Source organism: Dendrobates tinctorius, unplaced genomic scaffold (assembly GCF_039654945.1).
Source record: "Dendrobates tinctorius isolate UK_male_01 unplaced genomic scaffold, ASM3965494v1 ptg000004l, whole genome shotgun sequence".
NCBI lineage: Eukaryota > Metazoa > Chordata > Amphibia > Anura > Dendrobatidae > Dendrobates > Dendrobates tinctorius.
Genome location: NW_027361672.1, coordinates 2,655,782 through 2,727,870, shown reverse-complemented (window position 1 = coordinate 2,727,870; position 72,089 = coordinate 2,655,782).

Below are 72,089 nucleotides of genomic sequence, written 5' to 3'. Positions count from 1 at the left end.
TATCCTCTAGTCACTTTGGTCACAGCTGTGCCATCGAGCCTGTCACATAGCGCTCAGATATCAGTGGGCCTCACACAATCCAAAAGTGTCCAGTGTCCAAAAGTGTGTGCAGAGATTCAAAATTTCCCTTATCCTCTAGTCACTTTGGTCACAGCTGTGCCATCGAGCCTGTCACATAGCGCTCAGATATTCATTGGGCCTCACACAATCCAAAAGTGTCCAGTGTCCAAAAGTGTGTGCAGAGATTCAAAATCTCCCTTATCCTCTAGTCACTTTGGTCACAGCTGTGCCATCGAGCCTGTCACATAGCGCTCAGATATTCATTGGGCCTCACACAATCCAAAAGTGTCCAGTGTCCAAAAGTGTGTGCAGAGATTCAAAATCACCCTTATCCTCTAGTCACTTTGGTCACAGCTGTGCCATCGAGCCTGTCACATAGCGCTCAGATATCAGTGGGCCTCACACAATCCAAAAGTGTCCAGTGTCCACAAGTGTCTGCAGAAATTCAAAATCTCCCCTGTCCTATAGACACCTTGTACCTTGTTTTACATTACTATATAGTTTGTTGGATTTTGTCTACATTTCTACCAAAAATGAGGAAGGCTGGTGGAAGAGGCCGTGGAATTGGGCGGGGGTTGGCAGCTGGTAATGATGGTGTTGGTGGTGGATCTGATGGTAGTGGCAAGAGCAAAATAGGACCGAATGCAGGAGGTGCTGACCCTGCGTCATCGTCTGGCTACATAAGGCCTCGAACGCTTAGTTTTCTAGGAGTTGGCAAACCGCTTTTAAAGCCAAAGCATCAGGAAAAAGTTTTGTCTTACATTGCTGACTCAGCCTCCAGCTCTATCGCCTCCTCTTCTTCAGTTGTAAAAAGTAAAAGCACTGAGTCGTCATTGGAGGCTCATGTTCATGAACCACACCTTTCCTTGTGTCCTTCACCCCAACCAAGATTGAAGGATGACGCAGGCCATACTACTGATTACTCCATGGAGCTGTTTTCACATACCATGCCTGGATTATCAAGTGAAATGGTGAATTACCCAGGCCAAGATGAATCTGACATGGAGTGCACTGATGCACAGCCGCTGATGGATGATTCTGCTGGTACATTCACTCAGAGCACTACATTGTCCTCGCAGTGTACAGAGCCAGATTCTGACCCTGATGAGACTCAGGTGCCCCTTCCCGCACACTATACCACCATACACGGTGACACAGAGGAAGGTGCACATGACATAGAAGAGGAGGTGATGGATGACCCAGTTGTTGACCCAGATTGGCATCCATTGGGGGAAGAGGGTGCTGCTTCCAATAGCTCAGATGAGGAGCATCCACAGCAGACATCGACATCGCAACAGCTGTTATCTGGCAGGCCCGGAGCACTCCAAAGACAGGTTCCAAACATCAAAAGAGTTGCTGGACAGCTTGTCCAGAGGGTCAAAAGATCACAGCGTGCTAGGCCGCAAAATGTCTGCCAAAGTAGGAAGAGTGCAGTGTGGCACTTTTTTGACCAAAATCCTCATGATCAGGCCAAGGTTATCTGTAAGAAGTGCGCAAAGACCTTTAGCCGAGGGAAAAATCTGAAAAATTTGAATACCAGTTGCATGCTTAGACATTTAACCAGCATGCACTTGCAAGCGTGGACACAACACCAAACCTCAAGTGCCACCTGTGCAACTGATCACAACGAAGGTAGTCAGCAACGCTACATTGTTTCCCCCACTGTAAGCCCACCGGTTAGCACAGCAGCAAATGTTGAGGTGTCGTTGCAAGGCCACAGCAGTCAGGGAATCCCACTGTTATATCAACGAAAGACTGATTCTAGGCCATCAGAAAGAACACCAACTCCATCACCATCATCAACCCTCTCTCAGTCCGCCCTGTCCACCGCTACTTCCACCATATGCAGCTCTCAAGTCCAGCTCACCCTCCCAGACACTATGAGTAGGTCAAGAAAGTACTCAGTCTCTCATCCGCGTACACTGGGTTTGAACGCCCACATTGCCAAACTAATCTCGTTTGAGATGATGCCCTTTCGGTTGGTGGAAAGCACAGCTTTCCGTGAACTCATGGCCTATGCAGTACCACACTATGACCTACCCAGTCGCCACTTCTTCTCTCGCAAAGCCATCCCAGCCCTCCACCATCATGTGAAAGACCGCATTGTCCATGCACTCAAGCAGTCAGTGAGCGGAAAGGTGCACCTCACAACTGATGCATGGTCCAGTCGGCATGGCCAGGGCCGTTACGTGTCCATCACTGCGCACTGGGTTAATGTGGTGGATGCAGGGTCCACAGGGGACCGCGGTGGTGGGACAGTGCTGCCTAGCCCACGGTATAGGAAACAGTTGGCTGTAGGCGTTCGACCCTCCTCCTCCTCCAGAAGCGAAAGCTCGTCCACAGAGCGCAGTCGTACGAGCACTCCATCTGCAGCTGCCACTGTTGCACACGATGTGTCCCCCTATAGAGCAGCTAGTGGAAAGCGTCAGCAGGCTGTGTTGCAGATGATGTGTTTGGGCGACAGACACACCGCCGAGGTGCTGGCCGAGTACTTTCAGCGACAAACTGAGTCATGGCTGGGCAGTGTACATCTTGAGGCAGGCAAGGTAGTTAGTGATAACGGCCGTAATTTTGTGGCAGCCATAGCCCTTTCAAAACTCAGCCACATACCTTGCTTGGCTCACACCTTGAACCTGGTGGTGCAGTGCTTCCTCAAAAATTATCCGGAGTTAACAGCCCTGCTCCAGAAGGTGCGAAGACTGTGCGCGCACATCCGCCGGTCGCCTGTACACTCCGTTCGTATGCAAAAGCTGCAGCGATTGCTCCACCTTCCCAACCACCGCCTCATTATCGACATTGCAACAAGGTGGAACTCCACCCTGCACATGGTGGATCGGCTGTGCGAGCAGAGGCAGGCCATAATGCATTTGTGGAGGATACACAGCCAGGCACTTTGAGAGCAGACATGGAGTTGACAGGTGTGCAGTGGTCGAAGCTGAAAGACCTCTGTAAAGTCCTTCAGTGTTTTGAGGAATGCACACGGCTGGTAAGCGCAGACGACGCCATCCTAAGCATGAGCATCCCACTTATGCGTCTGCTCATGCAAACTTTGACGCACCTTAAGGAGCAGGCATCTGCAGCCAATGTTGATGAGGAGGAAGAGGAGGAGGGAATCCTTGATGACATTCAGCCATTGTCTGCTCAGGGACCTCTCCTGGACGAGGTGGAGGAAGAAGAGGAGGAGGAGGAGGATGATGGGGATGATTACTTAGGGGAGGAGGATGCATCTCGTGGGGCAAGTGAAAATGTTGGCGTGGCAAGGTCTGGTACAGTGTTTGTGCGTGACTGGAGGGATGTGGATTTGCCAAAAAGTGCTCCTCCACCCAGCACTCGCAGTGCATCATTGACACCGGGAACATTGGCCCACATGTCAGATTATGCCTTGCGGATCCTAAAAAGGGACCCCCGCATTGCCAAAATGATGAACGATGACGACTACTGGTTGGCCAGCATCCTGGATCCACGCTATAAAGGCAAATTACAAAACATCATGCCACAGGAGAACCTTGACCTAATATTGGCTAATAAACAAGCAACTCTGGTAAATCGGTTGCTTGAGGCATTCCCAGCACACAGCAGCGGTGATGGTTCTCACACGAGCCGTACGGGCCGGGGGCAGCTTGGCAGAGGTGTTCGTGGTGCACACAGCAGAAGTGGCGTTGGAGACAGGTGTTTCATGACAATGTTGTGGACTGATTTTTCAAATACCGCTCACACAACTGGTAATACTGCATCGATGGAAAGTGACAGGAGACAGCAGTTGTCAACTATGGTTACAAACTACTTTTCCTCCCATATCGATGTTCTCCCACACAGGTCATTCCCCTTTGACTATTGGGCCGCTAAACTGGACACCTGGCCTGAATTGGCCCAATATGCCTTACAGGAGCTCGCTTGCCCAGCTGCAAGTGTGCTATCGGAAAGAGTCTTCAGTGCATCTGGATCAATCCTGACAGAAAAAAGGACCCGTCTGTCAACCGAAAATGTGGATGATCTAACCTTCATTAAAATGAACCACGCATGGGTTTCCAAGGATTTTGTCCCACCTTCCCCTAATGACACATAGGGTGAAAGAAAAATGGCTTGCTTTGGTCCACCTCTTCCTGGGACTTCACCTATTTCGCCTTTTGCATCAGCTGAATGTCCAACATCAACATATGCCACTTTCTAAAACTCCCTAACTGTGCTGCCTCCCCCCCCATGGCCGGGGTCACCACCTAGCGCACGACACCGTGCGAGTGCCGTTGCCCTGGACAGGTGGGTAGGCCGACTCTTGGGCGCGGGCACTGGCACAGGGTCCCTCATAGTGCAATCAAGTGTCTCTGACGGTGGTGGTGCACACCCGCCGTCAGACACACCGCTGTACTATGTGGGGCCCAGTGCCAGTACCGACGCCCACGAGTGGGCCCCCCTTGCTTGGGCAGGGCCCCAGCATTTGCAATCTTTACCTCTCCCTGCTCCTCCGCTGTGCAATCTGGGCCGTCAAATCCATACTGTGCCTGACACCGTCTGAGCCTGCCTCCTGATGTATAGACATATATTTTGAATGTGTACGCTATCCATACATGTTATCTGGGGATACGGTACCCTTTCTAACCTTTGTGCAATCACTTGCAATCCATACTGGGCCTAACACCGTCTGAGCCTGCCTCCTGAGACATATATTTTGAATGTGTACGCTATCCATACATGTTATCTGGGGAAACGGTACCCTTTCTAACCTTTGTGCAATCACGTGCAATCCATACTGGGCCTGACACCGTCTGAGCCTGCCTCCTGAGACATATATTTTGAATGTGTACGCTATCCATACATGTTATCTGGGGATACGGTACCCTTTCTAACCTTTGTGCAATCACGTGCAATCCATACTGGGCCTAACACCGTCTGAGCCTGCCTCCTGAGACATATATTTTGAATGTGTAAGCTATCCATACATGTTATCTGGGGAAACGGTACCCTTTCTAACCTTTGTGCAATCACGTGCAATCCATACTGGGCCTGACACCATCTGAGCCTGCCTCCTGAGACATATATTTTGAATGTGTACGCTATCCATACATGTTATCTGGGGAAACGGTACCCTTTCTAACCTTTGTGCAATCATGTGCAATCCATACTGGGCCTGACACCGTCTGAGCCTGCCTCCTGAGACATATATTTTGAATGTGTACGCTATCCATACATGTTATCTGGGGATACGGTACACTTTCTAACCTTTGTGCAATCACGTGCAATCCATACTGGGCCTAACACCGTCTGAGCCTGCCTCCTGAGACATATATTTTGAATGTGTACGCTATCCATACATGTTATCTGGGGAAACGGTACCCTTTCTAACCTTTGTGCAATCACGTGCAATCCATACTGGGCCTAACACCGTCTGAGCCTGCCTCCTGAGACATATATTTTGAATGTGTACGCTATCCATACATGTTATCTGGGGAAACGATACCCTTTCTAACCTTTGTGCAATCACGTGCAATCCATACTGGGCCTAACACCGTCTGAGCCTGCCTCCTGAGACATATATTTTGAATGTGTACGCTATCCATACATGTTATCTGGGGATACGGTACCCTTTCTAACCTTTGTGCAATCACGTGCAATCCATACTGGGCCTAACACCGTCTGAGCCTGCCTCCTCAGACATATATTTTGAATGTGTACGCTATCCATACATGTTATCTGGGGAAACGGTACCCTTTCTAACCTTTGTGCAATCACGTGCAATCCATACTGGGCCTGACACCGTCTGAGCCTGCCTCCTGAGACATATATTTTGAATGTGTACGCTATCCATACATGTTATCTGGGGAAACGGTACCCTTTCTAACCTTTGTGCAATCACGTGCAATCCATACTGGGCCTGACACCGTCTGAGCCTGCCTCCTGAGACATATATTTTGAATGTGTACGCTATCCATACATGTTATCTGGGGAAACGGTACCCTTTCTAACCTTTGTGCAATCACGTGCAATCCATACTGGGCCTGACACCGTCTGAGCCTGCCTCCTGAGACATATATTTTGAATGTGTACTCTATCCATACATGTTATCTGGGGAAACGGTACCCTTTCTAACCTTTGTGCAATCACGTGCAATCCATACTGGGCCTGACACCGTCTGAGCCTGCCTCCTGAGACATATATTTTGAATGTGTACGCTATCCATACATGTTATCTGGGGATACGGTACCCTTTCTAACCTTTGTGCAATCACGTGCAATCCATACTGGGCCTAACACCGTCTGAGCCTGCCTCCTGAGACATATATTTTGAATGTGTACGCTATCCATACATGTTTTCTGGGGATACGGTACCCTTTCTAACCTTTGTGCAATCACGTGCAATCCATACTGGGCCTAACACCGTCTGAGCCTGCCTCCTGAGACATATATTTTGAATGTGTACGCTATCCATACATGTTATCTGGGGAAACGGTACCCTTTCTAACCTTTGTGCAATCACGTGCAATCCATACTGGGCCTGACACCTTCTGAGCCTGCCTCCTGAGACATATATTTTGAATGTGTACGCTATCCATACATGTTATCTGGGGAAACGGTACCCTTTCTAACCTTTGTGCAATCACGTGCAATCCATACTGGGCCTGACACCGTCTGAGCCTGCCTCCTGAAACATATATTTTGAATGTGTACGCTATCCATACATGTTATCTGGGGATACGGTACCCTTTCTCACCTTTGTGCAATCACGTGTAATCCATACTGGGAGTGAGAACGGCTGGCGAGCTGTTAAGCAAGCTACAGCACCTGTGGTTTGCACACGTAAGTTTTTCATTTTTTCAGGAATGATGGTTAGGCCTAATTCCGGAACTGCGGTTGACCTGCACTTACTGGGAAATCATTGTTCACGGGTAATAATTGTAATCAGTGATCCCCTTCACTAACGTTGTTCAGCGGGTTATCTGCACCTGTAAGCGACAAACGCTGGCCTTTTCAGTGTAGCGCACATGCAGCCACGGACATGTAAGGGCATGACACACCAGTTATTGGCCAATCTCATGTGCCAGAGCCTCACGTGTCCCTCTAGTAAGCCGGACTCGGACCGCGGGGCATGACGGAGTCTCGTTCGTTAACGGAATTAAGCTTGCAATGTGTGCATCTGTTCTGTAGCTGGCATGGTTGAGGTTTCCCAGGTGGAGTCGAATTTAACTGTAGGCTCCACTCCTGGTGGTGCCCTTCTGGACATTCCTTTAAGGTTCAGCTTTGCAACCATACTGCCCACGTAAAACAAACACTTTGCCTTCATGAACGCTGTTTGGAGGGTCATGACTCGTGGGAATAACGCCGCCCAATCAGTTAACCTGCTAGAGAGATCCTTCGTTGCTCCCAAGCATGACATCACACTCCCTAGGAAGAAGGTAATGCCACTGTGGCGACCGTACTCCTGGGGGCGACAAAAGTGCACTGATGCCCAGCCACTGCTCGATGAATCTGCTGGTACATTGACCCAGACCACTACATTCCCCTCGCACGCTACACGACCTGAATCTGACCCTGATGAAACTCAGGTTACCCTTCCCATATACAGTTCCATCTTACACGGTGACAAAGAGGAAGCTGCAGATGAAAGTGCAGGTTCGGCCCACCCGCCATCAGACACACCACCGTACTATCAGGGGCCCTGTGCCAGTGCCATCGCCAATGAGTGGGCCCCCCTGCTTGCTCAGGATCACAGCACTTGCAAAGTTGAAATACTGTGCAGTGAGATGGAAGATAGGGACGACAAGGAGTCCAGACAAGTACAGGGATTCCCTAGCCAGGAGACTTATTTGATTGTTTTCAATGTTGGGACAGCAATTTTTGGGGAGCACTATACTCTGGAGAATGATAGATGGGGCCCACCATACACTGGAACATTCCAAAGCTGGACATCAGACACTGGAGCAGCATTTACAGGGCCCATTATACACTAGAGCATTAGAAATGGGGCCCATTATGTTTGGAGCATTATTTGGGCCCATAAGACAGTGGAGCTTCATCCATGGGGACCAACATATACTGTAGCATTATGTGGAGCTCATCATATACTGTTTCAAACATTATATGGGACCAATGATTCTGTATGGAGAAATAGATGGGCCTCTTCATGAGATGTAAAAAGTGAGGTATTTTTCATTGTACTATACCGCTATTTCTCTGCCGTATCGGAGCATGATGAGTTGTGGTATGTGTTAAAGGGGCGCTCTTTCGCCCAGGGCACATGAAAACCTGCAGCCAGCCCTCCCCCCCACAATTTTAGCCAAATAACCCCCATTTTTCAGTGCGTAACTTGTATTATGAAGTTAATTAAGGTTCACAAGCTTAAGTAAGAAGAATTGATGCTTTTGGCATTCAAATGGGCACTGTAGGTGTGTTTCCTGTCCTCCTCTCACTGCCGACTTTTATTCCCCATTGACTTACATTGGGTTTCGTGTTTCGGGACGACCCCGACTTTTCCCTATAATCGGACGATCTTGCTCGACCCGACTTTTGTAAAAGTCGGGTTTCACGAAACGAAACGCGACCCTAAAAAACCAAAAGTCGCTCAACTCTATTATTAACCTTCCAGCCGTCACAGCATAAAAGGTAGACATATTATGTTAGCTTATTAAAATATCTGTAAGAAGTTTATTATTTTCTTCTAGCTTGTCCTAATTGCCAATATTGGCTTTAAATTTACATTCTGAAAGTTGATCTGTCCTTGGATGATGTGAAGAACAGTAGGTCTGCTGAACAAAGAATAATTATGTCCTATCACCCATGCATCCAGGGCTTTTTTATTCTTTATTTTTTTTCCTTTGGCTTTGCTTTAATTACTTCTTCCTTTAGGCTGTATATTTGACAATCTTCCTGTAAAACAATTTCACAGTAGATTGACTGCACAATTATTAGGTTCTATTTTTGCATAAATTATAAAGGATCAAACTGGCATCACCTGCAAGGTGAACTGTAAATGAAGGCAGACTTCATTAGGATATATATTACAATAGATAAAAATGAGGCAATTTAAATAAATTGCTCATCGATAATATTTACATTGATTCTAACTACCTTTGCAAAATGCAATTTGGTTTCAGTGATGATCAAAATGGTCTACATTACAGAATAAAATCAACCTCTTCACAATGGGTATTTTCAGCTATTTGCTGGTTTGTTGGTAGGCTATACATTCTTGAATAATATATTTCATACAATAAATTGTCTAAATGGCAAACATTTGCTATGATAATGTGCAATGTTGTGAGGTTAGTAGACAAATATAAAGCTTTAGCATTTCATATAAATATTGGAATTAATTTTGGTGTTACCCACAAATTATTTTTTAAGGCATTGTGCTGTAAATATATGTTTGTTGGATTTTTACCTTTTTTTTATACTTTAATATGTTTATTGTTTAGAGAGGTGAGGGTGCTACCATTTTCATTTCTGTTCAAATCTGAGTTTATGTTAAAGATATGGTCAATGATGTTGCGTTATTACTGATCTAAGCTATAATCTTGACCTGCTGTGTTGCCAGAAGTTGCTGTTTTTCATAATTAGTGGGTATAAGAGTCAGTCAATTGCTAGAAAGTTGCATTTGTAATTTCCAAATAGCTCCTAAAGGTTTCAGACAGCTTCTCTTGAATGCCACCACATCATGCATAACCCCCCAACAGTTCTTTCTCATCCAACATTTGTCCCAGTAGGACCACTTACTCTAGGTTTGAGACTTTACTTACACTCAATAATGTGTCATGGCAAAGCCCTTGCTTCTGTTTGTTGAAAGAAAGTCATGATATCACTTGTGTCTTGTCAGCAAAAGCAAAAAGGAATAGAATGATAGTTGCAGATAACATTGTCATGAAAAGCTATGCTGGTATTAAGAAATGTCAAGTCAAAACCATCAAGGTGTGAAAAGAGAGTGTGCCAGTGTGAACAAAGGTCCGCTGACACTATGCCAACCTACAAACATGCAAGGCAAAAATAATGTCCAAAAAAGAGAAACAGATTTGGCACCACTGCACCACCATGGTCTCTTAAACAAATCTAAAGAGACCCTTCACACACTATATGAACGCCACATACCCCAAGGAACGGGTGCTCAATCCTGAAGAAATATAACAAGATCCAATAGCACAATGAAAGAAAAAAAGATGGCGCTCACCGTTACCAAAAGTAGAAGTCTTTATTTCATGGATAAAAATACATGGGCTCGAGAGCAATGCAGAGAGTGCGACGATGGCTGTTTCGCGCTCCTGCACTTCAACGAGTCCTAATGGCAAGCGGCAGGAGAAAGGTGCCTATATCCACACACCTGTGGAGCACCGCCTCCTGACAGCCGACATTAATAACACTCTTACTTACCAGAGTGAATGCATAGAACATTAAAATCAACATATGCACAAACAGTTAAAAACAAAAGCAAAACTTATAAATCTTAAAGAGCAGAAATTACAGTAAATTCAGAGATAAACGGACATGTCCACCCTTTCATTCAAGCCCAACGCACCTGTTGCATTGGACCGCAGTATCTATCTAGCTTCTCTTTGCAGAAAGAGCCTGCGATGATTACCTCCCTGACTGGGAGGATTAACCCTTTCTAAACCCCCAAACCGCAGCGATTCTGCCTTACCGCCATGGAATTCTCTAATGTGGCTGATCAAACGGGGGACACCTTTGCCAGATGAAATGGAATGAAAATGCTCTCTAAACCTAACATAAAGGGGATGAATTGTTTTACCTATATAGAAAAAAACACATGGACAGAAAAGAATATATACTACAAATGAGGTTTTGCAAGAAATAAACTGACAAATTTCATGCTGAATGGGACCAACCTTCATAGAATTGCCAACAAGTTTAAATGGAGAAAAAGGACAGTTATTGCACTTAAAGTTACCCTTAGGAATGCTTGAACGTATCCAATTATTATTGTCACTCCTGACTCTATTGCGGACTAAAAGATCTCTTAAATTAGCACTGCGGCGGCAAGCAAAAAGAGGGCCCCTCTGAACTACTTCTGCCAGGTCTTTATCTCTTTCTAACAGGTGCCAGTTTTTTCTTATCACCGATCTGATCTGCTTATCCATAGGACCAAATTTAAAGCAGTAAGTAAAACGCTTAGTGTCATTTTGGCGATTCTTCTCATGTTTTTTATTTTTTGGCAATACGGTGTCCTTTCCTTCTACCCATTTCCTGGCCAAATATAAAACAGAATTGGGATACCCCCTATCAGAAAATCCTTTATGTAAGTCCTGAGCCTGTCTTTCAAAGCCCTCTCTTTTAGTGTTATACCTTTTCAACCTCAAAAATTGTCCATAAGGTAGGGAGTTTTTAACATATTGTGGATGTGCACTTTCATAGTGCAAAAGCGAATTGGATGCGGAAGGTTTACGGAAAACCTCCGTGTGAACCACACCATCCTCAATAAATAATTTTACGTCCAGATATTCCAAGGAAGAACTCCCGAATTGGGACGTAAACCTCATATTCATATTATTTTCTATGTTTAAATACTTCACAAAAGAATTAAACTCCGACTCAGTGCCATCCCAAATTACAAGTATATCTGTTGTGAATGAGTCACCGTAGGAGGCAAAAACAGAAATACTAGCTAAGTCCAGAAAACCAGAGAAGTTGGCAGCCATCGGATTACAGACCCCTGAACCTATCAACTACAACTAGCAGAAGCCGTGGGGGGTTCCTACGGTGCCCTAGACCCCTCGATCACAGCCGGAGAACTTAATAGCCTAAAGACAGAAAGGGAAATCTAAACTGCCCCAGAGCAGACCCCAAAGCAATAGGCAGCCCCCAACATATAATGACGGTGAAGCAAGAAGAAAAAACACTAACACAGATAGAAAGATAGACTGAGCAAATGATGGGGCCCAAGCTAACTAGATAGGACAGGATAAGAAGGCTGCTGTCTGAAATCCGCGAAAAACCCTATCAAAATAAGAGCCAACAGACTGACAGGGAAAAAGGCCCTGAAGACGCTAGGCTTCAAAAAGACTATATCAGTACTAAGATATTTTCTGAAGACAGAGCAAAAAGGAATTCAGCTCACCCCAGCAGGGAATGGCAGAAATCCAGAAAAACAAGGCAAAACAAAACCAAAACACAAATGCAAAAAGCAGAGCAGAAAACTTAGCTTTTGAGAAGCAGGAATCAGACTGGTCTCCTAGAATTCCACAGAGAAATCACCAGCGAGGCAGAAGGGCGTCGGCTGCCTTATATCCAGTCAGAGATCCCTGTCGCCCAGTCATCCTCTCTCAGCTCAGGTGCTTGGTAATCAGCCTCACTACATTCCTTCACCAGAAGAGGGAGTTCATCAGACCTCAATGGTGAAGGGGAAAATTAACTCATAACAATCTCTACTTGGAATTTCCATAACTGATCATTTTCACTGTTCAGCTTAGCTACTGTGAGTTTCTGCTCAGTGCTGCACATCATTTTTATATAGCCTTACTTGTTTTATGAAGATGTTCTTCTTTCTTCTTTATAATTCCTGTATATCCTGTGTGTGGTGATTCTTTGTAATTATCTCCAGTGTGCGGTCATCCAGTTCCTGGGTCATACTGTAAATTCCTTTGTCCCTCTGTATCTGGATTTTTTCTTTTCAGCCTCCATTCACTGGGTTTTATCTCCTTCTGTTAACAGAGATTATCTTCTTCTCCGGTGTCTGGATTTATTACTTGGAGTTATCTTCTGGGTGTCTCTGTCCTGGGTGTCTGGGATTCTGTGTCCTGGGTGTCTGGGCCCATAACCTGTAGCAGAGTGTATCTTTTGAGAATCCTCTGGTACACAGGAGAACTTCACTGAGCAAGTTATCATGAGCAAACAGCATTTACTTCTTATGGGTAAACATGAGGTAAGAATTCAGAAGCACACAGCCCGTGCTGCTGGTGTAATACAGTGAAAAGCAAAAGTAAAACTAACATTAACAATAGAGAACTTTCCACTCCACAATACAGCAAACATTTAACTTCACACTATCACCATCTGTTGTCAGGCTAGTGTAAAGTCCTCCTTTACATAAACAATAAGTCCATTTCTGTTGCATATGCCAACATTTCTGTCATTCTGTACCAACAATTTGGCCTCGTGTATATGTATTCAATGTGTGTATATCTATTCTATTCTTACCTGTCAGTGTGATTTTACTGTACCCGCATATGAATTGCCGGCTTTTCAAATACGATCGATGTGTAAAAATTGGACAGCAGTCGCATGGACTGAGTGCTCTGTGATTTTTTTTCTCCCACCCATTGACTTCTATTGCAGGATGTGATCCGAATTCCAATTACAACCACAGCATGCTATGACTTTTTTCCAGTCCGATTGTGATCTGATCTGAGCTGGAAAAAAACTCAGATGAAGACTCAATCTTAGAATAACATTGGTCCGAATTCAATCTGATTTTTTATCGGATTGAATTCGTTCGATTTCATCGCAAGTGGGAATGAGCCCTAAGAATAATAATTTAAGTTTGTTGCTTTTTTTATTATTTTATTCTAAGTTTAATATTTTATTGTATTATAGAGATATTTTCACAAATAATTTCCAGGTGTAGGAAGTCACCCTTTACTTTTAGATGATTATCTTCCACGAGTGCAACACTGAAGTACAAATATTATAAAATTCACCACATTAATATTGAAACATTCCAGAACAAAAAAACGTTCTGCCTAGTTTTTATGATGGGGCTCGGATGGCAGTTCATCACAACTCAAGGAATCAGTTAAAAATCATGTTCAAGATATATACAATGTATCACAGTGTTCCTTTGAATAGGTAGCAGATTGGTTTTGTTGTATGTAACCAGTGTTTAGATTTCATAATTCATGTTATTGGAAAAATTACAGAAATGTAATGCTAGTAAAAAAAGAACCTCTTTTTATATAGTGTCAACATATTCTATAGAACTTGTTCATGTACAAACTTTCTCACACAATGGCGCCGTAAGTGAGATCACGTGGGCTCATCAGCTGATGAACACCAATGAACTTTCTCACCGCAGCTCAACGCTATACACTGCAGGAGTGATTAATGCTCCTGTAAGTGTGTAGCCGGCTGCCGGGTATATCATATCAAAATAAGGAAATGGTTGCACTCAATTGCATTAAGGCATATCAAATATGAAATATATATAATGGCTTTTGGAATTTAGAAAAAACATATGAGATACTTAGCACAAAATTTGGCCAAAAGATGTGAACCCATTCCCCAATGTCAAGGTGATCTCATTGAATGGGTCCCTAGTCTAACTGCCTCATGTGAACTACTGGCTAATAACAAGATAAAGCCTATATTTATAGGAAGATAGGAACCAAAAAGTGATTGGATGTGTTTTAAATCACAGCTTGATGAAGGGCGGAGTGCTCAGTCAGAAAGCTAACATACAAATGACAGAAAAAACTGACAGCACATCCTAGTCTGAATAGGTGCATACCAAAAAACAGCTTACATATCAAAATAAGGAAATGGTTGCACTCAATTGCATTAAGGCATATCAAATATGAAATATATGAAATGTGAATAGCATAATGGCTTTTGGAATTTAGAAAAAACATATCAGATACTTAGCACAAAATTTGCCTGTAACAACCCTGCTGGCGTCACTGCATGGCCTCCCATCCCCCGCACATCAACTTACTCACTGCTCCGGGTCATGCTGTGAATTCTGTCTGTTGCCAGTCCTGTGCTCTGTGCTTCTGCTCTCCTGTATGTTTCCTGGCTATGGGTGTATAGGGGGCGGCACCAGAACTCTCTGGTTCTTATGCAGTCAGGGTGCACCTGTCTAATCTGTCCCTGACCAATCACCTAGAGCCTTGACTATTTAGCTCCGCCACACCCACTGAAACATTGCCTGTGCAATGTCTAATCTCAGTTAGTATCTTGCTGCTGAGGAAGCCAGGCCATGTCCTCTGTATTTCCTCCTTCTCTGGAGGAATACTTCTTGTCTTGCCTTGTACCTTGTCTGCCTGCCAGGAGGCTGAATATCCTGGCCCTTGAGTCTTGGTTCCAGTACCTTGTCCGTACTCTGTCCTACCTTAGTCCCCCTTTCTCCTTGTCCGTGGCTTCCTTCCCTGCTGTGTCTTTCCTTGTGTCCTCCCTGTCTGTGCATCTGCCACACAAGCCTGACCTCACCATCAGAGGCTCCAGTGAAGACCGAGGTAGCTGTCGTAGTCACGCCCCTTCCAGGGTAGTCTGGTTTGTGACACAGTGGGGCCACAAACCCCCATCTCGCGCCATTCAGCCAAGGTGCGAGCGTGACATTGCCCAAAAGATGTGAGCCCATTCACCATCGTCAAGGTAATCTCATTGAACGGGTCCCTATTCTAACTGCCTCATGTGAACTACTGGCTAATAACAAGACAAAGCCTATATTTATAGGAACCAAAAAGTGATTAGATGTAAATAGAAGCTGTGATTTTAATTACATCCAATCACTTTTTAGTTCCTATAAAAATAGGCTTTATCTTGTTATTAGCCAGTAGTTCACATGAGGCAGTTAGAATATTGACCCGTTCAATGAGATCACCTTGACGTTGGTGCTCACATCTTTTGCCCAAATTTTGTGCTAAAGTATCTCATATGTTTTTTCTAAATTCCAAAAGCCATTATGCTATTCACATTTCATATATTTCATATTTGATATGCCTTAATGCAATTGAGTGCAACCATTTCCTTATTTCGATATGTAAGCTGTTTTTTGGTATGCACCTATTCACACTAGGATGTGCCGTCAGTTTTTTCTGTCATTTGCCGGGTATATCAGTCGTATCAGCTGATGTGACTGCTCTACAAATGATCTGAATCGTCGTGGGACTGGATTCAATGAGATGAGTGATATGGCGGTTTATTTTTATTTCCCTTTTCCAAATGACATGGGCATCGGGGATTAGGCATTAAGGTGCTTCAGGAATTAGGTGGAAGGTGAGTATATACTGTGTTTTTTATTTTTATTTCAATATTTATTTATTTTAATTTTTTTTTACTTTGAGCACAGACGTCGGCTCATGACTACGCCCATCAGCCACCAGCTACACCTGCTGTTATCAGCAACAGCAGGTGTAGGCTGATGGGAGTCATAGTCTCTCATCAGCCGATGTGTATGATTTGTGGTAACCTTTTTACCCCATGTCACAGTCACAGCTGCGGCGTCAAACTGATATCTGACAGTGTGACATTGCAGCGCTTTGTCCCACAGTAAAGATCTTACTGGCGGTAACGTTACTGCCGATCAGAGCTGCCATGTACACACAACCTTAGTAGAAACTCGATCATTTACCGATCTTTGGCAGAATTTTGCTGGTTTTGAGGAAAATGCTCGGGAATCCAATGTGCAATGCTCGTGCCGACTTTGAGATTGGTGAACGTTTTCCAAACAAGTACTGTATGCTCATCTACACTAGTAAAATGAGCATGCAATTAATTGACTATAGGTAGTGAAGGTAAAATCTGATTCAAATATAATCCCTGCTAATCCCTGTACAGTGCTGCCTAGTAGAGATGAGTGAATATGTTTGAAATTCGATCACTAAACATAGATTCAGCAAGAATATGGCATATTTGGATTCGTGTTCAGAAACACGAGCATTTTTCTTAAAATCGTAAAAAGTCTGTAAAATTCTGTAAAAGTGCAGCAAAATAATTGCGTTGCCAATAAAGTATTTTAAAGTAGATAGATAGATAGATAGATAGATAGCAGGACCCGACAGGATAGAAGACAGATTGCATACAGTATATACTAACAAAATAAATAGGTATATAGATGTCAGTGACAAACACCCAGGATAAAGTCCTTTAATTGAAATATTGACACCAACTCCTTTATTGAATCTAAATTAAACCATACTCACCGAACACCTAATCCACTGACGCCAGCATCTCCTGTAACAAAAAAAGTAATAAACACCAATATTCCTCATCTATCTGCCAGAATATAATAATTCATAATGTCCCAAGATGATCTTGATGACTTTGAGAGCTGTCACATCACTGACATCTCTCAAAGACAGCCGGCTATACACTGACACAGGAGGTAATCGCTCCTGCAGTGTATAGCACTGAGCTGCAGTGAGAAAACTCACTGGAGTTCTTCAGCTGATCGGCTCCAGTGATCTTACTTACAGCACCACTGCTAAACATAGATTCGGCAAGAATATGGCATATTTGGATTCGTGTTCAGAAACACGAGCATTTTTCTTAAAATCGTAAAATTCTGTAAAAGTGCGGCAAAATAATTGCGTTGCCAATAAAGTATTTTAAAGTAGATAATAGATAGATGGTAGATAGATAGATAGATAGATAGATAGATAAAAAGCTGGCAATTCAGCAGCCGCATACAGTAAAACCACAGCAGGACCCGACAGGATAGAAGATAGATTGCATACAGTATATACAAACAAAATAAATAGGTATATAGATGTCAGTGACAAACACCCAGGATAAAGTCCTTTAATTGAAATATTGACACCAACTCCTTTATTGAATCTAAATTAAACCATACTCACCGAACACCTAATCCACTGACGCCAGCATCTCCTGTAACAAAAAAAGTAATAAACACCAATATTCCTCACCTATCTGCCAGAATATAATAATTCATAATGTCCCAAGATGATCTTGATGACGTTGAGAGCAGTCACATCACTGATATCTCTCAAAGACAGCCGGCTATACACTGACACAGGAGGTAATCGCTCCTGCAGTGTATAGCACTGAGCTGCAGTGAGAAAACTCACTGGAGTTCTTCAGCTGATCAGCTCCGGTGATCTTACTTACAGCACCACTGCTGAGTGAGAAAGTTCACCCAATGTGACTGTTAAACAATTGTGATTGCCGTGGGACACTCGGGATTACGTGGCCCATGGCAGAAAGGTGAGTATACTGTGGTTTATATATGTTGTTCTTTTAGTTTAAGTCATGATCCCAGTGCAGGTTTTGACCTGCACCTCAGGGGTTAATGTCTTGGGCTCAGTGCAGGCTTGACCTTCATGCCGGGGGTTAATTATTGAAGCCTCTCTTTGGCTCAAGGAGGGCTTCTTATAGCCCTGGGAGACTCCAATCCCTGTCAGTTATACTTTTGCCTTTGGCCGAATGTGGTGACTAGTGTTGAGCATTCCGATACCACAAGTATCGGGTATCGGCCGATACTTGCTGTATCGGAATTCCGATATCGACATCCGATATTTTTTCAATATCGGGCATCGGAATCGGAAGTTCAAAGTTGATTGACAGCCGAAATGACGTCATCATGATGCGCGGTGTGTGCGCATCATGATGCGCCGTCATTTCGGGCCTTCCGGGGGTCTCTGCCGGCCTGCCGGGGGGCTGTGCCGGCCTGCCGGGGGGCTGTGTGGACTGCCCGGGGTCTGTACCGGCCTGCCGGGGGGCTGTGCCGGCCTGCCGGTGGTCTGTGCACCCTGTGGGGGTCTGTACCGGCCTGCCCAGGGGCTGTGCTGATGTCCGGGGGTCTGTGCAGGCATCGTCCGATGGGACTACAAGTCCCATCTGGCGATGCCTGCTACCATGACAGTGATTGACACATTAGCCAATGATGGGACAGTAGTAGTCCCATCATCCGGCTAATGTGCTAAATGTTTAAAAAAAAAAAAAAAAATACTACATACATACTACATACATACTACATGCATGCTACATACATACTACATGCTACATACATACCACATATATACTACATGCATGCTACATACATACTACATGCTACATACATACTACATATATACTACATGCATGCTACATACATACTACATGCTACATACATACTACATACATACTACATGCATGCTACATACATACTACATGCTACATACATACTACATATATACTACATGCATGCTACATACATACTACATGCTACATACATACTACATACATACTACATACATACTACATGCTACATGCATGCATTTACATTTAACACATTAGCCGGATGATGGGACTACTACTGTCCCATCATTGGCTAATGTGTCAATCACTGTCATGGTAGCAGGCATCGCCCGATGGGACTTGTAGTCCCATCGGACGATGCCTGCACAGACCCCCGGACATCAGCACAGCCCCCCGGCAGGCCGGCACAGCCCCCCGGCAGGCCGGCACAGCCCCCCGGCAGGCCGGTACAGAGCCCCACAGGGTGCACAGACCCCGGGCAGTCCGCACAGCCCACCGGCAGGCCGGCACAGACCCCCGGAAGGCCCGTACAGACCCCCGAGAGGCTGTACAAGGGCAGGAAAGGGTTTTTCCAATTCCGATACCGGAAGTCTCATAGACTTGAATGGGACTTCCGGTATCGGCATCGGCGATACCGATACTTTTTTTAAAGATCGGCTGATCCATTCCGATCCGATATTTTGAAGTATCGGACGGTATCGCTCAACTCTAGTGGTGACCCCTGTGTGCCTGTGCCTTCTGATTGTCTTCTAGCTTGCTTATATGGTTCTGACCCAGTTCTGTCCCCTGTTGTGAGTTTGTCTCTTGATTCTGCACTGTTTATCTGCTTCTCTGGTTTCTGACTCATTGCCTATGTCCTGACTAGTCTCTGATTGCCCCTCTTGCACTTTGCTGCTATCTCCGTGTATGACTCATTGCTTACGTTCTGACTACTCTCTGCTTGTCCCTCTGTTACCGCTCTGCCCTCTCTGTGTATGACCCACATTTGTCTGATTTGAGGATCCCTGTAGTAGAATCCTGCACTTATCTCCAGCAGCAGGACACTAAGCCCCGCCCCCTGCAGTCACATGATCATAGGTCCTTCACTGCTTTCTACCTTCAGTGACACAGGTCCTGTGAGCCTGGAGCAATGCATCATCATCACTGCTGCCCCGCTCCACAGGTATCTTTGGGCACAGGTTTGTACTCAGGACATGCACACTGGCTCAGTGAGCAAGTGCAGTGCAATGTTCCTGACAGTTTACATTTTTTATAGGAGACATGGGCATCAGGGATTGGGTGTTAGGTGAGTATAATGTGTTTCTTACTTTTATTTGAATATGTATTTAATTAAATTACTTTTTTTAACATTTGAACACAGGCACCGGCTGACGAGAGACTACTTCTCTCATCAGCAGTAATCTCTCAACAGCCGGTGCCTGCTGATCTGCAGTAAGCTTTTTACCATGGGTTACTGTATCTCTACGGTGTCACGTCTGACAGCGTGACTCTGTAGTGCTCTGACCAATCGTAATGTTTTTGTATTTTCTAAACTTTGAGCACAGGCGCTGGCTGATGTCAGACTACTTCTCCCATCAGCAGCTCCTGCTATCACTGTTATCAGTGACAGCAGACGTAGCCTGATGGGAGGAGTAGTCTCTCATCAGCTGGCATCTGCTGACCTGTGGTAAGCTTTTTACTGAGGATCACAGCATCTCAGCAGGGTCACGCCGACATCCGACAGCATGACCCCGCAGTGCTCTGACGGCAGTGACATTCTATCAGCGGTAACATTACTGCCAATCGGAACTGCCATGCCGTTGTTTGCCATGCTGTCACACAGTGTGGGAAACACCGGCGTTTCTGTTGTGTATGCAATTGTTTTTGTCTCCCATTGACTTCAATGGCGTTGGGCTATAATAGGCGAATATTCGGCGATTGTGATCCTAACCGAATGTTGAAATATCCACTCATCTCTACTGCCTAGTAGCTATTGCAATCATTGATATGGAAATAGCAGTAGAAATATCACTCTTTTTAAGGATTTTAAGGATATAATTATGCACTTAAACATATTCTGATCTTCCTACAAGCATTCAACAACCTATCCTAATAATGAGTGATTAACCCCTTCCTTACATTGGACGTACTATTCCATCCATTTAACCTGGAACTTAAGTCCCATGGACGGAATAGTACGTCACGCACGATCAGCTGCGCTCACCGGGGAAGAGCAGCTGATCGTGGATGGGTGTCAGCTGATTATCACAGCTGACGCCTGGCACTATGTGCCAGAGGTGGTCACGGACTGCCCCTGGCACATTAACCCCTGGCATACTTCGATCAAACATGATCACAGTGTACCGGGGCACAGGGAAGAATCGTGCAGGGAGCGGCTCACTGTATGCTTCCCTGAGCCACTCGCAACAGCGCGATGTGATTGTACTGTTCCGAGGGCCTCCTCCCTGCAGGCCCCCGGATCCAATATGGCCACGGGGGCCTTCGGGGTCCTGCAGGGAGGCAACTTTCTCAGTGCCTGCTGAGAGCAGGCACTGAGAAAGCCTCCAGCAGTGCCAGTCAGATGGCTGATGTGACACATTACACTGCAAAGTGTCAGATCAGCGATCTGACACTTTACAGTGATGTCCCCACCTGGAACAATCTAATAAAGTAATAAAAAACAAAACACAAGTGTAAAAATAATTTTTAAAAAATTCCTTAATAAATTAAAAAAATCTATATATTCCCTAATAAATTCTTTTATTTCTTAAAAAAATAAATAAATAAAACTGTCCCACTAGTTAACCCCTTTAGTGAACCCCTTCAAAAAAAAAACAAGGCAAAAAACAATATTTTATCATCCTACCGCCGAACAAAAAGTGCAATAACACGCGATCAAAAAGACAAATATAAATAAACATGATACCGTTGAAAACATCATCTTGTCCCGCAAAAAATGAGCTGCCACACAGCATCATCAGCAAAAAAATAAAAAAGTTAAAGCTCACAGAATAAAGCGATGCAAAAATAATTTTTCATGTATAATTGTTTTTATTGTATAAAAGCACCAAAACATAAAAAAGATATAAATGAGGTATCACTGTAATCATAATGACCCAAAGAATAAAACTGCTTTATCAATTTTACCACATGTAGATTGGTGTAAAAGCTCCCCCAAAACAAATTCATGAAATGCTAGTTTTTGTTCATTCTGTGTCCCAAAAATCGGAATAAAAAGCAAATAAAAAATGTCACGTGCCTGAAAATGGTACCAATGAAAACATCAACTCGTCCTGCAAAAAATAAGACCTCACATGACTCTGGGGGTCAAAATATGGAAAAATTATAGCTCTCAAAATGTGGTGATGCAAAAACTATTTTTCCAAAAAACGTCTTTTAGTGTGTGACAACTGCCAACATAAAAACCCACCACAAGCCGTAAATTAAACCCCCGTTTATCATCCCCTTATTTAGGGAAAAGTAATACAATTAAAAAAAAATGTATTTATTTCCATTTTCCCATTAGGGTTAGGGTTAGGGTTAGGGCTAGGGCTAGGGTTAGGGCTTGGGTTAGGACTAGGGCTAGGGTTAGAGCAGAGATTAGGTTAAGGGGTGTGTTGGAGTTAGGGTGGGAGTTAGAATTTGGGGGTTTCCACTGTTTAGGCACATCACGGTCTCTCCAAACGCAACACGGCGTCTGATCTCAATTCCAGCCAATTCTGCATTGTAAAACCCAAATGGTACTCCTTTGCTTCCAAGCTCTGCCATGCGCTTTCACAACGGTTCACATATGGGGTATCAGCCTACTCAGGACAAATTTCACAACAACTTTTGGGGTCCAATTTCTCCTGTTACCCTTGGGAAAATAAAAAAATGGGGGCAAAAATTACATTTTTGTGGAAAAAAATATGATTTTTTTATTTTTATGGCTCTACGCTATAAACTTCTGAGAAGCACTTGGGGGTCCAAAGTGCTCAATACACATCTAGATAAGTACCTTGAGATCTAGTTTCCAAAATGGGGTCACTTATGGGGTTTCCACAGTTTAGGCACATCAGGGGCTCCCCAAACGCAACATGACACCCGCAGACCTTCCATCAAAGTCTGCATTCCAAAACGTCACTACTTCCCTTACAAGCCGCGGCGTGTGCCCATACAGTAGTTTTCTTCCACATATGGGGTATCAGCCTACTTAGGACAAATTGGACAACAACATTTGGGGTCCAATTTCTCATGTTACCCTTGGGAAAATAAAAAAATTGGGGACTAAAAGATCATGTTTGTGGAAAAAATATGATTTTTTATTTTCACGCCCAGGCATTATAAACTTCTGTGAACCACTTGGGGGTTCAAGCTGCTCACCACACATCTAGATGAGTTCCGTGGGGAGTCTAGTTTCCCAAATGGAAACACTTGTGGGGGGTTTCCACTGTTTAGGCACATCAGGGTCTCTACAAACGTGACATGACACCCACAGACCTTCCATCAAAGTCTGCATTCCAAAATGTCACTTCTTCCCTTCCGAGCCCTGACGTGTGCCCATACAGTAGTTTTCTCCCACATATGGGGTATAAGTGTACTCAGGACAAATTGGACAACAACATTTGGGGTCCACTTTCTCCTGTTACACTTGGGAAAATAAAAAAATTGGTGACTAAACGATCATGTTTGTTGAAAAAATACGATTTTTTTATTTTCACGCCTGGGCAATATAAACTTCTGTGAAGCACTTGAGGGTTCAAAGTGCTCACCACACATCTAGATAAGTTCCTTCAGGGGGTCTAGTTTTCAAAATGGGGTCACTTGTGGGGGGTTTCCTCTGTTTAGGCACATCAGACGCCCTCCAATCGTGACATGGCATCCAATCTCAATTCCAGCCAATTTTGTGTTGAAAAAGTCAAACGGCGCTCCTTCCCTTTCAAGCTCTGCCATTTGCCGAATCAATGGCTCCCACCCCACATATCAAGTATCAGCGAACTCAGGACAAGTTGCACAATAACTTTTGCAGTTCATTTTCTCCTGTTACCCTTGGTAAAATAAAAAAATTGGACCTGCAGTAATTTTTTTGTGAAAATAAGTTAAATGTTCATTTTTTTTAAACATTCAAAAAATTCCTGTGAAGCAACTGAAGGGTTAATTAACTTCTTGAATGTGGTTTTGAGTACCGTCAGGGGTGCAGTTTTTAGAATGGTATCACTTTTGGATATTTTCTATTATATAGACCCCTCAAAGTTACTTCAAATGTGATGTGGTCCCTAAAAAAAAATGGTGCAAAAATGAGAAATCGCTGGTCAACTTTTAACCCTTATAACTTTCTAACAAAAAAACAAAAAAAAATGTTGGTCCCAAAATTGTTCCGATGTAAAGTAAACATGTGAGAAATGTTACTTATTAAGTTTTTTGTGTGCCACATCTCTGTGATTTAAGGGCATAAAAATTCAGAGTTGGAAAATTGTGAAATTTTCAAAATTTTCACCAAATTTCCATTTTTTTCACAAATAAACACCTTTTATATGAATGAAATTTTACCACTATCATGAAGTACAAAATGTCATGAGAAAACAATGTCAGGATCACCAGGATCCCTGGAAGCGTTCCAGATTTATTACCTCTTAAACGGTCAGTGGTCAGAATTGTAAAAATTGGCCCGGTCATTAACGTGCAAACCACCCTTGGGAGTAAAGGGGTTAAGAAATCATCTGATTTTCATCTAGAAAAAATGGAGAATTTTTCATCTGTATTTTCATCTGAATACAATTGATATGGTATCCATATAGCATTGATTTTAATACATCAGCAGTTATTTAAATTTAGAAAACGAAACACAGTTCCTGATATTAAAAGGTTTTCAAGGACTATATAATTTTTTATGGTGGGCCTAAAAAATAATAAGCAGGTAGTTGCTAACTACCTGCCTGTTCTTGCCAATGCAGATCTCGGCTGGAACAAAGTGATCACTGACAGATCCTGCCAGCAATTATGCGGCTTAGGCCTGATACCCATTTGCGATTAAAAAAACGGTCCGTTTTCGCTATGGAAGAAAGGACCGATTCTATGCAATTGTCATGCGATTTCAGTGTGATTTTTCAATATGACATGAGTATGACATCCGTATGCAATGCGATTTTAACATGAGGTTTTACATAGAGCAGTTCTCTCCATGTAAAAACTCATGTTAAAATAGCATTGTAAACTAACACTGTACACATTGTTTTAAAAAAATAAAAAACCTTCAAAACACACACACACATATATATATATATATATATATATATATATATATATATATATACTGTATATGAGAGAGAAAGATAGCAGAATAGCCGTTAATTCATTTGTCGGCTTTTGTAAAATAATTGCAAAAGCCGACAGGATATCAGACATGGTTTACATACAGTAAACCATTTTATTTCATTTATTTTTTTATATGTACATATATACACATAGAGTACATACATACATATATATATATATATATATATATACACACACATGTCAGTGACACAAACATACTCTATATATATATATATATCTCTAATATAATATATTTACATAATATATATATATTATATATATGTAACATATAATATATATATGAATATATGATATATATATATAACATATATAGTTACATATGATATATATATATTAAATATATTATATATTTTATATATTAATATATTATATATACATAGCATATATATAATATAAATATAATATACATATACATACATATATATATATATATATATATATATATATAAAATACATGTATATATAGACATGCTAGTGACAAATAGAATTATTCTAATGTTGGTTCTAAATTATGGACATGTATCTATTTAATACATGATTATTTCAAGGAACAAAATGGTGTGGGGTCCCCCTATTATTTATAGACAGCAACACTATACGAGGTACTACGGTAGTTGTATATGTCTCTGACATATATATATATATATAAATATTTTATATGTATAGATTTTATATATATATATATTATGTATCTTATATATGAAATGTATGTATATACACTCACTGGCCACTTTATTAGGTACACCTGTCCAACTGTGTGTTAAGACTTAATTTCTAATCAGCCAATCACATGGCGGCAACTCAGTGCATTTAGGCATGTAGACATGGTCAAGACAATCTCCTGCAGTTCAAACCGAGCATCAGTATGGGGAAGAAAGGTGATTTGAGTGCCTTTGAACGTGGCATGATTGTTGGTGCCAGAAGGGCTGGTCTGAGTATTTCCGAAACTGCTGATCTACTGGGATTTTCACGCACAACCATCTCTAGGGTTTACAGAGAATGGTCCGAAAAAGAAAAAAAATCCAGTGAGCGGCAGTTCTGTGGCCGGAAATGCCTTGTTGATGCCAGAGGTCAGAGGAGAATGGGCAGACTGGTTCGAGCTGATAGAAAGGCAACAGTGACTCAAATTGCCACCCGTTACAACCAAGGTAGGCAGAAGAGCATCTCTGAACGCACAGTGCGTCGAACTTTGAGGCAGATGGGCTACAGCAGCAGAAGACCACACTGGGTACCACTCCTCTCAGCTAAGAACAGGAAACTGAGGCTACAATTTGCCCAAGCTCATCGAAATTGGACAGTAGAAGATTGGAAAAACGTTGCCTGGTCTGATGAGTCTCGATTTCTGCTGCGACATTCGGATGGTAGGGTCAGAATTTGGCGTAAACAACATGAAAGCATGGATCCATCCTGCCTTGTATCAACGGTTCAGGCTGGTGGTGGTGGTGTCATGGTGTGGGGAATTTTTTCTTGGCACTCTTTGGGCCCCTTGGTACCAATTGAGCATCGTTGCAACGCCACAGCCTACCTGAGTATTGTTGCTGACCATGTCCATCCCTTTATGACCACAATGTACCCAACATCTGATGGCTACTTTCAGCAGGATAATGCGCCATGTCATAAAGCTCGAATCATCTCAGATTGGTTTCTTGAACATGACAATGAGTTCACTGTACTCAAATGGCCTCCTCAGTCACCAGATCTCAATCCAATAGAGCATCTTTGGGATGTGGTGGAACGGGAGATTCGCATCAGGGATGTGCAGCCGACAAATCTGCGCCAACTGTGTGATGCCATCATGTCAATATGGTCCAAAATCTCTGAGGAATGCTTCCAGCACCTTGTTGAATCTCTGCCACGAAGAATTGAGGCAGTTCTGAAGGCAAAAGGGGGTCCAACCCGTTACTAGCATGGTGTACCTAATAAAGTGGCCAGTGAGTGTATATTGCATAGTAAGATTGATCAAAAGCCGCTAATTCAATTGCCGGCTTCTGTAAAATCATTCCCCAACCTGACATGAAATGACACATGGTTTACATACAGTAAACCATTTCATTTCATGTTTTTTTGTATATGTCCCTGACTAATAATTAGATTATGATTTGTGTGTAAAATTTGGGATGTCTAGGTGTTAAATTAAGGGGTTAATTAATTGTAAAAAATTGCGTGTGCTCCCGCGGTAAAATCGCAACCAGAAAGGTAAAGCAGGTGAGTGAGGGCAGATTTTAATAGCCATGAGAGAGACCATTGTTTTTGGCCCCCCCATGGCTGCAAAAATCTGCCCCCAGACACCCCAGAAATGGCACATCTATAAGATGTGCCAATTCTGGCACTTATCCTCTCTATTCCCATTGCCCTGTAGCGATGGCGAATGGGTTAATATAACAAAGGGTTAATGTCACCTTGCAATTGGAAGGTGACATTAAGCCGATTAATAATGGAGAGGTGCCCATTAGACACCGATCCATTATTAACCCTAGACAAGTAAAGGGTTAAACACACACAAACATTAATGAAAAAGTCTTTTAATGAAATAAAGACACTTAGTTTTTGACAACATTTTATTCCTCTGGTAATCCATAAATAAACCATGACCTGCAAAAAAATAACATAAAGAAAACTATATCCTTACCTCTCTGCCGTTCAGTCATGTCCCAAGCTGCAATCCATCAGAAGGGGTTAAATAGTTTACAATGAGGACCGGTGCTAATGCGACAAGCCCCATTGTAAACCACTGCCAGAATGACTAAGGGTGGTTTCACATTTGCGTTTAAGGCCGCAGCGTCGGCCTGCGCACGGCCGCCACTAAGCCCCGCCCCCTGCCGTGCCTCCTCCAGTAGCTCCGCCTACGGGTGCATGACACTGCATGCGTCATGCATCCCCTATCTTTAGCACTGGGGATGCAGGCCATGCGCAGGTATGCATTTGGCGGCGCATGCATCCTTTTGACGCTGCGCCGACCAGCGCCAAATGCAACCTGTTGCAATTTGGTGCGCTTGGCGCAGCGTCAAAAGGACGCATGCGCCGCCAAACGCATACCTGAGCACGGCCTGCGTCCCCAGTGCTAAAGATAGGGGACGCATGACGCATGCAGCATCATGCGCCCGTAGGTACAGCTACTGGCGGAGGCACGGCAGGGGGCGGGGCTTAGCGGAAGCAGTGCGCAGGCCGACGCTGCGGCCTTAAACGCAAATGTGAAACCACCCTTAGTTCAGCTCTGCGCAGCCTCACTGGCTGCCTGGAGAGGAACTAATTAGCGTGGGAAAGTTTCTGACTTTTATCCCACAGTCATTAGTTCATTCACAGATCAGCCGGGGACTCCCCGCAGCCTCAGTGACGTCAGAGGGAGTCCCCGGCTGATCTGTGAATGAACTAATGACCGTGGGAAAAAAGTCAGAAAATATATATGTGTTTGATATATATTATATTTTGATTATATATATAATATATATAGAGAGAGAATTTAAATATATAATATCTATTATATATATAATATACTGTATTAGATATATATATATATGTATTCTCTATCTCTTCAATATAATTTATTATATATATAGTATGACTATATATAAATATAAATATATATACAGTATATATATATATATTCTATTTATACTACATATAAATTATTTATATCTTATTCTATGTATATATATATATTTTATGTAAATATATATTATTTATATTACCTATATTTATGATATGTATATATACATTTTATGTATATTACATATACATATATTATATGTAACTATATATATCATATATATATATATCATATATATTATATGTTACATATATATATATTATGTATATATATTACATATATATATGTGTGTGTCACTGACATGTGTATATATATATACTGTATATATATATGTATGTATTCTATGTGAATATATCTAGTGTTTTGTGAGCGGTCAGTGTGATTTGACAGAAGCCGACAAACGAATTATCATCTAATCTACTATGTATCTGTCTATGAAATGTAAAGATGTGTATATATGTGTGTGTGTCTCACTGACATATATATATATATATCCACCTATTATATGTGTATACATGAATTATATCTTTTGTATTACAACATGTCAGTGTGATTTTACAGTATAGCCGCATATGAATTACCGGCTTTTGTTCTATCTATCTATCTATCTATCTATCTATCTATCTATCTAATATAAAAACAATAAATAAATGTGTCACTGACATGTATATATCTATGTATTCTATGTGTATATATCTATTCTCTCTATTCTATTCTAACATGTCAGTGTGATTATACAGTTGCCGCATATGAATTACCGGCTTTTCTCCTATCTATCATCTATCTATCTTTCTAATACAAGTACACATATACATGTCAGTGACACACACACATATATATGTATTTATATTAGACTAGATTATGGCCCGATGCTATCGCATCGGGAGGATGCGATAGCATCACACCTCTTGCCATGTTAAATGCCCTAAGCAGCTTCCGGTTATAACAACTTCCGACCAGTTGTAACCGGTGACGTCACCGCACACCTCTTTCCATGTTAACCCTCAACACACCACTCCTCCTCAACACACACTCCTCTCACCTTTCACCATCTCCACTCACGTCCACTCACTCTTTCACTCCACATACGACCCCTTCTCTCACTCCGTCTCTCATACTCCCGCCTTCATCGCCGCTGCTCCACGATCCCCGACATCTTCTTCCGTCGGCGCCATCCTGGATCCAGACGTTGTCCATGCCGGCGACATGTTCTTGCGGCGACGCCATCTTGAGTATCGTGAAATCCTGCGATACTCAAGATGGCGTCGCCGGAAGGACATGTCGCCGGCGTGGACGACGTCGGGATCCAAAATGGCGTCAGCGAAATCTCGCGAATTTTCTTGCGGCGACGCCATCTTGAGTATCGCGGAATTTCGCCGATCGAAAATAGCGTCGCCGCAGGAACATGTCGCCGGCGTGGATGCCGTCAGGATCCAAAATGGCGTCGGCGAAATCTCGTGAGACCTCCACACCGGCGACATGTTCTTGCGGCGTCACCATCTTGAGTATCGCGGGATTTCGCGATACTCAAAATGGCGTCGCCGCAAGAACATGTCGCCGGCGTGGAGGACGTCTGGATCCAGGATGGCGCCGGCGGAAGAAGATGTCAGGGATCGTGGATCAGCGGCGATGACGGCGTGAGTATGAGAGACGGAGTGAGAGAAAGGGTCGTATGTGGAGTGAAAGAGTGAGTGGACGTGAGTGGAGATGGTGAAAGGTGAGAGGCGTGTGTGTGTGTAGGAGGAGTGGTGTGTTGAGGGTTAACATGGAAAGAGGTGTGCGGTGACGTCACCGGTTACAACTGGACGGAAGTTGTTACAACCGGAAGCTGCTTAGGGCATTTATGATTATAGATAAATAGATCGATAGTTAGATAAGCTGGCAATTCATATGCTGCTATAAACACACTGACAGCTCAAAAAAGAATAGATAGAATAGATGTATACACATAGAATACATAGATATATACATGTCAGTGACACACACATATATATCTGTGTATTCTATGTGTATATATCTATACTATCTATTCTATTCTAACATGTCAGTGTGATTGTACAGTAGCCGGAGATGAATTCTCGGCTTTTTTCAAAGGACATTGGTGCATATAAATCTGACAGCACTCGCGTGGCCTGAATGCTGTCAGATATTTTATCGCACCCATTGACTTGCATTGACGATTTTCTAGGGAAAATCGCAGCAAATCGCAGCATGCTGCGATTTTTTTCTCAGTCCGATTTCGGCTGAGAAAAAAATCGCAAATGATGAGATGTCACCCATTGAAAAACATTGGTCAGAGTGCAATCCCATTTTTAATCGGATTGCACTCATCCGATTTTCGCACCAGTGAGTATGAGCCCTTACACTGACTTCACGTTGACGGTGACCGCTGTGAGCAGATGCCGGATAGAACGTGCAGGTAGTTGTTATCTATTTAGCAACTACCTACCTATTAGTTTTTTAACTCTTAGTAAAAAATGTATTTAGTCTTCGATAACCCTTTTAACAGTATTGCAATGTATGCAAATAATCAGATGCTATATGGCTGGTCCATACGGAATCTAATTTTTGTAGTGCAACCATAGACTTGAATAGGCGAGTCTTATATCAAATACCGGAGAGAATAGTGCATTCTGCAAATTTTTCATGCAGTCCATGTGAAAAACAAACCTCTGAACAGCACAATTGAATAACATTGGTCCGAATGGTGTCTGTGTTTTTCATGGACAGCATTTGGAGGGAAGATATGGTCATGTGAATGTAGGATATAACCCTTTCAGCGTATAGGCCTTCAAACATTGAAATGCTGTAGAGTTTGCATCTGCTCAGCACCAACAAGGTTAACTAGAAAATACACAACCTGGGTTTTGTTCGTCTCTACTCTTTCATTATATTTCATCTGTAGGCGTATAGTATGTTATTTAACAGTGCAATCAAGAAGCATTGGCGCAGAGTGCTGCAAGTACCTGCACACTTCACCCCCTGTCTCCTTTACCATAATGAATGCAGAAATGTTAGTAGCAATAGACAGATTGAAATGAAAAACCTCCTTGATCTTGGCATGTGAGAGATTTGCAATCACATTTTGATTTTCCGAGTGCCGCTTGATTGGAGATTAATGCGTGGGTGGAATGACCTTTCTTGCTAGAACTTTTGTTCTTGCACTAAAAGTGTGAAAAACAAATTTCATGTTGCTGGCCCTTTGCACCTTTCTTGTGATTCATATTATCACCCCAGTTAGGTGTCTATGTATTAATGGCAGTTTCTTTATTAAACCCACCAGGGGTCCTTTCCTTTGCTTTTTTTATTCCTTCTGCATGAGGGGGTGTTTTTTCTTACCAGTGGCAAGGTCACTTGCAATTCTTTCTTTGTACTGTCACTGAACATGAAGTTTCCTCCACTGACTTGCTTTGTTTCAGGGCTGAGCAGCAGAAATCAGTGATCAGAGTTACTAGCACTGAAAACGCAAGTGTTTTCCTGCAAGAGCCGGAGCAAAAGTCATTGAGCAAAGCAATAGACAAAGCTTGGTCTAGGTGAAAATAGCAAGTCATTTATTGTCCTTCTATGTGCTTAGATTCAATTTCAGGAGCGGGTTTAATGTCACTAGCAATACAGCTGTAAAACTCACTTGTATTGAAGGTTTCACCTGAAATTCGTAGATTGCTCGAAAAAGCTATTTTATTCAAAAAGCAGGACACGTTTGGGAGATTAGTGTGTGCAGAGAAAAAATAGGATCCAAATGGCATATTTAAAAAAGGCAAATTATGTTTGTGGTAGATGTACTTGTTTTTATGTTATATTGTACTGGATTGGTTGGCATAATAACTTGTGCTAACTGGGTGCCTAAACAATGGAAGCTATGATGATGAGGTTTGTAAAGTGCTGTGGAGTTAATATTGCTCTATATAAGAATAAAATAAATGATATAATATTATACAATGTCCCCATTACTAAAATAAAGTTTATGTTCTTGATATGATAAATTGATTGATTGCTGTTTGTTGTTGATGAAGCTTGGGCTCAAGCACTTATCTGCAGGTAGTCGCTAACTACCTGCCTTTTCTGCAGTGCAACGGTCTCGCTCTCAAAGCAGTCATGGACCGCTTCTCCTTCTTACTGTGATCTGCAGAGCAGCTCCTTCTCTTCCACTCAGCATCAGAGCTGAAGTTATGTTGATTGATAGCCAACTCCCCACAGGTAGGCAATTTCTCTATCAATGTGACATTACAGGAAGTAAGGGAGTCACCGCCAGGAGTGGTTCATGACTGTTGTGAGCTGGGAGAAATTGCTGCAAAGCAGAACAGGAGGTTAGTTAGCAACTAACTAAGTGCTTAGCCCCACAAGGAAACAAAAAGTCCCAGATGACCCCTTTAACACTGTATCTATCCTATCTATAAAACAGAAGTGAAACTTGGTATGCACATTTTTATTTTCTAAGCATATTATAATTTCCAAAAACATGAAAGTTGATTTCACACAATGGTGCTCAAATACCTTTGAATGCCAAACTGCTGTATATACTACTAGTGATGAGAGAACCAATTTGCAGGAACCTGGCTCAGCAGGTGGGAGCCCATCAAACCATCTCCTACCTACCAAAATCTGTGGTGCAGTGTGATATCATCAATATAGTGTAAGAGGGTGGCAGTGCTATGGGCAGTAGAGACAAGCTGCCCCTTTAAGAGACAGCACCCCCTTAGTTAGAGAAATGGGACATTCTGCACTTCCCTGCTGTAAAGGCTGTTTGGTTTCAACTGCCAGACCACAGAGGGGAGGGGCTGCTTTTCTGTGTGTAGAACAGACCCGAGATTTCTGCAGGAAGCAGGTGTGCCTGCGTGAGCTGTGAGGAAAAGAACATTTAGTCTGCTACTGTGACTTTGTAAACTATTCTGGGGATTAAAAGGTGGTTTTCCTGTCTTGCCGTGAGAAGCCACGAAGAAAGGACAAGAAAGGAACCCAGAGGAGGAATCCATCGTTCCTATGAGCATCATTGAACTTGCACACAAGGAAAACAGAGCTTCCAGGAAGAAGTGCGCACCATCTTGCAAAGCTTCAGGGGCCCCCAAATGGACTGAGATACCAACTACTGTGAATGTTAACCCCATGTGCGCACATGTTTAGGTCTTAGGATAGGCTGCAATAGACAGAGCACGGTAGCCGTGTGGCTGGAGTAGCCAGTCAGGCTATAGTCAGAGTAGCAGCACACTATACTTTATTGTATTGTTTTGCCTTTTGCAAAATACACTGATCTGTAATAGTTGTTGCTCCATGCCATTTGTATGGCCCAGCTAGAGAATATCACTTTTGTAAATTGTTTTGTCATTGCATACCCCTGTTTACACTTTCCTAACACTGCATTCCTTGCCCGTAAATAAATTAACCCTTTGTTGCTTGCACCTCATCTTGTGTACCGTAGTCTCCCTGCATTGTGGTGGTCCCCCGGCCATCGCTTCAATAGAAACACTGAAGAACTGAAGAGTAAAGACATAATTGAATACTAGAACGCATGACCATAAAAATCTACACTTTCACATAACTGGGGCCTTTTAGGCCCGTGTGCAAATAACGTGGAATAACTCAAACAAAAATAATTTTCAAAGTTTATTTGAAAATTGCAAAGTAAGGATGCATTCCCACTAGCGCTGGTGTCTGCCAGGAGGAGATCTGTAATGGATCTGACCTCCTGGTGACCCGAGCTAAGGCTTGCGGAATCCCGGCATTCCAGCAGCCTTAACTGGAGTTACCAAGAGATCTGATCCATTACGGATCACCTCCTGGCAGACCCCAGCGCCAGTGGGAACACAGCCTAAGATGTGATTAATTCAAAACATTACTATGTGCAAAAAAAAAACAAAAGAGTAACTGAAGGGCTTAAAACGCCCAATATACGCATTCGATATAACTCTTTATAATAATGTTTTTTTGTCCAAAAGTTTTTTATATAAAAGTTGCAGTAAACATGCTGCAGGAATATCTCTTTTCAAAGGTTCCTTTTCTACTTTACTAATGACCGCAACAACTTTCACACGTTATCTGTTCGGAAGACTGCTCCTTGCAGACATTTTGTCCACAAGTAGTACAGACACGCTCGGATTTCCTGTCCTTCTTTGCTGGACAAATGTTGTAAGCATTTTGTTCTGCTTCTCTCCATCATGTTAGGCATTAAAAGTTCATAGCAAAGTTCTGTCATGTATAGACGTCTCTTGTCCTTTCTGTTGGCATGGAATTCTGGATGAGTCTCACTATAAACAATATAGGTATTGAGGGCTGACACATCTAGCATATTATAAAAAAGAACTACAGGCCAACGTTTTGTCTGCCTCTTGCACGTATACTCTCCAATCATTTCGTCCATCTTGTCCACTCCTCCTTTGGTTTTATTATAATGCAAGATGATTTTGGGTTTCTGTTTCCTGTTATTGGTGTCTATACTTCCATCACAGTGCATTGTACTCAGTAATATCACAGATTTTTCTTTCTTAGCTTTATAAGACATCATTGTCGCTTGATTGCAGAAACCAAATACACTATCATAAAGTTGTCGATGTTGATTGTGCTTCATGATTGGAGGAATTTCTCTGCGGTTTTGCTTCATTGTACCAACAAGTGTAAGTTGTTTCTGAAGCAAAAAATTGCCCAGTTCAAGATTGGTGAAGTAGTTGTCCATTGTTATATTTTTTCCAGAATAGAAAATTGGTTTCGCAAGTGTTTTTACTACGTCAGAACATAGGTCTTTCTGGACTGGAGCGTCAACATCTTTGCCGCAGTAAATCAGACCATTCATTCCATAATAGCTTGTAGAATCAGACATCCAGAAAATTTTAATACCATATTTAGCAGGATTGCTGGGCATATACTGAATGAAATTGCAACGTCCCCTAAATGCAAGAAATTGCTCATCCACTGTCACATTGTCACTAGAATGGTATTGCTTAGTACAGTTCTTGATAAAAAGATTCCAGATGTAGCTAATGGGGGCTAATTTATCTGTTTCCAACCTCACAGGACGAGTTCTCTTGTCATCAAAACGAAGGCTTCTCCGAATATCATCAAATCTTTTGACTGACTTTCTAGCTTTGTAATGTGGATTATAAGGGTTTATAAAGAGTTCTCTGATAGGAACATTGTATGATTTTGTACTCCCTGCCAGAAGAGTAAGGCCAAGATAAGCATACAGTTCCTCTTTTGTTATATTTTTCCATGTTTTTTTTCTTCCTGAAGTGATACGTTTTCCTTCTAAGTTAATACACAAAACTACCTCATCTACAATATCATCTGAAAAAAAATTACAGAACATATCTCTTTTGGACAAGAATTGTGGAATTCCTACAGTTCCTTGAGCAACTCTTACAATATTATGTGATGGGGTTCGTCCAAGAACCTCAGCAGTACTGTTCCAAAAAACATTAGTTTTTGATGTTCTATTTGTACGTTCTGCTGGATCCATTACTTCTTCATCATCTGAAGAATCACTGGATGATGAAGTAGAGACATTAGCTGGTGGCATGTACTCTTCATCAGACAAAGAAAGTTCACTGTCTTCATCACTATCAAAAATGATTGCTTCGATTTCTTGGTCAGTCAAACCCCTGGATGTAGACTGTGCCATTGTAATCTTAGAAGTCAGTAAACTAAAATGAAAAAAAAAAAAAAGATTACAATCAGGGTTGTACACTCTTTGTTAGTGTGTGTGCTAAGGGTAAAGTGCAGACCCCTCCTCTCACCTTCAGCAGGTCACCACTTTCTTTTAGGTGCAGTAGAAGCTTTTGGATTTTTGGAACTCAGAAAGTTTCTTTTTCAAGAAGCAATAAAGCTGACTCCTTCCTCCAAAGTCTCTTCAGCAAGTAGCACACAATGAACAGTGTTCAGGACCTATGATGATGTCAGAGACGCATGACGTTGTGAGGGAGCCTCCTTCCCAAGATCACATGACCATGTAGTCAGGCAGAATTCACACTCTTCATAGCAACAGCAGAGTCATAAAGACTGAGTCAAAGTCTTCCCCAGCAACAGTGAAGACAAAAAGACTTAGGATCACATGTAAACCTAGTAAGGGCCTAAAAGGCCCCAGGTATGTGAATATGGGGTATTCACAAAAAAGAGTTGTTATACCGAAATGCCTGTAACATAAATATAAATGAACAACTGGAAATGTCAAACAACTATATACCTGAGGAATACCTAGAGTTTCAAAATTCTAACTAAAGTAATCTTGCAGAAAATAGAAAACAATTAACAGGGCGGGCCTGCGAGGCCCCAGGTATGCATTCTAGTTGATGCTTCCAAGCAGAGGACTGGAGGAGGAGATGTAATGCTAGTACAGGTAAGAGACCAGGTGAGTATCTATACCATAGACCATGCAGTCCAGAGACAAAGAGGAGGAGGTAGAAGAAGCCCTCTTCCCATTTACAAAGAATCTTACCAGTTGCAACTGTCATCTCCTGTGCTGGGACAGTCTGTTATTATTGAATACATATTTTACCCGTGAACTGGGAATGTTGAATATGATTGATCAATCCTGGAGAAGAGAAGCAGATTTCTCTGATAAGATATATTACAAAGTTTCTTATTTTCATGTGTACTATTATTTTATTAAATAATAATTAAAATGGTGATAACTCTTTAAGTGTTTATACATTCCTGTCATAGTAAATGTACATTACCCAAAATATAAATGAATTTATCCTTGGAGGATAAGAATTCATATTTAGCAGTTGCATTTAAAGCTAAGGAAGGGGATACTTTTACTAGTGACATCATCAGAGCTGCCACTAGAAATTTCAGGGCCCCATACTGGCAAAATTTTCTGGCCCCCTTGAGACTCCACCCAACCTCCACCCAGCTCCGCCTCCACCCCTTGAACCTTTTACAGTCCCAATATCCACTCTTGGAAAAACTCCACTTCTGCACCATGTCCTCACCAATCACACAATAACAGTTCCCATCTAACACCAGATCACATGCATATCCAGCAGTTTTTGTTATTGGCCAAAATCAGGAATGGAACAATCAGAGGAAAAGTATAATAGAAACATAGGAGCAAAAAGGAGGATGTGGCACACCAAAATGAAGATTAAAAACCTTTATTCGGCACTCAAGCCATAATTAAAACCATGCAAAACCTGACATGTTTCAGGTACAAAAAATGCACCCTTAAGGTACTGTCACACTTAGCGATGTACCAGCGATCCCGACCAGCGATATGAAGCGGTCAGGATCGCTGGTACATCGCTAAGTGGTCGCTAGTGAGCTGCCACACAGGCAGATCTCACCAGCTGGGGACGGGGGTCGCTACTTACCTGTCACACTAGGCGATCCTGCGTCCTCCTGCTCGGCGCCATGCTCGGCGCTCATCTCTCCACAGGAAGCGCCGCAGGAAGCTGATGACGAGAAACAGTCCAGGACGTTCTCGCGTGATCAGCGATAGCCAGCGGGGGAGCGGGTTGTAGGTAAGTATCACACACAGCGATATCGCTAGCATTATCGCTATAACGTCACAAGTTATAGCGATATTGCTAGCGATATCGCTTAGTGTGACAGTACCTTTAGTCATAGGATACACAAATAACACAATGGTCACAGTAAATAGAGAAAAGCAACCAATCACAACTACTTAACAATTACTAGGATATGCATGAACATGTGAGAAACACTTCAATAGATGTAAAACAAATCGTTTCTTGCTTTCATTCCTTTTGGAAAACGTGTGTCCAATTTCAGGATCCAATATGCCTCTCTTGTAGTTAACATTTTCTGTTTATTACCACCTCGTAAAGGATTGCAGATCTTTTCAAAAGCATAAAAAGAAAAATTAGTGAGATCTCAAAGGTGCACATTGACAAAATGCTTTGATGCGCCAGAATAAGATGCATTTTTATTATGAATGTTGGCAATGTGCTCAGCAATACGTTTCTTGATTTTTCTTGTAGTACATCCAATGTATTGCATCTGACATGGCACACAGTAGATGCAATATATCACATATTTTGTAACACAATTCAAAAAAGAAGTGATGGTAGAAGAAAAACCTGAAAATGAATTAACAGATTTAGTTCTATCAATGGCAAAAGCGCAAACATTACATCGATTATTAGCCCACTTAAAAAAAACCTTTGCTAATAACCACATTTCAGAAGCAGACTGGCGTTTTAAGAGATTCGGTGACAATGCATTGCTCAAACTGTAGCCACTCCTAGCAACAAAATTACAGCCGACAGATACAATTTTACGCAATTTTTCATCCTGATTGACAATAGGTAAATATTTTTTAACAATGTTTTTAATGCTATTAAATTGAGGGCTGTAAGGAGATGAAAAAACTTATGGCGGATGCCTGTTGGACAAAAACAATTTATTAACAGAAGATCCAAAATGAGGTTCATTTAAAACTTTGATAAAGGCAGAATTAACATCATGTTGGTTATACCCTCTATCCAAAAGACACTGACAAGCAATTTTACTCTCCCTCATAAAAGAATCACAATTGGAACACAACTGTTGATTCTTTTCAATTCTCCATAGGGGATTGATTTAATAGTGTGTTTGGCATTAAAGGAGGATGACAATAGTAAAGAGTTGCCAGCAACATCCTTTCTGTAAACTGAAGTATGAATTTTATGTGTAATCATATCACAAGTCAACAGAATATCTAAAAAGGAGATTTCAGAACCAAAACCACTAATTGTATAGGATAGATTAAAATCATTACAATTCAAAAAATTATAAAAATCCTGCACCTTAGACGGAGGACCTTGCCAAATGAAGATCAGGTCGTCCACGTATCTTCCAAACCAAAAAATATCACATGAAAAAGGACTTTTAGTCGAAAAAATAAATAACTCTTTCCACCATGCCATGTAAAGGATGGTGAGAGACGGAGAAAAATTAGAACCCATTGGCACACCAAGCACCTGCAAAAAATAACAATTGTCAAACATAAAAAGATTATGTTTCAGTAGATACGTGAGAGACCTGATAATGAACCGTTTCAATTCTTCAGAATAATTACTATAAGAATTAGGGTGTGTGCACACGCTGCGGATTGGGGTGCGGATTCATCCGCGCAGATTTTGTAAAATCCGCCGGTGAAACCACAGGTCAAAAGACCTGCGGTTTTACCTGCGGATTGCTCTGCGGTTTTGCCCTGCAGTTTTTCATCTCCTCAAGGGAGGAGATGGCAAACCGCAGCAGAATCCGCAGAAAGAATTGACATGTCAATTCTTTCTGTGGATTGAAAACCGCAGATAATCCGCGCGGAAATTCCGCAACGTCTGCACTGCGGTTTTTGATTCCCATAGGGAATCATGGTACTGTACACCGCAGCAGAAACTGCTGCGGGTCCACAGCGGCCAAATCCGCTGCGCAACCGCAGCAAAATCCGCAGCATGTGCACACACCCTTAAGGTGATGATTAATGGCTTTGATAGCCAAAGAATGTGGTAAAGAGGAGTATAGGTTAACTACATCACATGTGAAATAAATGAAATTATTATCCCAATGAACACTTTCCAAAGACGTCAAAACAGAAGAAGAATCCTTTAAATATCTGGGAATCCTAGAAATTAAAGGATGTAGATGGTCATTGACCCATGGGGCTAAGGTTCTCATTTAGTGATCCTATACTTGAAATTATCGGCCATAGGGGAGGGGGAAAGACATTTTTGTGGGTCTTAGGGAGACCATGAAAAATAGAGACTATAGGATGGTCAGGAATTAGCCACTTGCCAATTTCTGAATCTAAAACACCCAATGATATGCCCTCCTGAATAACTGAAAAAAGCTCCAATTTATAAGACAGAGTGGGGTCAGACTTCAATGACAAATAGGTGGTTGAATCTGTGCTTTCCAGCCTTTGTGTGCACCCACCTGTTCTGCTGATTTGGCTCAAACCTATGTGGTTTCATTCTGGATCCCGTGGAAGCTTCTACACTCCTCTCTCCTATAATAGAAACACGTTACCACTTCTGTATTATCACCCACTCCTGGTTTTGGCTTACAAATATGGATGTATAATACTGACCAAAAACCTTTGAACATGGCTTTAGGATGGGTGATTACTTGTTTTCACAGGAGAACTCCTGCAGGCGCATCTTTTCTACTGTGTAATAGTCACCGGACGGGGGGGGGGGGGTAAACTTCCAAGTACTTCATCTGTATTGAAAATCAAGAATCTTCCCCTTATAGATATCAGAGAGAACAAGTGACCTCCATACACAACACAATCCTCTATACCAAGACCAATAATACCACATGAAAGGAACAAATACCAAATACAGTGACAAGACCACAAATTACCACCATATAGTAACCGAATAATACCATATACCAGGGAAAAAATACTGCCACACCATGACCAGACCACATGTTATCACAACGTGGTGAATGAATAATACCACATACAAGGAACAAATACCACCACACCATGACCAGATGAAGTCTATGAGAATCTTGTCCAGGCCTTGTTCTAGCTCTAATACACTTGCATTGAGACCTTTTTGATGCAGCTTCTGACTTCAGGTCAGTCCGAAGCTGCGCTCACAAGATGGCGTAGTGGGACTGGAGCGGTGCTGAAAAATGGTGAAGACGCCGGAAGGTGAATATACAACAGGTGGCAATAAACATAGGTTTTAAAGGACTCTGTCAGCTCAAAATGATTGTTCAAACGAAGTCCCTCCAATTGTTGATTATAGATATCGAATGTGTACAATGGCTTTAACCACTGTGATAGATCGGTTCACTCAGCTATACACAGAGGTACACTGTCCTTTTAAGATCTTTGCAGGCTTATTATAAATGCAGCATAAACTGTGGTGAAGCAAAAATAAACACGGCCCTTTGGGCAAACCAGGAAAACAAAGCAAAATGGTAACACTAAGCACAGTCCTTGTAGTAACGTGGATGCGCCTGCTCAGGGTTAGCAAAACAGATGGTTCAGGTTAGCACAAACACGTCTCTGGAGTAATCCTTGCCCGACACATTGAACACTGAATTCCTCAGACCACACCCTGGGGTGGAGATAAGGTGGACAACCTCCCATCCGCTCTATGGTTGTCCACAAAGACTCAGCCTTTAAAATGGCCAATTAACTTCTCTCAAAGCATAGAGATATTTTTGCACTTGTTTTTTCCTCCCCTTCTTTCAAGAGATGTACCTTTTTTATTTTTCTGTCGCCTTAGACGTGTAAAGGCTTTGGGTTAGATTTGATGTTTTGATCACCTCTTATTACATTTTCTTATGTTGTTGTGGCTGACGAGAAACCACAATTCTGGTACTTTGATTTTTTTTCTCTTTACACTGTTTACTGATCAAATTAATTTATTTTATATTGTTGATAGATTAAACTTTTACTAATGCAGTGATACCAAAGATGTGTTTTTTTTAAAACTTTTTTTATATTTTTCAAAGCATCTTTCTTTTACTTTTCTCTGTACTTATTTGTCCTCTTAGGCGGCTTGAACCTGCAATAATCTGATCACTTGTGCTATAAATGCTGCAGCCAGGATCATATTCCTCACCAATCGTTACACCGATGCCTCTACCTTGTGCCAGTCATTACACTGGCTACCCATCCACTCCAGAATTCAGTATAAACTTATTACCCTCACTCACAAAGCCCTCCATGGCTCAGCACCACCCTACATCTCCTCCCTTGTTTCAGTATACCACCCTACCCGCGCCCTCCGTTCTGCTGATGACCTGAGATTAGCATCCTCAATAGTCAGAACCTCCCACTCCCGTCTCCAAGACTTTACACGTGCCGCGCCAATTCTTTGGAATGCACTTCCCAGGTCAATACGATTAGTCCCCAATCCCCACAATTTTAAGCGTGTCCTGAAAACGCATTTATTCAGACTGGCCTACCACCCCAACACATTAACCTAATCTATCCCTGTGTGGCAGAGCCAAAAGTTTTACCATAACCAGGTTCCCCGCATCATGTTCCCACATGCTTTATGCCTCCATTAGCCCTCTGTGTCTGTACTGTTACACACTTAACATTATGACTGGTCCATACAATCAGGGTAACTGTTACCACCCACCTTTTGTGTCTCCCTCTTTCCTCATAGACTGTAAGCTTGCGAGCAGGGCCCTCTTTCCTCTTGGTATTTGTTATAATCTACTGTATGTGATTATTGTTATGCTGTAATGTCTATTGTCTGTACAAATCCCCTCTGAAGTGTAAAGTGCTGCGGAATATGTCGGCGCTATAAAAATAAAATTTATTATTATTATTATTATTATTATTATTATTATTTAGCAGTGCTACAATATTGCTGAAAACTGCAAAAATTACGATCTCCAATGAAAGTCAGCTACAGGATAGTTTTCACAGCAATTTGTTATGATGGGCAGAGGCTGTCAACAGGCCTCTGGCCATCATGGCAATCTATCAGCTCCCCATAATCACATCACAAGAGTGCCAATGGGCGCATAGAACAGCACTCTCCCCTGACGACATGCTGTAAATGCTGCTGTCACAGATCCAAAGCGGTGTTTAAGAAGTGAACAGCAGCTGTTAGTGACAGATGATGGCTGAATATCACTGCCATGATTTGCCACGAAAGATGCAGCATCAGCTTGGGAGCCTGCATCAAGGTCAGGGAGACAACATACGATGTACCCAGTATGTCAAATTTCATTAACGGCTTAAACACTCTGGGGAGATTTTTCAAAACTAGTAGTAGGAAAAAATGATGTAGCTGCCTATGTCAATGCATCAGTGTATAGCTAAATATGAAGTACACTCACAGTACATACATATACACTCACTGGCCACTTTATTAGGTACACCATGCTAGTAAGGGGTTGGACCCCCTTTTGCCTTCAGAACTGCCTCAATTCTTCGTGGCAGAGATTCAACAAGGTGCTGGAAGCATTCCTCAGAGATTTTGGACCATATTGACATGATGGCATCACACAGTTGGCGCAGATTTGTCGGCTGCACATCCCTGATGCGAATCTCCCGTTCCACCACATCCCAAAGATGCTCTATTGGATTGAGATCTGGTGACTGAGGAGGCCATTTGAGTACAGTGAACTCATTGTCATGTTCAAGAAACCAATCTGAGATGATTCGAGCTTTATGACATGGCGCATTATCCTGCTGAAAGTAGCCATGAGATGTTGGGTACATTGTGGTCATAAAGGGATGGACATGGTCAGCAACAATACTCAGGTAGCCTGTGGCGTTGCAACGATGCTCAATTGGTACCAAGGGGCCCAAAGAGTGCCAAGAAAAAATTCCCCACACCATGACACCACCACCACCAGCCTGAACCGTTGATACAAGGCAGGATGGATCCATGCTTTCATGTTGTTTACGCCAAATTCTGACCCTACCATCCGAATGTCGCAGCAGAAATCGAGACTCATCAGACCAGGCAACGTTTTTCCAATCTTCTACTGTCCAATTTCGATGAGCTTGTGCAAATTGTAGCCTCAGTTTCCTGTTCTTAGCTGAGAGGAGTGGTACCCAGTGTGGTCTTCTGCTGCTGTAGCCCATCAGCCTCAAAGTTCGACGCACTGTGCGTTCAGAGATGCTCTTCTGCCTACCTTGGTTGTAACGGGTGGCAATTTGAGTCACTGTTGCCTTTCTATCAGCTCGAACCAGTCTGCCCATTCTCCTCTGACCTCTGGCATCAACAAGGCATTTCCGGCCACAGAACTGCCGCTCACTGGATTTTTTTTCTTTTTCGGACCATTCTCTGTAAACCCTAGAGATGGTTGTGCGTGAAAATCCCAGTAGATCAGCAGTTTCTGAAATACTCAGACCAGCCCTTCTGGCACCAACAATCATGACACGTTCAAAGGCACTCAAATCACCTTTCTTCCCCATACTGATGCTCGGTTTGAACTGCAGGAGATTGTCTTGACCATGTCTACATGCCTAAATGCACTGAGTTGCCGCCATGTGATTGGCTGATTAGAAATTAAGTCTTAACACACAGTTGGACAGGTGTACCTAATAAAGTGGCCAGTGAGTGTATAATACACACTTATAAAATATGGCCTTCTATATATATAAAAATGAATGTATGTGTGTATGTATGTGTGTATCGGCCATGCCCACTCCACATAGCCCCACTCAATCACTAAGCATTTATCATTTTACCAGAGCTGTTTTAAAAGAAATTAATCACCCCCTCCCATGCCCATATACCCATCACACATCCTCCATCCCATAGACCCATAGGCACATCTTCTCTTAAAGGGATCTCCAGTATGGAAGTTAGGGCAAATCCCTCAGCGCTCTGGTTCTGACCCCAGATTCTATTAAAGGGATCATTGGTATGGAAGTCAGGGCAAATCCACTCAGCGCTGTGGTTCTGATCCCAGGCTCCTCTTAAAGGGATACCCGCTATGGGAGCTAGGACCATTCCACTCACTGCTTTGACTCTGACCCCAGACTTCTATAAAAGGGATCAATGGTATGGAAGTCAGGGCAAATCCACTTTGCGCTCTGGTTCTGACCCCAGACTTCTATTACAGGGATCCCCGGTATGGAAGTGAGGGCAAATCCACTCTGCGCTTTGGTACTGACCCCAGGCCTCTCTTAAAGGGATCTCTGGTATGGAAGTTAGGGCAAATCCCTCAGCGCTCTGATTCTGACCCCAGGCTTTTATTAAAGGGATCCCCGATATGGAAGTTAGGACCGTTCCACTCAGTACTCTGGTTCTGACCCCAGGCCTCTCTTAAAGGGATCCCAGGTATGGAAGTTAGGACCGTTCCACTCAGTGCTCTGGTTCTGACTCCAGGCTGAGGGGATGATGTGGTTTATAAGGGTAGTAGTCCGGTGGCTCTGAAGGGATGATTCGGGATATTAGGAGTAGTAATCAGGTAACTCTGGCTGACAGAATGATGTGGGATATTAGGGGTAGCAGTCCGGTGGTTCTGGGTGACAGGATGATGTGGGATATTAGTGGTAGTAGTCCGGTGACTTTGGCTGATGGGATGATGTGGGATATTAGGGGTAGTAGTCGGGTGGCTCTGGCTGATGGGATGATGTGGGATATTAGGGGTAGTAGTTCAGTGGCTATGACGGGATGATGTGGGATATTAGTAGTAGTAGTCTGGTGGTTCTGACTGGATTATGTGGGATATTAGTGGTCGTATAACCGGTGGCTCTGGCTGACAGGATGATGTGGGATATTAGGGGTAGTAGTCCAGTGGCTATGACGGGATGTTGTGGGATATTAGTAGTAGTAGTCCGGTGGTTCTGAATTGATGATGTGGGATATTATTGATAGTATTCCGGTGGCTCTGGCTGACGGGATGATGTGGGATATTAGGGGTAGTAGTCTGGTGGCTCTGACTGACAGGATGATGTGGGATATTAGGGTAGTAGTCCGGTGGCTCTGACGGGATGATGTTGGATATTAGGGGTAGTAGTCCGGTGGCTCTGGCTGACGAGATGATGTGGGATATTAGGGGTAGTTGTCTGGTGGCTCTGGCTGATGGGATGATGTGGGATATTAGGGGTAGTAGTCCGCTGGCTCTGGCTGACAGCATGATGTGGGATATTATAGTAAATGTGGCTATGTGGAGTGGGCGAGGCTATACACTCAGCTTTATATATATATATATAGATATAGTCATTACAATTTGTTATAACTAACCGTAGTTAGTTACTATGCCCGAGCAACGTCGGGCTCTTCAGCTACTGTACAATAGACACCTGTGTCTACTGCATATGTGATATTCTATACATTTATGTGTTATATGTGTCTATGTGTTGTACCTGTGTGATAAATACACATGTGGTCAAAATTGTTGGTACCCCTCGTTTAATGCCAGAAAAACCCACAATGGTCACAGAAATAACTTGAATCTGACAAAAGTAATAATAGCTAAAAATATATGATAATGAACAAATGAAAGTCAGACATTGCTTTTCAGCCATGCTTCCACAGAATTTTTCTTAAAAATAAAACTCATGAAATACAGTTGTGGCCAAAATTATTGACACCCCTGCAATTCTGTCAGATAATACTCAGTTTCTTCCTGAAAATGATTGCAAACACAAATTCTTTGGTATTATTATCTTCATTTAATTTGTCTTAAATGAAAAAACACAAAAAGAATTGTCCTAAAGCCAAATTGGATATAATTCCACACCAAACATAAAAAAGAGGGTGGACAAAAGTATTGGCACTGTTCGAAAAATCATGTGATGCTTCTCTAATTTGTGTAATTAACAGCACCTGTAACTTACCTGTGGCACCTAACAGGTGTTGGCAATAACTAAATCACACTTGCAGCCAGTTGAAATGGATTAAAGTTGACTCAACCTCTGTCCTGTGTCTTTGTGTGTACCACATTGAGCATGGAGAAAAGAAAGAAGACCAAAGAACTGTCTGAGGACTTGAGAAACCAAATTGTAAGGAAGCATGAGCAATGTCAAGGCTACAAGTCCATCTCCAAAGGCCTGAATGTTCCTGTGTCTACCATGCGCAGTGTCATCAAGGAGTTTAAAGCCCATGGCACTGTGGCTAGCCTCCCTAGATGTGGACGGAAAAGAAAAATTGACCAGAGATTTCAACGCAAGATTGTGCGGATGTTGGATAAAGAACCTCGACTAACATCCAAACAAGTTCAAGCTGCCCTGCAGTCCGAGGGTACAACAGTGTCAACCCGTACTATCCGTCGGTGTCTGAATGAAAAGGGACTGTATGGTAGGAAACCCAGGAAGACCCCACTTCTTACCCCGAGACATAAAAAAGCCAGGCTGGAGTTTGCCAAAACTTACCTGAAAAAGCCTAAAACATTTTGGAAGAATGTTCTCTGGTCAGATGAGACAAAAGTAGAGCTTTTTGGGCAAAGGCATCAACATAGAGTTTACAGGAGAAAAAAGAGGCATTCAAAGAAAAGAACACGGTCCCTACAGTCAAACATGGCGGAGGTTCCCTGATGTTTTGGGGTTGCTTTGCTGCCTCTGGCACTGGACTGCTTGACTGTGTGCGTGGCATTATGAAGTCTGAAGACTACCAACAAATTTTGCAGCATAATGTAGGGCCCAGTCTGAGAAAGCTGGGTCTCCCTCAGAGGTCATGGGTCTTCCAGCAGGACAATGACCTAAAACACACTTCAAAAAGCACTAGAAAATGGTTTGAGAGAAAGCACTGGAGACTTCTATGGTGGCCAGCAATGAGTCCAGACCTGAATCCCATAGAACACCTGTGGAGAGATCTAAAATTGGCAGTTTGGAGAAGGCACCCTTCAAATATCAGGGACCTGGAGCAGTTTGCCAAAGAAGAATGGTCTAAAATTCCAGCAGAGCATTGTAAGAAACTCATTGATGGTTGCCGGAAGCGGTTGGTCGCAGTTATTTTTGCTAAAGGTTGTGCAACCAAGTATTAGGCTGAGGGTGCCAATACTTTTGTCTGGCTCATTTTTGGAGCTTTGTGTGAAATTATCAATGTTTTGCTTTTTGCTTCATTCTCTTTTGTGTATTTTCATTTAAGACAAATTAAATGAAGATAATAATACCAAAGAATTTGTGTTTGCAATCATTTTCAGGAAGAAACTGAGTATTATCTAACAGAATTGCAGGGGTGTCAATACTTTTGGCCACAACTGTAGGCCTGGACAGAAATGATGGTACCCCTGAAAATAATGTGACAAAAAGGACATGTTAAATCATGGTGTGTCTACTAATTAGCATCACAGTTGTCTACAATCTTGGAATCAGTGAGTGGGCCTGTATATAGGACAACAGATACTCACTGTGCTGTGTGGTGACATGGTGTGCATCACATTCAAAATGAACCAGAGGAAGCGAAGGAAAGGGTTGTCTCAGGAGATTAGAAAGAAAATTATAGACAAACTTGTTAAAGGTAAAAGTTATAAGACCATCTCCAAGCAGCTTGATGTTCCTAGGACTACAGTTGCACATATTATTCAGAAATTTAAGATCCATGGGACTGTAGCCCACCTCCCTGGATGTGGCCGCAGGAGGAAAATTGATGACAAATCAAAGAGACAGCTAATATGAATGATAACAAAAGAGCCCAGAAAAACTTCTAAACAGATTAAAGGTGAACTTCAAGTTCAAGGAATATCAGTGTCAGATTGCACCATCCATCGTTGTGTGAACGAAAGTGGACTTCATGGGAGACAACCAAGGAGGACACCATTGTTGGAAAAAAAGTCATATAAAAGCCAGAATGGAATTTGCCAAACTACATGTTGACAAGCCACAAAGCTTCTGTGAGAATGTCCTATGGACAGATGAGACAAAAATGGAACTTTTTGGTAAAGCACATCAGCTCTATGTTCACAGATGGAAAAATGAAGCAAATCAAGAAAAGAACACTGTCCCTACTGTGAAACATGGAGAAGGCTCTGTTATGTTTTGATGCTGCTTTGCTTCATCTGGCACAGGGTGTCTAGAATCTATGCAGGGTACAATGAAATCTCAAGACTATCAAGGAATTCTAGAGAGAAATGTGCTGCCCAGTGTCACAAAGCTTGATCTCAGTCACAGGTCATGGGTCTTGCAACAGGATAATGACCCAAAACACACAGCTAGAAACACCCAAGAATGGCTAAGAGGAAAACATTGGACTATTCTGAAGGTACCTTCTATGATCCCTGAAATAAATTCTATTGAGCATCTTTGGAAATAGCTGAATCATGCCGTCTGGAAAAGGCAACCTTCAAACACGCGACAACTGGAGCAGTTCGCTCTTAAAGAGTGGGCCAAGATACCTGTCGAGCTGTGCAGAAGTCTCATTGACAGTTACAGGAATCGATTGATTGCAGCTATTGCCTCAAAAGGTTGTGCAACAAAATATTAAGTTAAGGGTACCAAAATGTCTATCCAGGCCTATTTCATGAGTTTTATTATTTTTCTTAATTCTGTGGAAGCATGGTTGAAAAGTAATGTCTGACTTTCATTTGTACATTATCATAGATTTTTTAGTCATTATTACTTTTGTCAGATTCAAGTTATTTCTCTGACCATTGTGGGTTTTTACGTAATTAGACGAGGGGTACCAACAATTTTGACCACATGTGTACAACAGGTACAGCATATGTGAATAAAGGCTTCACTGGGAATGGGGTCAGGGGTCAATCCAATCCTGGATTTGTTACTGTAGTGATGACAGGAGGCCGCTTGTCAAAGAATACAGCTAGTGATTTAGTGACAGTGTTCCCGAGCTCTGAGCTCTCTGGTTGGTGCTGTGTGTGGATGAGAATCCTGCACTGATCGAATAGAACAAAGCTCTAGGGTCACAGTCAGTAAATCTCTGATTCTACTTTCTGATGGCAGCCGTTGCCTCCCCTCACCATTGTGCTCAATTGGACACATTCAGGCTGTTTTCTGCCTCCTGTTCAGGTGCCAGACAGAAAGTCAGGAGGAGGAGCAGCAGCTTTTCAGACAGGAGATGCGAGATGCTGCACGCATAGTTTTGAAAAGTAAAGCAGCGTTACTGTTGATAAGTAATGGTGACCGGCCCCCTTGTCCCTGGGGCCCGGTGAGCTGAAGCAAAGAGAGGAGGGGCCCAAGCAGCCAGCATGTCCGGCCTCTCCTCTTTCCTTCTGCTCACTGGGCCCCATACACCATTAAGGGCAGAAATTTCCTGCTGGCGGCTCTGGACGTCATACATTACATATTCTACAGGGGACTTAAGATTTATGTTTTGAGCTAAATATTAGCCTTTGGACAAGCTACCTTAAATCAAAATTTGGAAAAAAAATATATCACCTTGTTTCTGACCACTTTTCCTTAAGACGTTCTAAACCAATTAAAATCAACTCCAAATTTAAAAAGTGAAAAATCCTTATGTGCCCTACACACAAAGAAAAAAACGAAAAAAAAAAACTAAACAGTATAGGCTAGACTAAAATATATGTATTTAAAAAAAATTTCTTTAAAATGCCGCAATCAAAATGAGAAAGACAACCTTTTAAAATCTTCACTGTGATTATTTCATCTCAGACATTTATGAAGATGCAGAAGGTCCAACCTCTTGTAGTTCTTTTGTACATTGGAAAGTGGAAAGGCTATAATTAGACAATTTTAGTTATTCTTAATTGTAAAAAGTTTCAATTCTTTCTCTTATTATAAGTTATAATAGAAGCTATAAACTATTCAAATTATACAGGTTATCTGCTGTAAATTATCTTATTAGATCTCAGAAATATGTCAGTAGCTAAAATAATGTAGCTAATGTGATATTATTAAAAGGGATACAGGAGTTTTACCTTTTGCAAACAGCATGCCTACACTTCAATACGAGAGCCACCATTTCATGTCAATACAGTACAGAAAGGATAGTCACTTTGTTCTGTGCTCCCCTACTGAGGATGTGTTCTAAAGCTCCTCACTTTTTAGCTTTTTATATCCTGTTTCCAAAGAAGAGCCTTTGATTTTTCGATGGCCCCTTACTGAATTGAAGAACCAGGCACCAAACTGTTAGCAGGTAAATAGGTTGGAGCCCTTTATGTTATTGTGGTTGCAGTGCGGTGCTGAAGAAAGCAATACATACATGGCAAGTTCACAGAGCCAAATCAGTAGCTGCAATGAAGAGCTGCAATATTTTTTTTCTTTTCAATTAACAGCTCAGACACAATAGAGCTTTAATAAGCTCCATTGATTTAGAGCTCATTTGCACTTGGCTAGAAGGCCAATGTCTGTAGAGCAAGCTGAGGACTTTTAAACACAACCACTTTGTATGTATTGCTTTGTTTGCTGTGTACAGGAATGACTACTTTCTCAATCACCATGTTAATTAATTACAGACGATACATCCAAAAATACAATGAATCATATTTAATATTTAAGCACTTGCTTCATGTTTCAGCTTGTTTTTAGAATCAAAGTTGGCTAAAGAATTATTACATATTTCATTCCATTTTGTTTGGTCCTAAGCAAGATTAGCATAATTAAAAGCTTAATTGTTATTACTTGTAGATATTTTACATTTATTGGATTAATTTTATTAAACAGGTAACTGTCATTGAAGGAGGGAAGCTAGAAATTGCTTTTGTCAGTTTTCCAGGACAGCTAATTTTTAGACCGACAGATACAGTGGGGCAAAAAAGTATTTAGTCAGTCAGCAATAGTGCAAGTTCCACCACTTAAAAAGATGAGAGGCGTCTGTAATTTACATCATAGGTAGACCTCAACTATGGGAGACAAACTGAGAAAAAAAAATCCAGAAAATCACATTGTCTGTTTTTTTTCCCTTTTATTTGCATATTATGGTAGAAAATAAGTATTTGGTCAGAAACAAGCAATCAAGATTTCTGACTCTCACAGACCTGTAACTTCTTCTTTAAGAGTCTCCTCTTTCTTCCACTCATTACCTGTAGTAATGGCACCTGTTTAAACTTGTTATCAGTATAAAAAGACACCTGTGCACACCCTCAAACAGTCTGACTCCAAACTCCACTATGGTGAAGACCAAAGAGCTGTCAAAGGACACCAGAAACCAAATTGTAGCCCTGCACCAGGCTGGGAAGACTGAATCTGCAATAGCCAACCAGCTTGGAGTGAAGAAATCAACTGTGGGAGCAATAATTAGAAAATGGAAGACATACAAGACCACTGATAATCTCCCTCGATCTGGTGCTCCACGCAAAATCACACCCCGTGGGGTCAGAATGATCACAAGAACGGTGAGCAAAAATCCCAGAACCACGCGGGGGGACCTAGTGAATGAACTGCAGAGAGCTGGGACCAATGTAACAAGGCCTACCATAAGTAACACACTACGCCACCATGGACTCAGATCCTGCAGTGCCAGACGTGTCCCACTGCTTAAGCCTGTACATGTCCGGGCCCGTCTGAAGTTTGCTAAAGAGCATTTGGATGATCCAGAGGAGTTTTGGGAGAATGTCCTATGGTCTGATGAAACCAAACTGGAACTGTTTGGTAGAAACACAACTTGTCATGTTTGCAGGAAAAAGAATACTGAGTTGCATCCATCAAACACCATACCTACTGTAAAGCATGGTGGTGGAAACATCATGCTTTGGGGCTGTTTCTCTGCAAAGGGGCCAGGACGACTGATCCGGGTACATGAAAGAATGAATGGGGCCATGTATCGTGAGATTTTGAGTGCAAACCTCCTTCCATCAGCAAGGGCATTGATGATGAAACGTGGCTGAGTCTTTCAACATGACAATGATCCAAAGCACACCGCCAGGGCAACGAAGGAGTGGCTTCGTAAGAAGCATTTCAAGGTCCTGGAGTGGCCTAGCCAGTCTCCAGATCTCAACCCTATAGAAAACCTTTGGAGGGAGTTGAAAGTCCGTGTTGCCAAGCGAAAAGCCAAAAACATCACTGCTCTAGAGGAGATCTGCATGGAGGAATGGGCCAACATACCAACAACAGTGTGTGGCAACCTTGTGAAGACTTACAGAAAACGTTTGACCTCTGTCATTGCCAACAAAGGATATATCACAAAGTATTGAGATGAAATTTTGTTTCTGACCAAATACTTATTTTCCACCATAATATGCAAATAAAAGGAAAAAAAACAGACAATGTGATTTTCTGGATTTTTTTTTCTCAGTTTGTCTCCCATAATTGAGGTCTACCTATGATGTAAATTACAGACGCCTCTCATCTTTTTAAGTGGTGGAACTTGCACTATTGCTGACTGACTAAATACTTTTTTGCCCCACTGTATATTTACTATTTCCATATAAATTTTTTATCGGGATTTCATTATGTATTTATTTAAGCAGCCTATTTGGACAATCTTTTCCTGCTATAAAGGTTCCCTGATCTGATTGCAGTATGTCCACCAGCTTGATATAGTAATCCACCATAATCTGTTGGGGAGCTTGCCAATAAGTGATCATTATCTTTACTGCACCCCTGTTTCAGAGTTGTATTATGCATTATAATTGCCGATATTCATAAAGAATGATGCTAGTTTGTGGGTGTATAAAGTTTGGTTCATGAATAGTGTTGAGCGATATCATTCGATACCCAAAAATATCGTATCGGATGGTATCGCCCGATACGAAAAAATATCGGGTATCGCCGATTCCGATACCGGAAGTCCCATTCAAGTCAATGGGACTTCCGGTATCGAAATTAAAAAAAGCCCTTTATTTCCTTGTTGGCTAATTCTACATAATTGAAAACAAATAAGAAGCATGTAGAATGTATTGTGGGAGGTGGAGGAGACATTAAAGGCATAGATGTTTATTCAAATCACATGGCATAGCATTAATTCCAATTTTTTTTTTCAAGACGTTCGGAGTTAAAAAGATATTGACTATGTTAACCTTTTTTATATTTTGTCAGATATGTATGTTTCACAACTTCTATGCTCTTCACCTTCTTTTGTACTTCTCCCACACTTTCTCCTTCATGATCCGCAGCAGTAGCATTTTTTTCATCAACTTTTTCTTCACCTTATTCATCTTCTTCTTCTTCACCTTCTTCCCATTAATTTTTTTTTTCCATTCTTCATATTCTTCTTATTCAGCTATTATTAATTTTCATATGCTATTTCTTCATCTTCTTCCTATTCTTCTTCTTCTTCATTTTCTTATGGTGACAGGCATTCCTGTAGTACTTATCTATAAAAGTTATAAGATTACACCTTACGTTCTGCCTGTCACAAAAGATTTACAACAGGATTTGTCCGCATTCAGTTTGGCCTGCAGCAGCAGGCATTATCCAGGGGCACCACGAGGAGGAACGGACTCACCCCCATTTACTGCTTAGTCTTCTTCTGCTTATAATTCTTGATATCTTCTATGCTGATTTTTAGTCTTATGCTTAATGTTCTTCTGCTTTCTGTTCTTCTGCTTTTGCTTCTTCTGCTTCTTGTTATTCTGTCTTTTGTTCTGTATCTTGGTGGTTGTCTTCATGTTCTTTGTCCTGTCCGTCATATTATTTTGGGTAATATTTCTGGTCTTCTTTGGTGTGGTCTTCAGGGTCGTCGTCATCAGGGTCGTCGTCATGGAGATCAATAAGGATTACCAAAGACAATTTCAAAAAGCTTGATCTTGGAAATGTAGCAGAAGGTACAAGAAGGCTGAGAAACTGGCGAGAACCAGCTGACAGTATTGGAACCCGGATGGGTAGCTGAAGGAACAAGAGCCAATGGCACTACCGAGGACCAACTGATGGTGCTGGACCACGGTTACTAAGCAGAAGGTACCTGTGCCAAAAAGCACTACCAAGGACCAGCTGACGTTGCTGGACCTCGGATACCGAGATGGAGGCACCTAGGCCAAAGGCTCTGGCGAGAACCAGCTGACAGTGCTGGAACCCAGATGGGTAGCAGAAGGAACAAGAGCCAATGGCACTACCAAGGACCAACTGACGGTGCTGGACCACGGTTACTAAGCAGAAGGTACCTGTGCTAAAAAGCACTACCAAGGACCAGCTGACGTTGCTGGACCTCGGATACCGAGATGGAGGCACCTAGGCCAAAGGCTCTGGCGAGAACCAGCTGACAGTGCTGGAACCCGGATGGGTAGCAGAAGGAACAAGAGCCAATGGCACTACCGAGGACCAACTGACGGTGCTGGACCACGGTTACTATTCAGAAGGTACCTGTGCTAGAAAGCACTACCAAGGACCAGCTGACGGTGCTGGACCTTTGGATACCGAGATGGAGGCACCTAGGCCAAAGACTCTGGCGAGAACCAGCTGACAGTGCTGGAACCCGGGTGGGTAGCAGAAGGTACCCATCCAAAGCAAAGTAGCCAGGCCGCAAGCTGGCCGCAGTTACCGAAACCCACAGTCCTACAGGGGGTCCATGTCCGATTGGCACTACGGATCCAGCCTTCAGTGCCAGTTCCCGCAGCCCACATAGGAGTCACCTAAACTGCAGGCACCGTAGAGTCGGCTAACCCGGCAGCAAGATGACAGGACAAGGGATTGGTGGCAAAGTGAAATTGACACTACCCGGAAACAGCTGGCGTGCTGGAACCAGGCTATGCAACAGGGAGTACCCGTGCCAAAGACACTGCCGAGCACCAACTGGTGTTGTTGGAGCCCAGGGACAATCATGGTGTAGGCCGAGGCCTACTTGGTGGTAGTTTTATATCCGTTCTGGACTACAGCTGACTGTCAACGTGCTCCAATTAGGCATCTGTCTCCACTCTGTTTCCAGGATTTAACCTGACCACCAACACCGCCAGTTTATGCGCACAGTAGCCGTCAGCCCAATCCACACGTGTTCCTGTGTTACTGGGGTTCTGTAATGTCAGCAGATCCCCTGATGTGTGTCTGGCAATGTCTCCTGCTCTCTCCACATTCCCACCACTTGTAGTGGAAAGGTGGACAGCGCAGGAGACAGTGCCGGACACACAGTGGGGGATCAGCTCACGTAACAGAACACCAGGAACACAGGAACAAGTGTGGAATGTGTGGACGGCATCTGTGAGCAGGAACTGGCTGTGTAGGAGGTGAGGGGAAATACTCGAGACAGAGTGGAGACAGAGGCCAAATCAGAGAATGTTTAAATCAGAAGTAGTTAGAATTTGGACGCAGCAGCAGTTTGCCGTCCACACAGCAGGGGATCAGCTGACGTTACCGAACCCCACTTACACATGAACAAGTGTTTTTTCTGAGCGTACAGCACTTCCGAGCACCAACTGGCGTTGTTGGAGCCCAGGGACAATCATGAAGTAGGCAGAGGCCTACTAGGAGCCAGGTGTAAATCGGAGGTAGTTTGACTTTGGAGGGAGCAGGACACTTTGCCGTCCACACAGCAGGGGATCATCTGACGTTACCGAACCCCACTTACACATGAACAAGTGTTTTTTCTGAGCGGACAGCACTTCCGAGCACCAACTGGCGTTGTTGGAGCCCACGGACAATCATGAAGTAGGCAGAGGCCTACTAGGAGCCAGGTGTAAATCGGAGGTAGTTTGACTTTGAAGGGAGCAGGACACTTTGCCGTCCACACAGCAGGGGATCAGCTGACGTTACCGAACCCCACTTACACATGAACAAGTGTTTTTTCTGAGCGGACAGCACTTCCGAGCAACAACTGGCGTTGTTGGAGCCCAGGGACCATCATGGAGTAGGCCGAGGCCTACTAGGAGCCAGGTGTAAGTCGGAGGTAGTTTGACTTTGGAGGGAGCAGGACACTTTGCCGTCCACACAGCAGGGGATCAGCTGACGTTATCGAACCCCACTTACACATGAACAAGTGTTTTTTCTGAGCGGACGGCACTTCCGAGCACCAACTGGCGTTGTTGGAGCCCAGGGACCATCATGGTGTAGGCCGAGGCCTACTTGGTGGCAGTTTTATATCGGTTCTGGACTACAACTGACTGTCAACGTGCTCCAATTAGGCATCTGTTTCCACTCTGTTTCCAGGATTTAACCTGACCACCAACACCGCTAGTTTATGCGCACAGTAGACGTCAGCCCAATCCACACGTGTTCCTGTGTTACTGGGGTTCTGTAATGTCAGCAGATCCCCTGATGTGTGTCTGGCAATGTCTCCTGCTCTGTCCACATTCCCACCACTTGTAGTGGGAAGGTGGACAGCGCAGGAGACAGTGCCGGACACACAGTGAGGGATCAGCTCACGTAACAGAACACCAGGAACACAGGAACAAGTGTGGAATGTGTGGACGGCAACTGTGAGCAGGAACTGGCGGTGTAGGAGGTGAGGGGAAATACTCGAGACAGAGTGGAGACAGAGGCCAAATCAGAGAATGTTTAAATCAGAAGTAGTTAGAATTTGGAGGCAGCAGCAGTTTGCCGTCCACACAGCAGGGGATCAGCTGACGTTGCCGAACCCCACTTACACATGAACAAGTGTTTTTTCTGAGCGGACAGCACTTCCGAGCACCAACTGGCGTTGTTGGAGCCCAGGGACCATCATAGTGTAGGCCGAGGCCTACTAGGAGCCAGGTGTAAATCGGAGGTAGTTTGACTTTGGAGGGAGCAGAACACTTTGCCGTCCACACAGCAGGGGATCAGCTGACGTTACCGAACCCCACTTATACATGAGCGAGTGTTTTTTCTGTGCGGACAGCACTTCTGAGCACCAACTAGCGTTGTCGGAGTCCAGGAGAAATCAGGTAGTAGGCTGAGGCCTACTAGGTGGCAGTTTTAAATTGTTTCTAGACTACTACTGACTGTCAACGTACTCCAATTAGGCCTCTGTCTTCACTCTGTTTCAAGTATTTCCTCTGGCTTCCAAACACAACAGTTGCTGCTCTGAAATTCCGTCTGCACAATCAACACTTGTTCCTGTGTTACTGGGGTTCTGTAACAGCAGCTTATCCCTAGAGGTGAGTCAGGCAATGTCTCCTGCTCTGTCCACTTTTCCACTACAAGTAGTGGGAATGTAGACAAAGCGGGAGACATTGCCGGACACACCTCTGGAGATCAGCTGATGTTACAGGACCTTGGTAACACAGGAACAAGTGTTGATTGTGCAGACGGCACTGGAGAGCAGAACCAGGCGGTGTTGGAGGCTTGAGAAAATACTCAAAACAGAGTGGAGACAGAGGGCAAATCAGAGAACATATTAAATCAGAGGTAGTCCGAAGTTGTAGGCAGCAGGAGAGTTTGCCGTACACACAGCAGGGGATCAGCTGACGTTATCGAACCCCACTTACACATGAGCGAGTGTTTTTTCTGTGCATACAGCACTTCTGAACACCAACTGGCGTTGTCGGAGCCCAGGGAAAATCAGGTAGTAGGCCGAGGCCTACTTGGAGCCAGGTGTAAATCTGAGGTACTTAGAGTTTGGAGGGAGCAGGACACTTTGCCATACACACAGCAGGGGATCAGCTGACGTTACCGAACCCCACTAACACATGAGCGAGTGTTTTTTCTGTGCGTACAGCACTTCTGAACACCAACTGGCGTTGTCGGAGCCCAGGGAAAATCAGGTAGTAGGCCGAGGCCTACTTGGAGCCAGGTGTAAATCTGAGGTACTTAGAGTTTGGAGGGAGCAGGACACTTTGCCATACACACAGCAGGGGATCAACTGACGTTACCGAACCCCACTAACACATGAGCGAGTATTTTTTCTGTGCATACAGCACTTCTGAGCACCAACTAGCGTTGTCGGAGCCCAGGAAAAATCAGGTAGTAGGCTGAGGCCTACTTGGTGGCAGTTTTAGATTGTTTCTAGACTACTACTAACTGTCAACGTACTCCAATTAGGCCTCTGTCTTCACTCTGTTTCGAGTATTTCCTCTGGCTTCCAAACACGACAGTTGCTGCTCTAAAATGCCATCTGCACAACCAACACGTGTTCCTGTGTTACTGGGATTCTGTAACAGCAGCTTATCCCTAGAGGTGAGTCAGGCAATGTCTCCTGCTCTGTCCACTTTTCCACTACAAGTAGTGGGAATGTAAACAAAGCGGGAGACATTGCCGGACTCGCCTCTGGAGATCAGCTGATGTTACAGGACCATGGTAACACAGGAACAAGTGTTGATTGTACAGACGGCACTTGAAAGCAGAAACAGGCGGTGTTGGACGCCTGAGAAAATACTCAAAACAGAGTACTGCCTCTGCTACCTCTTTGTGTAGAGCTTCCTCCACTGCCTCTACCCACATGACTGCTTTGAAAAGCACTACCGGCAACACTCACGGGGGGAATGGAGAACATGATGGCCTGCACTAGTGTTTCTTGGTACTCCCGCATTTTACGCTCCCGGTTCCACTGTGGTATGAGGCTTTGTAAGTTGTCCTGGTAGCGAAGATCTAGGAGGGTGTACACCCAATAATCAGCAGTGTGGAGAATGTTGGCGATGCGGCGGTCATTTAACAAGCACTGCAGCATGAAATCAACCATGTGCTGCAGACTGCCAACTGGATCAGAAACGCTGTCCCCAGCTTGAGGCAGCATCTCAGCCTGCTCAGCATCACCCCACCCTCGCTGTACACACTGACTACTAGAGCCTTGTGTACCTCCCTCCTCTGGAGAGATGTGTTCCTCCTCCTCCATTGACTCCTCGTCATCCTCCTCACTAAGTGTCCCCTGCCTAGGCCTTTGTGTGGAACCACGTTGCGCAGACTTTGCAGAAGCAGATGGCATTTCTGACTCCTCATCCTCGACCTCTTCAAAAACCTCACTTAGTGCTTGTAAGGTTTTTTGAAGCAGACAGATAAGGGGGCAGTCATGCTGACTAGTGCATCATCTGCACTGGCCATCCGCGTGGAGTCATCGAAGGCACGCAAAACTTGGCAGATGTCCCTCATAGTGGCCCACTCAGTGGTGGTGAAGTGTGACCGGCACACAGTGCGACTTGTTTGCGCCTGATGCAGCTGGTACTCCATTACTGCTGCCTGCTGCTCACACAAACGCTCCAACATATGTAATGTTGAATTCCACCTGGTGGGGAGGTCACATATGATGCGATGTTTTGGCAGACGGAATCGGCGTTGCAGAGATGCAATGCGCGATCTTGCCTTGCCTTGCCATGCAGTGCATCAAGATCCGGATAGTCCCTCAGAAAGCTCTGCACGACCAAATTGAGCACATGTGCCAGACATGGTATGTGAGTGAGGTTGCCTAGGCCCAGAGCTGCCACTAGATTTCGGCCATTGTCACTTCCAAACTTGGCTGGAGATTCGCAGGCACAAACCACACATCGCTCTCCTGCTTGATGGCATTCCAGAGCTCCTGTGCTGTGTGGCTCCGATTCCCCAAAGAAATTAATTTAAGTACGGCCTGTTGACGTTTGGCCACACCTGTGCTCATATCTGTCCTAACAGGCTCATGCAGTGCTGATTCCGAAGAACTAGAGCAGGAGGAGGACTCAATATGTACAGACTGCATTCCCGCAATCCTTGGAGTTGGCAGAATACGTACAGAGCCACTCTCCAGATCTGTACCCGGCTCCACAACATTGACCCAATGGGCAGTGAGGGAAAGGTATCGTCCCTGTCCATGGCTACTGGTCCACGCATCGGTGGTCAGGTGGACCTTGCTACTGACGGCGTTTAGTGGCGCATTTTTAATTTTTCCCTCCACATGCTTTTGCAGGGCAGGGACGGCTTGCCTGCTGAAATAAAAGCGGCTGGGCACATTGTATTGTGGAACTGCCAATGACATCAAGTTCCGGAAGGTGTCAGTCTCCACCAGCCTGAATGACAGCATCTCAAGGGCCAGTAGTTTGGCAATGCCGGCATTCAGAGCCAGTGCTCAGGGATGGTTTGCCGAGTATGGCCACTTTTTCTCCCATGCCTGTGCTTCCGATTGCTGGTGAGTGGCCTGGGAGTGTGATGATGACTGAGAACGTGGTTCAGTGGGTGGAATTTCACTGGGTCACAACAGTGGCAGAGGTTCTTCCATGGCGTTCCAGTGAGGAAGCCGAACCGGCTGTGTGTGAGCTGGAGGATGAGGCCCCAACACGAGCTGAAGAGGTGGTAGGTGCTGCTGAAGGTTGGCCTACATCTTCAGTGTGTCTGTGTAACTCCACCTCGTGCTTGGTACGCACATGTTTCTACATATTTGTGGTATTGAGGTTACTCACATTTTTCCCTTGTTTAACTTTCTGATGACACAGCTTGCATTTGACAAAGCAAATGTCATCTGCAACTGTGTCAAAAAAAGACCACGCACTGCAAGTCCTGGGAGCGCCCGTTTTGTGTTTTGGAAGAGGATTACTCCTCATGGGTGCCAAAGTGGAGGCTACAGGCAACCAAGTCTGCCCCCGCCCTCTCCCTCCTGTTTTGGCCGTTCGGGGAATCTCTTCCTCAGAGCTGCTCCCACCACCTTCCTGTGGCTGACGCCATGATGGGTCAAGGACCTCATCATCTACACTCCCCTCTTCAAGCACCGGCTGGTCCTGGGTTGTCTCGCCAGCACCGTACGCACCAGAAATTGGCAACTGAGTCTTATCATCATCAGATGAGTACTGAGGTGTGCTGACAATAGGCACTGGCCCACCCGCCTCTTCAGATTCAGAGGGACAAAGCAGTTGCGCATCACTGCATACTCCCTCTTCTTCACGTTCTAGAATGCTGCTTGGCTGGCCACCTCTTTCCAAGCCAACAGATTCTGAGAACAGAAGTAAAGATTGAGATGGCTCCTGTCCAGGGCTCTCAGACTGCCTGGGCAATTTGGCAAGTGGTGAAGAGACAGATGGTTGCTCTTCAGTGCTCTGGCCCTGAGAAGTCATTGAAGTGGATGCGTTAGCTGCCATCCATCCGACAACGGCTTCAATTTGTTCGTTATGCAGCAGTGGGGTACGACGAGGTCCTACAAAGCTGTGCATGAAGGACTGTTGCCTGGTAAAAGTGGGGGATGCCGGGTCACTGGCGGCCGCAGCAGGCACCGAATCCCCACGTCCTCTACCTGCTGAATCCCCACGTCCTCTCCCTGCTGAAACTCCACGGCCACGACCACGTGCCTTACTCCCTGCCTTCTTCATCTTGGTAGACTGATAAAGATAGGCAGAAAAGTAAAAAAGGGGGGCTTAGTGTTCTTATTCCTGAACACCTGCTAACCAGTATAAGAAACACTAATTTTGACAAGAGTGTGTGTACTACACTTTAATATGATCTAATGTGGCCTACACAACTCTAAAGTGGAGTGTTGGGTGAACTTTACTTCCTTTTTTTTGGGGGGGGGAAAAATAAAAGGATGTGACCAAAGTTTGAAAGCTATAGTATCACAAACTTTTTGGAGCGATTACAATGCAGGAAGCTAACCTACAATGCAATTGATGAGGCTCCAAAAAATAGGGTGATACTAGTCTGGCTGGCCCTGAAGGGCACAAGCCAGCAAAAAGGCTCCTCTATCTAATCCTATATAGTGTTTGCAACCAACCAATGACAATGGATGCGGATGGAAGCACACTAATATAGGAGCAAAAATCTGGACAAATTTGCTGCTATAAATAAAAAAAAGGACTGTGTATGAGGCAGTGACGCACGCTGAGCGGACTACAACCAGCGGTGGCTGTAGAACACAATGCAACGTGAGCTGCACTCACACACAGAGAGACCTATCAGACAGCCAAAAACAGTGCAGAGAAATGGGCTATAGCACTGAAAGGCTGCTGAAAGGCTCCACTGTCCACTCCTTTAGTGTTTGCAACCAACGTATATGGATACGTATGGAAGCACACTATACAGGAGAAAAAAAAAGCAGCAATAAAAGAAAAATGTGTATGAGGCAAAGACACATGCTGGGCGGCCTACAAGCAGACGTGCCTGCAGGACACACTACACAGCGTGGGTCTGCACTCACACAGCGCTGCTGGGCTGCAAAAATGCTACAGTAGTGGATTATGTAGCCTGGGTAGAGCAATAGATATTTTTGATGATCGCTATTTCTAACTGTCCCTCACAGTCTTCAACAGCAGCCTGTCCCTAACTGAATTCACAGCAGAGTGACCAGAAATGGCGGCTGCAGCAGTTTTTATAGTGCATCATGACATCATTTCAGCAGCCAATCACAGCCATGCCAGTAGTTAACATGCCTACATGCCTAACAGGATGTGCCCACACTTCTGAGGATCCCCATTGGCTGAATCAAATCGAGCGGGCTCCTAGCATTATGAGAAATTCCGATTCCGGTATTCGATATGAAAAAAGTATCGGAACTAAGTATCGGAATTCCGATACAGCTAATATCGGCCGATACCCGATACTTGCGGTATCGGAATGCTCAACACTATTCATGAAGCCATCCTGTAGTTGACTCAGGCCCTCCAGACCAAAACCATAGGACAGGTTGTCTGAAAGGCTAAGGTGCAGAAGTGACATATGAACATTGACCTTGGGGTGCTCAAACTTGCTGGATCTGGTTACCTCACTTAGGTTAGGTTCACATTTGCGGTTGTGTCTGCAGCGTTTCGTCCGCAACCATGAATACATGCAAAAACGCTTAAAGATGCATAAAAATGCAGTTTTATAGCCGCATCATCTTACGCAAGTCGTCAAAAAAGCGCTGCGTTTTTATGCATTTGTATGCGTTTTTGCATGCGTTTGCGTTTGTTATGCGCATGCTTCCCATTTGGAAAAATTTTTCCATGACATATTCTGGGACACAAGCCATGCCCAATGAGTGTGTCTCATGGGATTTCTTATATAGACCCTTGTAGAGCTGAAGACAGCAGATTTTGAGCTTCTATCCTGCATCAAGATGGATATTCCCAAGAAAAGTTTCTATTTTAAACTGGATTTGGATATCAAATTGGCTGTTGCCTTTGCTTATGAGCAAGAAAGGAAAAGAGAAGGACGGAGAGGAAGACGGCATCGGCACTTTTGGCAACACCCCATTCTTGAAGTCCGGGAGAGCTATGGAGCCTACCACTCCTTATTCAGTGAGCTCTGTGAAAACCCATAAAAATATTTTGACTACACGAGGATGTCTCAAGAGAGCTTCCAGGAATTGCTGGCTCATGTAGAAGGAGCCATCAGCAGACAGGACACCCAGCTTCGTAGAGCTATTCCAGCTGAGGAACATCCACTGGTGACACTAAGGTAGGTAATCTTAAAAATAAACGCACGCCTGTCATAATTAGTATTGTTCTGCAATGTCCTTTTTTTTTTGGCAATACCCCTGTCGTTAATATTATTCCTAAAAAAAATTTCTTTCTCTGTTTGGCAGATTCCTGGCTACCAGAGAGAGACTATCATCACTCCATTTCCAGTTCTGGCTAGGCCTTTCCACCCTTTCTGGGATTGTTGCAGACACTTGCCGGGCTTTGTGGGACGTGCTTCACCATGAATTTATCCCCCTACTCACCACGGAAATATGGCAGGAAAAAGCAGAAAATTTCTTGGAAATTTGTAATTTCCCCAACTGTGTGGGAGCAGTGGATGGGAAGCATATTAGGATAACAAAACCGGCTCGAAGTGGATCCGAGTACTTTAACTATAAAAAATACTTCTCTATTGTGCTCATGGCCAAGCAGCTGCAGACTGTAGTTTTATTGCCGTGGACATTGGTTCTTTTGGCTGTGGAAATGACTCCCAGACCTTTAAAAACTCGGACATGGGCCAACGCTTGTATACCAATGCTTTTAATTTTCCCTTTCACGACTTCTTGCCAACACTCAAGGCCCGCCAATGCCATTTGTTGTGGTAGTTGTGGTAGGGGATGAGGCTTTTCAGATGTGTGTAAACCTACTGAAGCCATACTCCAGTTGGGACTTGAACCACACAAAAAGGATTTTTAATTACCGACTGACCAGGGCCCGCAAAATTGTTGAGTGTGCCTTTGGTATTCTTGTCTCAAAATGGTGCATTCTAGGGACAGCAATTAATCTTAAAATTCAAACAGTTGATGAGGTGGTTAAGGCGTGTGTGGTTCTCCACAACTACATAATGGCTAAAGAGCGACCAACCTTCGAACTAGACAAACCTGTTGCAAACCCATTGCCAGATTGCCAGCATCACCCTCTGAGGACAACAAGGGAAGTTGCCGAAATGAGGGATACATTCGCATTTGTTTCTGAGGTTGGACGTGTGGCATAGCAAGATGCAATGGTTTAATGTTAAAATTTTATGTAATGTTATGGCCTTTATATTTTTACCTGTATTTTAAATATTTTATGTTACATAAAAAATTTTTTTTACAACAGCTGTTTACTTTGTTGATGTACCCATGCTTTAAACTTCACCTGTTCTATGTGTCAGTGCTATGGTTGTTTCTCAGGAGCTCCATCATCTCTGCAGTCTGCATTAATGTATAGTCCATTAGATTAATGCACACTGAAGAGATGATGGAGGAAATCCACCTCATATCTTTACTCACCAGCCTGTGTGTCAGAACTACTGCATTCAGGATGCAAGAAACACAGTATCCTGAGTGTAATAGTACTGACACCTGGGCATGTGAGTGTTGCAGACCCCTGACCATTTGTGATGTTTACCTTTTTTGGGGAGGGGGAGCATTATTAGGCCTCTTTGTTGTTTTGCAACCTCATAGAAAGGACAGACACAAGAACAAAAAAGGAAAAAAGATTATGTTTCATGGAGCTATGAGGTGGAAAAAAAACAGAGTGTGTGTGTATACAGCGATTTGTGTGTTGACGGCGCACGGGGTATGTTGCCGGCGACGAAACAAAAAAAGAACAAGCAGTGATATGGGGCAAACAACAAATTTTTTGTTTACAAAAAAAAATACAATTATTTTTTACATAATGAGGGGAAAATGTTATGGACCAGGGGGGTGTGCAGACGGGATGATTGGTTTGAGGTGGATGCTGAAGGGGTTCCACGGGAAGGGGCTAATAGATGTGTGGGGTCTGGGAGATCAAGGATGGAGGTTGAGACATTAGGAGTGGAAACATGGGACAGGAGAGACACATTAGAAGGGAGGGACAAATTAGACATAACAGACACATTGAGAAGTGAGGGTGGTGGAGGGAGCACGACAGTCCTGTCCCACCTCTGTTCCCTTTTCCTCTTTTTCTGTCTCCCACATGTTGGATGGCTGCTTGATCTTCTCCTTGGAAGGATGGGAGTGGTGGGTTGAGAAGGTGTGGTGGCGGTGGACGAAGCAGGACCTGGAATCTGCGAGCTGGTGGATGGCCGTGACATAGCAGGAACCTGCGTGCTGGTGGCGGTGGATGTCTGGGCAGGAGCAGGACTCTAGCTGATGGTGGCGGTGGGCATCCGTGCAGGAGCAGGACTCGGCATGGTGGTGGAGTGACTATCAGCTGCATTCGGCATGGTGGAGGCACTGTAGTGGAGTGTGGCAGGAGTGGGCATGGTGGTGGCCATACAGGGGTATGCAGCAGAACTCAGTATTGATGTGAACCGGGTAACTGGTGGCACAGTGGGAAATACAGGTGCCAGCGGGTGTACCCGAGTCTACTGCATAGCCTGAACGTATGCAGCTGAAGTTCAGGCGTAAGGTTTTCGTCCATGCCCCGTTCAATGGCCATAAAAAAATTATGTGCTGGCCTCTGGATGTCAGATTCGAGATGGTCAAGTGTTGTGAGTTCATTTTTCCCTTCACTATTGAGGTCTGATGAACTCCCTCCTCTGGTGAAGGAAGGTAGTGAGGCTGATTATCAGACACCTGGGCAGCTAGATGATGACTGGGTGGCTGGAATTGAGGACTGGATATAAGGCTGCTGATGCCCTTCTTCCTGGCTGGTGATTTTCCTGCTGGATTCTTGGAGACAAGTCTGATTCCTGCATCTCAAAGCTAAGTTTTTCTGCTCTGCTTTGTACTCTTCAGTTTTGTTTTTTGTTTTGCCTTGTTTTTTGGGAGTTCTGCCATCCCCGGCCGGGGGTGAGCTGAATTCCATTTTTGTCTCTGATCTGTTGATCTTTTGCTCTGTCTTCAGAATATACCTGAGTGCTGATATAGTCTTTTGAAGCCTAGCGACTTCAGGGCCTGTTTTTCCTATCAGTCGGTTGGCTCATTTTTATAGGGTTTTTGCGGATGGCAGACAGCAGCTTTCCTATCCTGTCCTATGTAGTTAGCTTGGGCCCCATCATTTGCTCAACCTATCTTTCTATCTGTGTTAGTGTTTTCATCTTGCTTCACCGTCATTATATGTTGGGGGCTGCCTATTGCTTTGGGTTCTGCTCTGGGGCAGTTTAGTTTCCTCTTTCTGTCTTTAGACTATATAGTTCTCCGGCTGTGATCGAGGGGTCTAGGGCACCGTAGGAACCCCCCACGGCTACTGCTAGTTGTTGTGGATAGGTTCAGGGGTCTGCAATCCGATAGATGCCAACCTCTCTGGTTTTTCTGGACTTAGCTGGTATTTTGTTTTTTCCTCCTTCGGTGACTCATCATAACAGAATCACCAGCCATACCGCAGATCCTAGGGTACTCAATAGCAGGAGAGAATTGTAACAAAAAAAAAAAAGGAAAGAAAAAAAAAGTGTCAGAATTTTTTTTTTTGTGTGCATATTTTTTCCTCTATATCTCTGAGGCCGTAGGGGGAATTTTTCTCTCAATGGAGATGAAGCAATTGTCTGATCGTGTGGAGCAGCTCGTTGCTGAAGTGCGGGGAATTTCCGCCTATCTTGCTCATTCACATGCTGCTGAACCAAAGATTCCCACTCCGGATGTGTTTTTTGGGGATCGGTCTAAATTCTTGAATTTCAAGAATAATTGTAAATTATTTTTTGCCTTGAAGCCTAACTTGTCGGGGAACTCCGCGCAGCAGGTTAAAATTGTCATCTCTTTGCTGCGCGGCGATCCCCAGGATTGGGCGTTTTCTTTGAAACCTGATGATCCTATTCTGAATAATGTGAACGCATTTTTTCAGGCCTTGGGGTTGTTGTATGATGAACCTAATGCTATTGATCAGGCTGAAAAGACCCTGTTGGCATTAAGCCAGGGTCGGGATTTGGCAGAGTTGTACTGTCAAAAATTCCGAAAGTGGGCGGTCCTTACCACCTGGAATGATGGTGCCTTGGCAGCCCTCTTTCGGAAGGGTTTGTCAGAAACTGTAAAAGATACTATGGTGGGATTTCCTGTTCCCTCTGGTCTTGACGATTCTATGTCATTAGCCATTCAAGTGGATCAGCGTTTACGTGAACGAAAAACTACACGAGAGATGTTGCCACCTGTTGAACAAATGTCTGAACCTATGCAATGTGATAGAGTTTTGTCTAGGGCGCAACGTCAGGAGTTCAGAAGGCGTAATAAGCTGTGTTTTTTTTGTGGAGATGCCTCGCATATTATTTCTGTCTGCCCTAAACGAGAGGAACGTTGTGCACACACGTTTTCTGTGGGTGGTGTTCAACCTAAGTTTCTTCTGGCAATTACTCTGATCTGTTCCCTGTCCACATTTTCCGCCAAGGCTTTTGTGGATTCAGGAGCAGCTCTTAACCTGATGGACTTGGATTTTGCTAAACGTTGTGGATTTCCTATGACACCTCTGCGGACGCCTATCCCTTTGAGGGGTATTGATGCTACTCCTTTGGCAAAGAATAAACCTCAGTTTTGGACCCAGGTGGTAATGCAGGTCGCCCCAGATCATCAAGAAAATTGCAGATTTTTGGTGTTGCATAATTTGCATGATACCATTGTTCTGGGGTTTCCCTGGTTGCAAATCCATAATCCAGTTCTGGATTGGAAATCTTTGTCTGTGGTGAGTTGGGGTTGTCGGTGTGCCCTTAGTGATGCTCCTGTTTTCTCCACCTCTCCCCAGTCGCATGATGTTCCTGACTATTTGGCTGACTTTTATGATGTATTTAGTGAGAATGAGTCTGCGTCTTTGCCTCCTCATAGGAGTTATGATTGTGCAATTGAGCTGAACCAGGGGTATAAATTCCCCAAAGGTCGGCTTTTCAATTTATCTGTACCCGAGCATGAGGCTATGCGATCCTATATTAAGGAGGCATTGGAGAAGGGTCATATTAGACCATCCTCTTCACCCTTAGGTGCTGGGGTTTTTTTCGTGGCTAAAAAGGATGGTTCATTAAGGCCTTGTATTGACTATCGTGCCCTCAACAAAATTACTGTTAAATATCAGTATCCGTTACCCCTGATTTCTGATCTATTCTCCAGAGTTAAAGGTGCTTGCTGGTTTACCAAGCTTGACCTCAGGGGGGCGTATAATCTTATTCGCATTAAGCATGGGGATGAATGGAAGACGGCGTTTAATACTCCGGAGGGACATTTTGAGTACCTGGTGATGCCTTTTGGGCTCACTTATGCCCCTTCTGTCTTCCAGTGCTTCATGAATGATATATTCCGAGACTTTGTGGATAAATTTTTGATTATCTATCTGGATGATATTTTGATCTTCTCCAAGAATTGGGACACTCATGTGAAACATGTTCGGACTGTGTTCCGGATTTTGAGGGAGAATTCCCTGTATGTCAAGGGATCAAAATGCCTTTTTGGGGTACAGAGGATTTCATTTTTGGGATTTATTTTGTCTCCGTCAACTATTGAAATGGACCCGGCCAAGGTACAGGCCATTTATGATTGGTTTTAAGCCCACTTCTTTGAAGGCCCTCCAGAAGTTTTTGGGTTTTGCTAATTTTTATCGGAAATTTATAGCTAATTTTTCTGGTATTGCCAAGCCATTGACGGATTTGACTAGGAAGGGTGCTGATGTGCTGAATTGGTCTCCGGAGGCTGTTTCTTCCTTTCAGGAGCTAAAGCGAAGATTCACTTCTGCTCCGGTTTTGCAGCAACCTGATGTCTCACTCCCATTTCAGGTGGAGGTGGACACTTCTGAGATTGGTGCAGGAGCGGTGTTGTCCCAAAAAGATCCTGTGACATCTAAAATGAATCCTTGTGCTTTCTTTTCCCGAAAGTTCTCTCCATCCGAATGTAACTATGATGTGGGGAATCGGGAACTGTTGGCCATGAAATGGGCATTTGAGGAGTGGAGACATTGGTTGGAGGGAGCCAAACACCAAGTCGTGGTCCTTACTGACCACAAGAATTTGATTTACCTGGAGTCGGCCAAGTGCTTGAATCCTAGACAGGCTAGGTGGGCCTTGTTTTTCACACGTTTTGATTTTGTGGTCTCTTTTCTTCCGGGCACTAAGAATGTCAAGGCAGACGCCCTCTCTAGGAGTTTTCTTGCTGATTCTCCTGTTGTGACTAAGCCTGCTACCATCTTAGGTGAGGGGGTAGTTCTTTCTGCCATCTCGCACGATTTGAGACGTGCTCTGGAAGAGTTTCAAGAGGACAAACCTGAGCGTTGTCCCAGTGGAAAGTTGTATGTTCCTGACCAGTGGAGGAAGAGAGTGATGTCTGAAGTTCATTGCTCTGCATTGGCTGATCATCCAGGTATTTTTGGTACTAGAGATCTGGTGAGTGGGTCTTTTTGGTGGCCCGCCTTGTCTCATGATGTCAGGAATTTTGTGCAGTCCTGTGGGACTTGCTCCCGGTCTAAACCTTGTTCTCGCTCTAGTGGCTTGTTGATGCCTTTGCCGGTGCCCAGGAGGCAATGGACCCATATTTCAATGGATTTTATCTCTGATATGCCTGTCTCTCAGAGAATGACTGTTATTTGGGTGATTTGTGATAGATTCTCTAAGATGGTCCATCTTGTACCACTCCCTAAGTTGCCATCTTCCTCTGATTGGTGCCCTTGTTTTTGCAACAGGTGGTTCGCTTGCACGGGATTCCTGAGAACATTATATCTCACAGAGGAGTTCAGTTTGTGTCTAGATTTTGGAGGACTTTCTGTTCCAAGCTGGGAATTCAGTTGTCCTTCTCCTCTGCGTTTCACCCTCAGACCAATGGGCAGACGGAGAGAACAAACCAGACTTTGGAGTCGTATTTGAGATGTTTTATTTCTGCCGATCAGGATGATTGGGTTTCATTTTTGCCCTTGGCCGAATTTGCTTTAAATAATAGAGCTAGTTCTGCCACTTTGATGTCACCTTTTTTTTGTAACTTTGGTTTTCACCCTCGATTTTCTTCAGGGCAGGTGGAGCCTTCTGCCTGCCCAGGTGTTGACACTGTGGTGGAGAGAATGCACCAGATCTGGGACCAAGTGGTGGATAAGTTGTCTCTCTCCCAGGAAAAGGCCCAGCGGATTTCCAACCGGCATAGGACCGTTGGTCCCCAGTTTAAGGTGGGTGATCTGGTTTGGTTGTCATAAAAAAATATCGCTATGAAGGTGGCTTCTCCTAAGTTTAAGCCTAGATTTATTGGACCTTACAAGATTTTGGAGATTATTAATCCGGTCTCTTTTCGGTTGGCTCTTCCTGTCACATTTAAAATTCATAATGTGTTTCATAAGTCCTTGTTGAAGAGGTTTGTTGAACCAGTAGTTCCTGTGGTGGCACCTCCTGACCCTATATTGGTTGAAGGTAACATGGAATATGAGGTAGAGAAGATACTGGATTCCCGTCTGGCTAGACGGAGACTCCAGTATTTGGTTAAGTGGAAGGGTTATGGTCAGTAGGATAATTCCTGGGTCTCTGCCTCTGATATTCATGCCGAAAGATTGGTGCATGCCTTTCATCGGGCTCACCCGGATCGCCCTGGTGGCATGGATGAGGGTTCGGTGACCCCTCCTCAAGGGGGAGGTACTGTTGTGAGTTCATTTTTCCCTTCACTATTGAGGTCTGATGAACTCCCTCCTCTGGTGAAGGAAGGTAGTGAGGCTGATTATCAGACACCTGGGCAGCTAGATGATGACTGGGTGGCTGGAATTGAGGACTGGATATAAGGCTGCCGACGCCCTTCTTCCTGGCTGGTGATTTTCCTGCTGGATTCTTGGAGACCAGTCTGATTCCTGCATCTCAAAACTAAGTTTTTCTGCTCTGCTTTGTACTCTTCAGTTTTGTTTTTTGTGAGTTCTGCCATCCCCGGCCGGGAGTGAGCTGAATTCCATTTTTGTCTCTGATCTGTTGATCTTTTGCTCTGTCTTCAGAATATACCTGAGTGCTGATATAGTCTTTTGAAGCCTAGCGACTTCAGGGCCTGTTTTTCCTATCAGTCGGTTGGCTCATTTTTATAGGGTCTTTGCGGATGGCAGACAGCAGCTTTCCTATCCTGTCCTATGTAGTTAGCTTGGGCCCCATCATTTGCTCAACCTATCTTTCTATCTGTGTTAGTGTTTTCATCTTGCTTCACCATCATTATATGTTGGGGGCTGCCTATTGCTTTGGGGTCTGCTCTGGGGCAGTTTAGTTTTTCCCCTTTCTG